Source organism: Balaenoptera ricei, chromosome 2, assembly GCF_028023285.1.
Source record: "Balaenoptera ricei isolate mBalRic1 chromosome 2, mBalRic1.hap2, whole genome shotgun sequence".
In the NCBI taxonomy this organism is placed as follows: domain Eukaryota; kingdom Metazoa; phylum Chordata; class Mammalia; order Artiodactyla; family Balaenopteridae; genus Balaenoptera; species Balaenoptera ricei.
In genome coordinates, this window is record NC_082640.1 from 57,378,344 (window position 1) to 57,450,432 (window position 72,089).

Consider the following 72,089-nt stretch of genomic DNA (forward strand, 5'->3'; position numbering starts at 1 on the left):
ATGAGTGGCCCTTTTTGGCTCACCACTGAATGTTTTGTCATTAAATGAAGTTACTCCGCCCTGCCTGTCTGTACTGGAATATTCTCCAGCTCTGCCTGATGTCTAGGAATTGTTCAGTTTACAGTTCTGTGGTTGTTTGTTGTCTACATATCCATGGAATAGTAACAGACTGAATGGGACCACTATGCAGATTTTGGGAGCTTTTTTCTTCATATTTTTCCATTTTTGGTTACTGTATCCCATAAATCCGATCCACCTCATCCTCTGAGTGCTGACCTCTGCCTCTTCTTACCAGAGTGACTGCACTGTTGATTGGGGTGCCCCTACCTCCATTGCAGTGGGAAAACACTTCCAGGCAGAAAGTGGAGCAACCATCTTTTTTTCTTCTATCTGGGATCATGTTTTATGCTGCCTGTTTCCATTGTTTGAAAATAACTTTCACAGTTTTTCCAGTTTTCTAAGTATTTTTTGGTTTTTTTTTTTTTTTTTTTTTTTTTTTTTATTACAGGAAAGTAAGTCCAGCCCAAGCTCTGGCTTAATGGCTAGAATTGGAGATCTTATCATCCTCCTAATTCCCTTCAATATACCTGAGTAATAATGAGGGCACCTGCTGTACACTATAAACATAACACAGAATCTGGAATCTGGGAAGACCCCTATAAGCTAAGAGAGTGGTACTATTTCTTGCAACCCCTCTATCTCATGGCTTTACCAATTCAAGAACAGCATCTCTTATTGAGCCCTAATTTTAATATTCTGCCTTCTCTCTTGTTGCTCACCCAGCATGTTCTGAGCAATCTTTTTAATTTTAAAGCCTCTTACCAGCCTAGAATGAGAAGTATGGGTAGCAGGGAGTACAGGTCATATTTATGTGCTTTGGGTAGTGATTGTTGAGTCATAGTTCCCTTTGGTATTCTTGTTCTTCAAAGCCCTCAATAAAGTCCATGCAGGCTGAAGAATCCTGTCATTCAAAAATAACATAGTAAGATCAACAAAATGTGGTATAGCCATACAAGATAATATTATTTGGTTATAAAAAATAAATGAAGTGATACATGCTATAACAGGGATGAGCTTCAAAAACATCATGCTAAGAGAAAGAACTCAGTCACAAAACACCCTGTATTACATGATTCCATTCGTATGAATTGTCCAGAATAGGCAAATCTAGAGGTAATGAAAGTAGATTAGTGGTTGCTTAGGGTTGGGGGTGATAGCTAAAGAATACGATGATTTTTATTTTTAAAATTTTTTATTGAAATATAGTTGATTAACAAAGTTGTGTTAGTTTCAGGTGTACAGCAAAGTGATTCAGTTATGTATATATATATATATATATATATATATATATTACATTCTCTTCCCTTATAGGTTATTATAAGATTTTGAGTATAGTTCCCTATGCTCTACAGTAGGTCCTTGTTGGTTATTTTATATATAGGAATTCATTTCTGACTGTTAGTTCTTTTTTTTTTTTTAACATCTTTATTGGAGTATAATTGCTTTACAATGGTGTGTTAGTTTCTGCTTTATAAGAAAGTGAATCAGTTATACATATACATACGTTCCCATATCTCTTCCCTCTTGCATCTCCCTCCCTCCCACCCTCCCTATCCCATCCCTCTAGGTGGTCACAAAGCACAGAGCTGATCTCCTTGTGCTATGTGGTTGCTTCTCACTAGCTATCTATTTTACATTTGGTAGTGTATATATGTCCATGCCACTCTCTCACTTTGTTACAGCTTACCCTTCCCCCTCCCCATATCCTCAAGTCCGTTCTCTAGTAGGTCTGTGTCTTTATTCCCATCTTACCACTAGGTCCTTCATGACCTTTTTTTCCCCCCTTAGATTTCATATATATATGTTAGCATACTGTATTTGTTTTTCTCTTTCTGACTTACTTCACTCTGTATGACAGACTCTAACTCCATCCACCTCACTACAAATAACTCAGTTTCGTTTCTTTTTATGGCTGAGTAATATTCCTTTGTATATATGTGCCACATCTTCTTTATCCATTCATCCAATGATGGACACTTAGGTTGCTTCCATGTCCTGGCTATTGTGAATAGAGCTGCAATGAACATTTTGGTACATGACTCTTTTTGAATTATGGTTTTCTCAGGGTATATGCTCAGTAGTGGGATTGCTGGGTCATATGGCAGTTCTATTTTTTAGTTTTTTAAGGAACCTCCATAATGTTCTCCATAGTGGCTGTATCAATTTACAGTCCCACCAACAGTGCAAGAGTGTTCCCTTTTCTCCAAACCCTCTCCAGCATTTAATGTTTCTAGACTTTTTGATGATGGCCATTCTGACCGGTGTGAGATGATATCTCATTGTAGTTTTGATTTGTATTTCTCTAATGATTAATGATGTTGAGCATTCTTTCATGTGTTTCTTGGCAATCTGTATATCTTCTTTGGAGAAATGTCTATTCAGGTCTTCTGCCCATTTTTGGATTGGGTTGTTTGTTTGTTTTTTGTTATTGAGCTGCTTGTAAATTTTGGAGATTAATCCTTTGTCATTTGCAAATATTTTCTCCCATCCTGAGGGTTGTCTTTTGGTCTTGTTTATGGTTTCCTTTGCTGTGCAAAAGCTTTTAAGATTCATTAGGTCCCATTTGTTTATTTTTGTTTTTATTTCCATTTCTCTAGGAGGTGGGTCAAAAAGATCTTGCTGTGATTTATGTCATAGAGTGTTCTGCCTATGTTTTCCTCTAAGAGTTTGATAGTGTCTGGCCTTACATTTAGGTCTTTAATCCATTTTGAGTTTATTTTTGTGTATGGTGTTAGGGAGTGTTCTAATTTCATACTTTTACATGTACCTGTCCAGTTTTCCCAGCACCACTTATTGAAGAGGCTGTCTTTTCTCCACTGTATATGCTTTCCTCCTTTATCAAAGATAAGGTGACCATATGTGCATGGGTTGATCTCTGTCCTTTCTATCCTGTTCCATTTATGTATATTTCAGTTTTTGTGCCAGTACCATACTGTCTTGATTACTGTATCTTTGTAGTATAGTCTGAAGTCAGGGAGCCTGATTCCTCCAGCTCCATTTTTCGTTCTCAAGATTGCTTTGGCTATTCGGGGTCTTTTGTGTTTCCATACAAATTGTGAAATTTTTTGTTCTAGTTCTGTGAAAAATGCCAGTGGTAGTTTGACAGGGATTGCACTGAATCTGTAGATTGCTTTGGGTAACACTAACCCTAACCCTAACCCTAACCATACAATGATTTTGTGGTGATGAAAATGTTTTAAAATTGACTGCAGTTATGTCTGCCCATATCTGTGACTATACTAAAAACCATGGCATTGTACATTTTAAATGAGTGAATTATATGGCATGTGATCTCAGTGAAGATGTTTAAAAAATATATAACACAATGGGCCATCAAGGGTCAATACCATAGTACAGAACTGAAACTTTAACTCCCCAGATGTGACATGAGCATTGAACATAGGCAGGCTTTGTGAGACAACTTTCACAGATGTGTGTGTGTGTGTGCGTGTAAAATCCGGAAAATTATCCCTTTAGAAACAAGTGCTTTCAGGGTTGTGTACATATGTAACTTGTGGTGTGTAATGAAGCAAATATATATGGGGGAAATATGGCAATTGGCAGTTTAGAGGAGCTCATAGGAAAAGAAATATGAAACTTTAAGCCTTCCCATGCAGTGATTTCAGAGGAGGAGCAAATACCCTGTAGAGAAGCATGAAGAGACACCCTCCTGGAAGGGGCAGGGTCACCTTGTTCCATTCACTTCTGCCTTTTTCCTTCCCTAGCCTATCTGAAACTTTATATAAGAATGGTCTATATTTCTGTTTTTGTGCCAGTACCAAACTGTCTTGATTACTGTAGCTTTGTAATATAGTCTGAAGTCAGGGAGCCTGATTCCTCCAGCGCCATTTTTCGTTCTCAAGATTGCTTTGGCTATTCGGAGTCTTTTGTGTCTCCATACAAATTGTGAAATTTTTTGTTCTAGTTCTGTGAAAAATGCCAGTGGTAGTTTGATAGGGATTGCATTGAATCTGTAGATTGCTTTGGGTAATGAGGTGGATGGAGTTAGAGTCTGTCATACAGAGTGAAGTAAGTCAGAAAGAGAAAAACAAATACAGTATGCTAACACATATATATGGAATCTAAGGAAAAAAGAAAAAAAAAGGCCATGAAGAACCTAGTGGCAAGATGGGAATAAAGACACAGACCTCCTAAAGAATGGACTTGAGGATATGGGGAGGGGGAGGGGTGAGATGTGACAGGATGAGAGAGTGTCATGGACATATATACACTACCAAATGTAAAATAGATAGCTAGTGGGAAGCAGCCGCATAGCACAGGGAGATCAGCATGGTGCTTTGTGACCGCCTGGTGGGGTGGGATGGGGAGGGTGGGAGGGAGGGAGATGCGGGAGGGAGGAAATATCGGAACGTGTGTATATCTGTAGCTGATTCACTTTGTTATAAAGCAGAAACTAACACACCATTGTGAAGCAATTATACTTCAATAAAGATGTTAAAAAAAAAAAAAGAATGGGACTTTCTCAGATATTTCATTGGACTCCGTGGCTCCCCGCCCAGTATTTCTATCACTAGTCTGATTTTTTGTTTTCTAGTTTTACACAAGTACAATTGCAGTATATAATCTTCTATTCTAACCTCTTTTATTGAGCACATATCATAGATGACTTTAATAGTCATCTATGCTGTGGCAGATATCAGGAGCATTTCCTCTTTATTGTGGAGCAGTACTCTGTTGTATGAACATATCGCCATGTGTTTATTATTTTCCTGTTGAAGGATATTGGGGTTCTGCCTGGATTGGGGCTATTATGAATAAAACTGCTATGAATATTTGTGAACAAGTCTTTTTGCAGATATATTTTCATCTCTATTAGATAAATGACTGGGAATGGGATTGCAAATTACTATTGTAAGTATATGTTTAACTTTATAAGAGACCGACAATTTTCCAAAATTATTGTACTAGGTGGTTGTTTTAATTCTAAAAGAGGGATATTCTTAACTATCTTAAAAACTCCATAGACTTCCCATGAATGTGCTTCTTATCAGGTCTTTGTACCAGTATCCATGCCCACAATTACTTTTGAGAACTTGTCAATTAGCCATTTCCTTGTGTTTTCATCCCCATGACTTTCTTTTCCAACATAAAGGTAGAGGAAAGGGTATCTTTAACCTATAAGGAGCACAAAGGAGGAAGATTACAACTTTTTGACGAGGTATATTAGCACATTGATGTATTTTACTGGCCATTTTCTTTAATAAAAAACTTAAAATATCATTCCTATCCCCACGTTTTCTTCCTGCTTTCTAACTGGTCTGTTCTTTTCTTAGCTTATGATATTTCACTCACTGTAGGCAATAACTGCCAACTTCAGAAGTAAGATTTTATTTCCCAAAGACTTACCTGCAAGCTGCTGGTTCAGGAAGCACTTGGTTCACCTCCCAACTTAGTGAAGGCAGCAGAGTAACCCTATATTTTGCCACTGCCAAAGACAGATGATCATCTTACTAAGTTCAGATATCTGTTTCTATACTGCTTGCTACTAACTGCTAAATTAAAATTGCAAGTTTTGGTTTTCATGTTATTTTAGCATGCTGATTCTCTAAAGATTGCTACATTAGATTAGGCTAGGCTATACTGTGGTAACAAACTTAACCCAAAGTATCTGTGGCTGAACACATTAGTTTGTTACATACCACATAGATGGGTAGGTGTATCTCCTCCACAGAGTCTCTCAGGGACCCAGACTGCTAGAACTATCACGTTCACTTAGCCTTTTTGTTGTTCCTTTGGGCTCTTACTTCACATATTGTCAATATAGTGCCTCATATGGGAAAATATATTCCCCCACCCCACTTCATTCTACTTGAAGCTCTGGTCAACAAATAGACTACCTTTTATTTTTTTCAAATCAAATTCAGTCCAAAATTTATTTCAGACCATGTGGACAGGTAAGCAGTAAAGATGAATGGGCATGTGTTTTCTAACCATGATTTGTAGAAATTACAAAACAAAAATTGGAGAATGAGGTCAATGAGTTTGGGATCCTTCATGTCAAGAGATAATAAGCTGTCCCAGTAAAGTGATGACAAGTGGGTGCCCAATCACAAAAGTCACACAGTACACAATGCATGCAGTATAGACTATAGGGCTACCCTGCTGAGCATGGATGACCAACTTTAATCTGCTCACAGAGAGACTGGCCTGAACTACAGTATTCTCAAAAGAAATAACAAACAAATCCTAAAATTTTAAACACCCCTGCAGTTTTTAGACCAAAACATGAAGCAATAATCCTAGCTCTTGTCTCTATCTTCAATAAGAAATGTTTTGTGGCGATTAAATGATCAAATAAAGAAGTGCAGCCGATACTACCAAAATCAGGAAAAATCACCAAAATATTCATTTTAGTTTCCTTGAATCTGCCCCCTTATTCCCAGAACTTATATAAAGAACTTGAAAATCTTTGCACAATCAGAGATAATATTTTAAATTGTGAATCATCAAGGTTTCCCCTTCATTTAGTGTTTCCACTAGAGAAACATGCAGCTTTTCCCAAACTTTTGGTGTTTGCAAAATTTCCCTAATAAATGCTGGAGAGGATGTGGAGAAAAGAGAACCCTCCTACACTGTTGGTGGAAATGTAAATTGGTACAGCCACTATGGAGAACAGTATGGAGGTTCCTTAAAAAACTAAAAATAGAGTTACTGTATGATCCAGCAATCCCACTCCTGGGCATATACCTGGAGAAACTGTAATTCAAAAAGATAAATTCACCCCAATGTTCATAACAACACTATTTACAATGGTCAAGCCATGGAAGCAACCTAAGTAACCATCAACAGATGAATGGATAAAGAAGATGTGGCATGTATATATATATATATATATATATATATATATATATATACACTCACACACACACACACACACACTGGCACAGCCATAGAAAAGAATGAAATAATGCCATTTGCAGCAACATGAATGGGCATAGAGATTATCATATTAAGTGAATTAAGCCAGAGAAAGACAAATGTAACATAATATTGCTTATATGTGGAGTTTAAAAAAATTATGCAAATGAACTTATTTACAAAGCAGAAATAGATCCCCACAGACATAGAAAAGAAACTTATGGTCACCAAAGGGGAAAGAGCAGGGAGGGATAAATTAGGATTTGGGGATTAACATATACACACTACTATATATAAAATAGGTAAACAACAAGGACCTACTGAATACCACAGAGAACTATATCCAATATTTTATAAGGGAAAAGAACCTGAAAAAGAATATATATATATATATATATATATATATATATATATATATATATACACACACATATACATATTTTGCTGTACACATGAAACTAACATTGGAAATCAACTACAGTTCAATAAAAAAAGAAAGATAATCCTAAATATCTTTGGGAAAATAATTTCACTACAAATGCTTGGACATTACTCCCATCAAAAGGCAGAGATTATTCTCTCTCCCCTTGAAACTGGGTGGATTTGGGAGTGCTTCCACTAACACAGGATGGCATGGATGTTCTGTGAATTCTGAGTCAGGATCACAAAAGGAATGCTGTTCTGTCTTGCACACTGGAAATTGACCCTTTAAATCTAAGCTGCTATGTACGATGTCCAACTAGGTTTCCAGGCTGTGAAGAGTCGAAGCCACATGGAGAGCCCCTGTTGATACTCCTAGCTGAGCACAGCATTTGGGTTGTCTCTGCCCCACATCACACATGTGAGTGAAGAAGCCTCTAGATTATTCCAGCCCCCAATAGTTTGAATCACTCACCAGCCATTTATGTTTTGCCATTTGAGGCTCCAGACATTATGAAGCAAAGAAAAGTCTTCATTACTATGCCACAGAATCCATGAACATAACAAAATAGTTGTTATTTAATGCTACTAATTCTGGGATGGTTTGTTATACAGCAGTAGACAATGGTAACACATCTCATACTTCAGTGTTACATGTGGCCAAGGTGTCATGAGGATGAGCAAGATATTTTATTCATGAAAGACCCCTCTGCAAATGGCCTAGGAAGATAAAGAGAAAAACTTTAATGTAGTATGGAATATAGGGAAAATTGCTCATTTTTCTCAAGTCATGGAAGATCTTCCTAAGGTGCAACTTTTTCTCATTGTGGATTTTAGGATGCTTATACCCTCTAGAATTTTAATTCACTTCTTAAAAATTCAGGCTTCCTATTTACCCTACTTCTTTAATAAAAGAATATGAAATTTTTCCTTCCTCATTTAAGTTAAATTAGCCCAACAGAAACCCAAGCCCACCCACTTATTTCTGACACACAGCTGGTGGATGTAGTGATGTTTACATTGGCCACTACATCAATAAGTCAGGTAATGGCTGGTGCAGTTTAGATGGAGGAAGGGGTCGGCAGGAAGAAGGTGGTAAGGGAAAATTTCCCCTTACTCTCTAAACCTGACCACTGTACCCCTCATACCCCAACTGCCTAAGGGAGATCTGGGTCATGGAGAGACAGACCCTGGAAAAAGAACTGCAGTGCTCAGGGAACACTGTACAGACTTTGCAGAGCCATTCCAAACAGAAAGGTTGGTCTGAGGTGTCTCAGAGTCTGCACCTCTGTATTTGCCTACTGTCAGCTTTATTCTGGGGTGGGGCTGACATGCACAAATAGGAGCCTGGAGAGAGATTTTGAACCAAACTCATACCTAAAGATTCTAGCTTTGAGCATTCAACTGTACTGAACAGACTTAGTTCCCATCTTTTCCTCCAAATATCTTTAAAATAAGATAGTGCCTGTCAGATAGCAAAGCTCAAATTTCTGTGGTCACGACTATCACACTTGTTATATTACTCTTGATTGAGATTTCCTCATAACTACCATACTTTTATATGTCTCTTGATTGAAGTTTCCTCACATCTTCTCATCTCCTTAGATCTTTAATCACCCACTTAATATCTCAGCTGCAACAGATCACCCACATTGATTTATACATTTCGAGTACCTTCTCCTTTTCACTGTATCTACACTATGGATTTCTGCCCATTCTATATGAGGTGGCCCATAGTTACAGGTGGAAAGGTTAGGAGTAGAGACACTTCTTTGAATGTTTGTGAAAAATTCTCCGCAATGAGAGTTATGTGAACAATGCTTTAAGAGTCATGAGACCCAAAAAAACAAAAAAAACAAAAAAACAAAACATTGTAAGAGAAGAATTTGAATAGACATTTCTTTAAAGAAAGTATGCAAATGGCCAAAAAACACAACTGAACATCACGAATCACTAGGGAAAGGCAAATCAAAACTATAATGAGATACCACTTCACACCTATTACAGAAAATAACAAGTGTTGGTAAGGATGTGAAGAAATTGGAACACTTGCACACTGCTGGTAAGAATGTGAAATGGTATAGCCACTACGGAAAACAGTGTGGTGATTCCTGAAGGAATTAAAAATAGAATTACTATATGGTGCTTCACTATCACTTCTACATGTATACGCAAAAGAATTGAAAGCAGAATCCTGAGCAGATATTTGTATACCCATGTCCATAGCGGCATTATTCACAATAGCCAAAAGATGGCAGCAATGCAAGTGTCCATTGATGGACGAATGGATAAGCAAAATGTGCTATTTACATACAATGGAATATTATCTAGTCTTAAGAAGGATGGAACATTTGAAACATGCTCCAATATGGATGAACCTTAAGGACATTATGCTAAGTGAAATAAACCAGTCACAAAAAGACAAATACTGTTGATTCCACTAGAGTATTCAAACTCATAGAGGCACCTAGAGTATTCAAACTCATAGAGACAGAAAGCAAAATTGTGGTTTCTAGGGACTGGGGAAAGGGGAAATGGGAAGTTATTGTTTAATGGGTCTAGAGTTTCAATTTTGTGGGAAGAAAAGAATTCTGGAGGTTAATGTTGGTGATGATTACACAAGAATGTGAATGTACTTAATGTTACCGAACTATGCAATTCAAAATGGTTAATGCCATTTATGTTAAGTGTGTTTTACCACAATTTTAAAAATCCATTTTAAAAAATCCAGTGGGAATGGCATGAGCAAAGATATCAAGTTAGGAATAAACACAGCATGTTATGGGAACAATAAAAAGACCAACTTCTAAAAAACTGTAGATGTGCTGAGAAAAGAGGGAGTAGAGTAATTAGGTAAAGAGAAGCCAAGGCAAAAGAGGATAGATCTCATATAGAAAGGTGTGGGATCAGATACTAATAGCTGTTGAGGAAAATGTGAAGCAGACAGAATCCTCATACATTGCTGGTGGGGGTGTAAAATTGTGCAGCCCCTTTGGAAAACAGTTTGAAAGTTCCTCAAAAAGTTAAACATGGAGTTATCATTTGACCCATCAATTCCACTCTTACATATATACCCAAGAGAAATGAAAACATATGCCACAGAAAAACTTATACACAAATGTCCACACCGTTATTATTCATAATAGCCAAAAGGTGGAAACAACCTAAACGTCCACCAATTAGATGAGTGGATAAAATGTGGTATATACATGCAATGGAATGTTATTTAGCCATAAAAAAGGAGTGAAGTACTGATACATGCTACATGAATGAACTTTGAAAACATTTTGGTAAGTGGAAGAAGCTAGTCACAAAAGCTCATATACTTTATGATCCCATTTATATGAAATGTCCATCATCAAATAATCTAGAAACAATAAATGCTGGAGAGGGTGTGGAGAAAAGGGAACACTCTTGCACTGTTGGTGGGAATGTAAATTGATACAGCCATTATGGAGAACAGTATGGAGGTTCCTTAAAAAACTAAAAATAGAACTACCATACGACACAACAATCCCACTACTGGGCATATACCCTGAGAAAACCATAATTCAAAAAGAATCATGTACCAAAATGTTCATTGCAGCTCTATTTACAATAGCCAGGACATGGAAGCAACCTAAGTGTCCATCATCATGTGAATGGATAAAGAAGATGTGGCAATATATACAATGGAATATTACTCAGCCATAAAAAGAAACGAAATTGAGTTATTTGTAGTGAGGTGGATGGAGTTAGAGTCTGTCATACAAAGTGAAGTAAGTCAGAAAGAGAAAAACAAATACAGTATGCTAACACATATATATGGAATCTAAGGGGAAAAAAAGAGATCATTAAGAACCTAGTGGTAAGATGGGAATAAAGACACAGACCTACTAGAGAATAGACTTGAGGATATGGGGAGGGGGAAGGGTAAGCTGTGACAACTAGAGAATTGACTTGAGGATATGGGGAGGGGGAAGGGTAAGCTGTAACAAAGTGAGAGAGTGGCATGGACATATATACACTACCAAACGTAAAATAGATAGCTAGTGGGAAGCAACCGCATAGCACAGGGAGATCAGCTCAGTGCTTTGTGACCACTTAGAGGGGTGAGATAGGGAGGGTGGGAGGGAGGGAGATGCAAGAGGGAAGAGATATGGGAACATATGTATATGTATAACTGATTCACTTTGTTATAAAGCAGAAACTAACACACCATTGTAAAGCAATAATACTCCAATAAAGATGTTAAAAAAAAAAAAAACAGGATAGGAAATCCCTAGAGACAGGAATTAAATTAGTGGTTGCTTAGAGATGAGGAGGATGGGGACTAGGGGGTTAAAGTCAAAGGGTACAGTGTTTTTTGGGTTGTAAATGTTCTATATTTGCTTTGAATTTGATTCCAAATTGATTATTGTGATGATTGCACAATTCTGTGAATATACTAAAACACAGTGAATTGTATGTGTTAAGTGGGTAAATTGCATGGTATGTGAATTATCTTTCAATAAAGCTGTTACAGAAAAAAGAAAGAAAAAAAAAAAAAAAGAGGGCCGAAGGCTAAGATGATGGAAAGGCAGGCAGAAGAAGAAAGCTAGGTCACAGCTCTCCTCCTGCTACACCCTGCTTTCTGTAGGCACAAAGAGGACAGATTGGTTATCCCAAAAATACATGCATCCTCCATGCAGACCTTTACCAGTTCAGACAGCAGTTTTCTTCTCTTGTTCTCCTCACCTCTGACATGCTATTGTCTACAAACTATCCTGTTACCAAGCTTTATTCTCAGCAAGGAAAGTATGTAAAAAAAGCCAGTTTTCACCAGAGGCACTTGTTTCTTTGAATACTACTCCTATCTTGAAATTTCTGCTGTCTAGTATGAGAAATCATATAGCATGTCTTCAGTAGCCTGCCTTCTCCCTTCACATGAAGATGTTTCTAGCAAAGAGTAGCCTATCATGGAATGTGAAGCTCAGACCCCTGGGTCCAGAACAGCTCTTTTTGTGCTCCAGCTTTCCTGTTCATGACATCTTCAGGTCCTGTTGCTCCTCCAGTACTCATATCAGGGCACAGGTGAGGTCATTTATTATCAGAGTGTGTTTGCTCATACCACTGTCACTTCTATAGAGAATATCAGAGCCCTGAAGCCAAAAAGAACATATGGAAACAGGAGTATTGTTAATACTGGAGTGTCACTGCTTGTAGGCTTTTTCAACAAACAGAGAGCTAAGAATATATGTATGTACTCATGTACACCCATACATGAGTGTACATGATTTTGTGCCAGGCTATATTTGGTTCTTTCTCAATGCAGCAAGATGAAAACACTACAAGGAAGCATGAGTTTTGTGGGAGAGCAAGTGGGAAGACTTGGGGGGTCAGTTCTCTGCCATGAGAAAATTGAGGGCATGCATACCATGAGGGCACTCAGGCTCCACAACATCTTTCCAAGGGTTCAGCCTCTTGAATCAGTCGAGGGTTCAGACTGTTTTCAGTTTTGTCCTTAGAAGGGAAATCTACACAGTTAGTGGACTTAAGACCACAGTTCACCAGAAATCAGTTTTAACATCTTATGAAATAGGTGTCCCAATAACGTGTATGTACTGGCATCTACCTCTGAGTCCTACAGCAAAAGTATTTCTGGGAGACAGAGGATCAACCCATGGAGGTCACCACAAGCGTACCTTAGAACGGACCAAATTGCCTGAATTCTGTTGCTTACATATTTGAGGGTTCATGTAATGTATTCATTTCACTAAGCTATTGGCTCACTCTTTGCCAAATTCCAATCTGCTTTTAATTTCACATCTATAAACATAGATGATCAAGTCCAATGTTTCCTATCACTTTTTCCAGAAACCAAGTATCCCAACCCAAGTCACTGTGGCTGAGATCTAGATACCAGCACAAGATAAATAAAGATGGATTTAAATCAGCTTGTGTATGTATAAAGAAAAATATAATAATTAAAAATCTGAGATTCAGGGAAGTTTTGTCCCTGTCAAAGAAAGAAGTTATGATCCAAAAGTTCCACTCCTGGGTATATATCCAAAGAAAATAAAAACACTAATTAGAAAACATACATGCACCCTGATGTTCATAGCAGTGCTATTTACAATAGCCAAAATATGGTAGCAATCTAAGTATTCATTAACAGATGAATAGACAAGGAAGATGTGACATATACATGCATTGGAATATTACTCAGACATAAAACAAGAATGAAATTATGCCATTTGTAAAAACATGGATGGACTTGGAGGGTATTGTGCTTAGTGAAATAAGTCAGACAGAGAAAGACAAGTACTGTATGTTTTCACTTATATGTAGAATCTGAAAACTGAAACAAATAAACGAATATAATAAAACAGAAACAGACTCACAGATACAGAAAACAAACTAATTGTTACCTGTGGGGAGAGGAATGGGGGGGAGGGGCAAGATAGGGGAAGGGGATTAAGAGGTATAAACTACTAGGTATAAAATAAATAAGATACAAGAATGTAATGTACAGCACAGGGAATATAAACTGACATTTTATAATAACTATATATGTAGTATAATCTATAACAATATCAAATCAGTGTGTTGTACATGTGAAACTAATATAATATTGTAAGTCAACAATACTTCAATTAAAAAAAGAAGAAAATAAATAAATAGGTTATGAATAACCAAGAGGGAAGGTTAGAATGAATCCCACAGTTCTGGACTAGAGTTATAGATATCAGCATTAACTCATGTTAATAACTCATTTTAATATATCTATATATTTACAAAGATTTAGAAAAATAAATATAGAAATGTGGGTGTACATGAGTACATACACATATTCTTAGCTCTCTGTTTGCTGAAAAAGCCTACAAGCAGTGACCCTCCAGTATTAACAAGTACAACTAATTTTGAAATACAATTCTCCAACAAGAACAACGAAAACAAAACAGAGCTTCTTAAAGAAGTGTTTGATTTTAGGGTTCAGACAGAAAAAATACAAGATGAGTCTGTAGCAAGTACTTTAAAAAATTACTGTATTATATACTTGAAAGTTGCTAAGAAAGTAGATTCTAAATATTCTTAGCACAAAGGAGCAATATTAAGTAAGTCATGTGAGTCAGGTTGCAGTTAATGCTATTGTGATATCCATTTTGCAATATATAAGTGTATCAGATCAACATATTGTACAATTTAAACTTACACAACATTATATGTCAATTATATTTCAATAAATCTAGAAAAAATCAATACACCCATACTTATATAAATAAATAAATAAAGTATTTATAGAATAATTTGAAATAATAAATACAAAATGAATAAAGAAAGTGAACCATTGTCTTACAACATCACAATAATAATTACTTCAAACAAGATCCACTGATGAGTGCTAAAATTAGTTTGTGTAACATTAAGAAGAAACAAAATATTTGCAAGACTCAAAGTATCTTTCCCAAAACATTTTTTTTTTAGAAATTCACGTTCTTTTATTTATTTATTTATTTATTTATTTATTTATTTATTTATGACTGTGTTGAGTCTTCGTTTCTGTGCGAGGGCTTTCTCTAGTTGCGGCAAGTGGGGACCACTCTTCATCGCGGTGCGCGGGCCTCTCACCATCGTGGCCTCTCTTGTTGCGGAGCACAGGCTCCAGACGCGCAGGCTCAGTAATTGTGGCTCACGGGCCCAGTTGCTCCGTGGCATGTGGGATCTTCCCAGACCAGGGCTCGAACCCGTGTCCCCTGCATTGGCAGGCAGATTCTCAACACTGCGCCACCAGGGAAGCCCTCCCAAAACATTTTAAATTATTGTTGTGGTTTTAACATAAATCTATTAATTTCCTTGATAATTCACTCCTCCTATTGGTTATGGGATAGACTCAGAGAATTGCTTCCAATGCATAAAAGATGGAAAAGAAAAATCAATAACTTTATAGGGAAAAAAATCTGGCAGGCACCATCTTAACCAAGTGATCAAGTTCAACATCATCAGTAAAAATTTTGTGGCCATGACGTATCCCTGATATGATGCAATGAGAAGGGTTTTTCACCTCTGTGTTACTCTTCCTAAACACCCACATCCCATACTCCTGGTTTCATCTCCGGCATGTAAACAACTTGAAGGTTGTCACCCCTATTTTGTAACAAGAAAAAAGTGGACAAACTGAAAATCAATTACTTACCTTGGATGCCCCACAGAGAACTGAAGCCACAGAGCAAGTCTGCACTCTAAACTATGGAGAGACAGACACAATCAGAGGCATATGTCAACCAAGGTCTTCTTACCAGGAGCAGAAGGTGATGGAATCATAAATTAATAGAAAAGTTTAATGATGATTTGATGAATTGATAGAGGCTGAGAGTGGACCAAGGTGAGGGTGGGAGCCTCCTGGGTGCCACAGTCTTAGGAAGGCCTTGTACTTTTATGGACTCTCCCTTCAGGAACCCTGCCGGTTTCTCATGGTTAGCATGGACCCTGGTGGCCCTGGCAGGAGAAAAAAAGAGTAGCGATTGTAAAAATATGTCCAGTGCCTTCTCTCAAAAAAATAAAAATAAAAATATATAAAAATAAATAAATAAAATAATATATATATATATAGAGAGAGAGAGTCCCTTTTGGGAGGTAAATTTTGCCAGAGGACAATTTGGAAACCTTGTCCCAGGTAGTTGGAAGGGATTTTTCCCCAACGGAACCACTAGCTTTCCTGTCTCACCTAAGGTGGGAAAACTCAGAGTAAACTGAAGACAGGGATTTAAGGTAAAGTATTTGGAATGCTGTAGGAACTGAAAGGAATAGGAAACCAGCAGGGGGGAAAAGAGTGGGAGTCTCTCACTCTCACAACTGAAAGAGGGACAAAAATATTTGTAAAGATCACAGCCTTAAGACACAGGCAAATTAAAAGATTGAGATTAACTTGGAATACTGTATAATATCCATATCCTTCAGACCTACCATCACTTCAAAATGGTTTCAGTATAATAGAGTAGATTAGAGCTGAAACTGCAGCAAGACACAAACTATTTCTAAGTTGTAGCTCATAAAGAATCCCCAAAACTAAGAGGGGAGGGGGAAAAAAGCCACTAATAAAATTTGAAGCCTCTGGTACGTACAGCTACCACATATAACAAACACAACCCAACTCTTAGCCAGATTAACAAAAATCCTCACACTAAAGTTCTGTTTACCTCAGTTCCTTTTGGCAGGTGTAATGTGTCTAGCTTTCAAAAAGAACAACACAATTCCATGAAAAACAGCAAGAAAAAACAGACTAGAGAGACAAAACAATCTTTGGAAGACTCAGATATGACACTGATGTTGGAATTATCAGAGAGGGAATATAAAATAATATGTTACCGGATGAATGAAAAAAAGTAGACAACATGCAAGAACAGGTTGGTAAAACAGAGAGATGAAAGCTCAAATAAATAATCAAAGGAAATATGAGAAATTAAAAAAACACAGAGGAACAGAAATGAAGAGTGTATTAAGTTAGTCAATTGACTTGATATGGTTGAGGAAAAAAATCAGAGGACTCAAGTTAGGTCAATAGAAACTTCTGAACTGGAAAGAGGAAAAAGTGAAATAAAAAAGAAGAGAACATTCAAGAACTGTGTGATAATATCAAAAGATATAACATACTCATTGTTGGAAGAGCAGAAGAAAGAAAGAATGGGGCAGAGTAAAGATTTTGAGGGAATAATGACCAAGAATATCCAAAATCACTGAGAAACACCAAACCAAGATAAACAGCAAAACAAAAGGAAGAACATAGAAAACCAAACAAAATAAAGAGAAAAAGAAAAAAGAAAAAAACACCTATACGTTTCACAGTCAAGCTGCAGGAAACCAAAGACAAAGAGATAACTCTAATGGAAACCTGAGAAAACAAAACTTTACTTATAGAAGAATAAAGATAAGAATTATAGTGTACTTGTCTTCAGAAACAATTCAAGCAAGAAATGGAGAAGATCTTTGAAGTGTTAAAAGAAAAAAAACACCAATCTATAATTCCATATGCAGCTAAATCATCCATCAAATGTGAAGGAGAGGAAAAATATTCTGTAATCACAGACTACTACTCTGAAAAATTGGTCCTTCATAATAACAATAAGAGCATGGTAAAAAGTATCAAAATGACCCTTTTCAGAACTCTGGAAATTAAACAAAGACTTGCAAAAATTGAAGGACCATTTATTTTTATAAATGAATTAATTTCAGTAATAACAGTAATTTTGTGTCATTTTAATTTGCCCTATTCCCAATTCCCCCCTCCTGAATTCCACAGTAATTTTGAAACCTATCATCTCTGCAACCACTTTATCTGTGAAAACCAGTGTCGTAGCAGTCATTGGAGGGGGAAGAGTGGGTTTCGAACTTCCCCCAAAACTCCATTCCTAGGCAATTATCACTATTTTAGCGGACAGCTCCCTGAAAATACCCATCCATAAGGCTTGTCTTTACTGGATGTGACTAAGAGCTTGCTCAGTCAGAATATCCTATTCCCAGGGTTTTTGTCAGAAACAGTAAGCAGCATTTGTTTAACATTGCAAGTAGCTGAGGTGGTAATACCAGTTGAGGTAAATAAGAGGGTGACAAAAACTTAAAAAGAAAACTGGGGAGATGAGATGTCCATAAGACACTTTTGAAAGATCCAACATATTCTTAGTGATCTAGAAATACATGTACATGTGATGGCTGTATGCAGGCTCAGAAAAGACTTTTTAAAATCCTTAATCTCTCACCTGTGGCTATAAACTCTCTTACCTGAGGCTCTGCACAGACAGGAAGTGAAAGGCTAAGGTGGAGTTGTAAATAGTTGAAGAATGAAGCTGTGTCCCAACCCTACATAGAGCCCCTTGGAAAAGGCTGGTTCAAGTCATTTAAGAAAATTTCTGTCCAGTCATTAACTGGACACTTAGTTAAATGAAAGAGAACACAGTAGCCACAGATGACAAATAATACATACTTTACAGAGTTAGTTCAGGAAAGTCACTAAATAAAAAAACCCAGCAGCAATGGCAACCTGTATTAACAAAAATAAACACTGAAAAGGGTTTCCAGAGTTGTCACAGGTTATTTAAAATGTCTCATATCAACAACCAAAAATTATGATACACACAAATATAAAGGAAAATATGCCCTATGCATGGAACAAAGAAGCAGCCAATAAAGACTGTCTCTCCCACAGGAAGCTTAGACCTTGGACTTAAAGGATAAAGGTATAAAATCAGCTATTACAGCTATTTCAAAGAATCAAAGGAAACCATGTTGAAATAATTAAAGTGTAAGAAAGATATCTCATCAACTAGAAAATACCAATTAAAAGTATTGTTTTAAAAGTGGAAATCATGGAGTTTCAAAATAATAACTGAAATACAGAATTCACTTGAGAGGTCAACAGCCTATTTAAATAGGCAGAAAAAACAATCAACAAACTTGAATAAAGTACTACTGAGATCATCATATTGTGCAACAGAAAGAAAAAAAAGAATAGAGAAAGTTCAACACAGACTTAGACATCTTTGGGACACTGTCAAGTGTACAAATATATGCATAATAGGATTCCTAGAATGAGATGAGATAAAGTGGCAGAAAGAATATTTAGAGAAATAATAGCTAAAAACTTCCCAAATATAATGAAAATCATTACACATTCAAGAGTCAGATAAAATACAAATTGGATAAACATAGAGACCCACACCAAGATATAGCATAGTCAAATTATCAAAAGCCATAGATAGAGAATGTTTAAAGCTAGGGAAAAGTGACTTGGATATGGATATGGATACAAGGGATCCTTTAATTATTAAGGGTTGATTTATAGTCAGAAATCATGAGTCCAGAGGGCAGTGGATGAAATATTCAAAGTGCTGAAAGAAAAAAAAATGTCAAATGAGAATTTTATATCCACAAAGCTACTCTTCAAAAGTGAGGAAGAAATTGACACTCTCAGATAAACAAAAACAGAGGAAATTTGTCATTAATAGTCATGATGTACAAGAAATACTAAAGTGAGTTATATGGGGAGGAATGATAAGAAACTGAACAGTAACTTGAATTCACACAAAGAAAGAGTACAAGTTAAGATAATTACATAGGTAAATATAAAAGAGAACATATTATATTTTGTGTGTAACTCTTCCCTTCTTCCATATGGTTTAATATACAACTACTTCAATCATTAATTATAAAACTGTGTTGACAGGCTTGTAATTCATTAAGATATAATTCATATAACGATAATAGCACAAAGGAAGGGGAAGGAATGGTAACATTGGAGTAATTTTTGTATTTATAGTAATGAAATTAAGTTAGTATTAATGTGAATTAGACTGCTTCAAGTTAAGATGTTAATTGTGATCATCAGGACAACCAATGAGAAAATAATTCCAAAAATATAGCTAAAGAAACAACAAGGGGATTAAAAGGGTACACTAGAAAATACACAAGAAGGCAGTGGTGGTTAAGTGTGGAACAAAAATGAGTTAAGACATATCAGGGGTCAGAGTCAAAATGACAGAGTAGGAGGATGTGGACTTTGAATCTCCTCACTGGTGCAGCAGGGGGGAATTGGAGCAGTTCTCATGGAGCCCCTACTGGGTGCTACTGGGGGACCTTGGACACCTAAGAGGACAGGAGGGGTTCCCAAGCAACTGGGTGAGGCATGGTAAGGAAGTGGGGGGGGGGAAGAAGGGTGGAAATGGGATGAGATTGGCACCCCTGGTGGGGGCTGGAGGAGAGGAGAGTTTCTCGCACTCAGGGTGGCCCACTCACAGCAGGGGGATCAGTGGAAACAGATGGGGACCTTCGGGGGTTTGGGAGCCAGAGGGGATCAGAGACTGGTTTGTGGGGGTTGGGACAGAGTGGGGCCTGTGTGCGTAGTACCTGCCATGGCCCTGCGCACCCTGGTCTGGGTTGTGTGTCTCCTGGTGCAGAGGAGGGCTAGGCACCAAAGAGTGGGGTTTGGAGGGTGGATCCTGGGAGGGGACGGCTGATGGGGATAAGGAGACAGACTGAGGTGAAAGGAGGAAGGGCTCTGTAGCAGGGAAGGTTGGCAGGGGAGGCCCGGGCCACCAGGGAAGCAGGAAACTATTGTTGAGTGGTGTGCAAAGGGTGGGGCCACCATTGTGGCACCCTTCCCCGCCTGGCCTCCTTGGGCAGTGGTGGGGGCACACACCTGAGCAGGCTTGCCCATCCCTCAAACCATGGAGAGCCTGCTAGGGGGACGGGCCTGAGCCCCACCCCACCAGGGCCTCCTCAGCCCTCGTGGGTCCCCTGCCTGGGCCCTGGCCCCACCAAAGCCTCTGGGGGCCACATGGATCCCAGGCCTGAGACCCGCCCCTGTCAAGGCCTCCTCTGGTCCTGGTGGACCGAAGCACCACCACCCCTAAAGCCTCCACAGGCCAACTGGGTCCTGGTGGGCTGAGCACCAACCCCCTCCAAAGACTCCTCCAGCTGCACTGGCCCCTGCAGACATGCCCATAGAAGCCTGGGTCCCAGCTGGCCTGCATGGGCAAGTGTGCTTTGGGCCAGCTTCAGGAGCAGACACAGGTGAAAGGAACACATGCAGAAGTGAAGCTGACAGAGTGGGCCCAGAGACCTACCTAGAGGTCTTGGAGGCCCTCTTCCAAGAGGCAGGAGTCAGATGTAGCTCACTGTGGGTTAAGGGCACTGATAGCAGAAGCACCAGGGATTTTTTTTTCATTTTTTTTTCCTATTGTGCTTTGTTTTGTGATTGTTGTTTCATTTTCGTTTTTTCTAATATATTTTGTATTTTTCTAATTTTATTCTATTTTTTATTCTTTGTTATGTTCTGCCCTTGTTTGTTTGTTTTTTGGTTTAGTTTTTAGTTTGTTTGGTTTTCTTTTTTGCCACATTGCGTGGCTTGCAGGGTCTTGGTTCCCAGGCAGGGGATAGGGCCTGAGCCCCTGAGGTGGGAACACCGAGTCTAAGTGGCTGGACTAACAGAGAACTTCAAGCCTCAGGGAATATTAATCAGTGCAAGCTCTCCTGGAGGTCCTCATCTTGACACCAAGACTTGGCTCCACCCAATTGCCTGCAAACTCCAGTACTGGACACCTCAGGTCAAACAACAAGCAAGACAGGAACACAGCCCAAACCATCAGCAAAAATGAAATGACAGCGGAATATGTTACAGACAAAATAGCAAGGTAAAAATCTGCAAGACCAAGTAAATGAAGAGGAAACAGGCAATCTACCCAAAAAAGAATTCAGAGTAATGATAGTAAAGGTGATCCAAATCTCGGAAATAGAATGGAGGCATGGACTGAGAAGATATAAGAAGTGTTTAATAAGGACCTAGAAGAACTAAAGAACAAACAAACAGTGATGAACAACACAAAAACTGAAATGAAAAATACACTAGAAGGAATCAATAGCAGAATAACTGAGACAGAAGAATGGATAAGTGAACTGGAAGACAGAATGGTGGAGCAGAATAAAGAAAAAAGAATGAAAAGAAACGAGGACAGTCTCAGAGACTTCTGGGACAACATTAAATGCACCAACAATTGAGTTATAGGGGACGCAAAAGAAGAAGAGAAAGAGAAGGGGTCTAAGAAAATATTTGAAGAGATTATAGTCAAAAACTTCAACAGCATGGGAAAAAAAAATAGCCACCCAAGTACAGGAAGCACAGAGAGTCCCATACAAGATAAACCCAAAGAGAAACATGCCAAGACACATATTAATCAAACTAACAAAAATTAAATTCAAAGAAAAAATATTAAAAGCAGCAAGGGAAATTCAACAAATAATATACAAGGGATTCCCCATAAGGATATCAGCTGATTTTTCAGTAGAAACCCTGCAGGCCAGAGGAGAGTGGCCGGATATATTTAAAGTGATGAAACGGAAAACCTAAAACGAAGATCACTCTACCCAGCAAGAATATCATTCAGATTTGACAGAGATATCAAAAGCTTTACAGACAAACAAAAGCTAAGAGAATTCAGCACCACCAAACCAGCTTTACAACAAATGCTAAAGGAACTTCTTTAGGTGGAAAACACAAGAGAAGAAAAGACCTACAAAAACAAACCCAAAACAATTAAGAAAATGGTAATAGGAACATACATATCAATAATTGCCTTAAATGTGTATGGATTAAATTCTCTAACGAAAAGATACAGACTGGTTGAATGGATACTAAAACCAGACCCATATATATGCTGTCTACAAGAGACCCAGTTCAGACCTAGGGACACATACAGGCTGAACAAGAGGGGATGGAAGAAGATATTCCATGCAAATGGAAATCAAAAGAAAGCCGGAGTAGCAATACTCATATTGACAAAACAGACTTTAAAATGAAGACTTTTACAAGAGACAAGGAAGGACACTACATAATGATCAAGGGATCAATCCAAGAAGAAAATATAACAATTATAAATACTTATGCATCCAATGTAAGAGCACCTCAATACATAAGGCAAATAAAAGGGGAAATCGACAGTAAAACAATAATAATGGGGGAGTTTAACACTCCACTTACACCAATGGACTCATCACCCAGACAGAAAATTAATAAGCAAACACAAGCTTTAAATGGCACATTAGACCAGATAGACTTAGTTGATATTTATAGGACATTCCAACTGAAAGCAGCAGAATACACTTTCTTCTCAACGGCACAAAAAAACATTCTCCAGGATAGATCACATCTTAGGTCACAAATCAAGCCTTGGTAAATTTAAGAAATTTGAAATTGTACCAAGCATCTTTTCTGACCACAACACTATGAGATTAGAAATCATTTAGAGGAAAAAAACTGTAAAAAACACAAGCACACAGAGGCTAAACAACATGCTACTAAATAATGAGATCAATGAAGAAATCAAAGAGGAAATCAAAAAATACCTAGAAACAAATGACAACAAAAACACAGTGATCAAAAACCTATGGGATACAGCAAAAGCAGTTCTAAGAGTGAAGTTTATAGCAACACAATCCTGTTTCAAGAAACAAGAAAAATCTCAAATAAGCAACCTAACCTTACACCTAAAGCAACTAGAGAAAGAAGAACAAACAAAACTCAAAGTTCGTAGAGGGAAAGAAATCATTAAATCAGAACAGAAATAAATGAAATAGAAATGAAGAAAACAATAGCAAAGATCAATGAAACTAAAAGCTGATTCTTTGAGAAAATAAAAAAAGACTGGTAAACACTTAGCCAGACTCATCAAGAAAAAAAGGAGAGGACTCAAATCAATAAAATTAGAAATGGAAAAGGAGAAATTGCAATTGATAATGAGGAAATAGAAAGTATCATAAGAAACTACTACAAGCAACTATATGCCAATAAAATGGACAACTTTGAAGAAAAGGACAAACTCTTAGACAGGCACAACCTTCCAAGACAGAGCCAGGAAGAAATAGAAAATATAAACAGACCAATCACAAGTAATGAAATTGAAACTGTGGTTAAAAATCTTCCAAAAAACAGAAGTCCAGGACCAGATGGCTTCACAGGCAAATTCTATCAAACATTTAGAGAAGAGCTAACACCTATCCTTCTCAAACTCTTTTGAAAAATTGCAGAGTGAGGAACACTCCCAAGCTCATTCTATGAGGCCAACATCACTCTGATACCAAAACCAGACAAAGATATCACAAAAAAAAAAGAAAATTACAGGCCAATATCACTGATGAACATAGATGCAAAAATTCTCAACAAAATACTCGCAAACAGAATCCAACAACACGTTAAAAGGATCATACACCATGATCAAATAGGATTTATCCCAGGGATGCAAAGATTTTTCATATGCAAATCAATCAATGTGATACACCATATTAGCAAATTGAAGAATAAAAACCATATGATCATCTCAATAGATGCAGAAAAAGCTTTTGACAAAATTCAACACCAATTTATGATAAAAACTCTCCAGAGAGTGGGCATAGAGGGAACCTACCTCAACATAATAAACATCATATACGACAAACCCACAGCAAACATCATCCTCAATGGTGAAAAAATGAAAGCATTTCCTCTAAGATCAGGAACAAGATAAGGATGTCCACTCTCACCATTATTATTCAACGGAGTTTTGGAAGCCTTAGCTATGGCAATCAGAGAAAAAAAAAAGAAATGAGGAATCCAAATTAGAAAAGAAGAAGTAAAACTGTCACTGTTTGCAGGTGACATGATACTATACATAGAAAATCCTAAAGATGCCACCAGAAAATGATTAGAGCTAATCAATGACTTTGGTAAAGTTGCAGGATGCAAAATTAATGCACAGTAATTTCTTGCATTCCTATACACTAACAACGAATGATCAGAAAGAGAAATTAAGGAAACGATTCCATTTACCACAGCAATGAAAAGAATAAAATGTCTAGCAATAACCCTACCTAAGGAGGCAAAAACCTATATGCAGAAAACTGTAAGATACTGATGAAAGAAATCAAATATGACACAAACAAATGGAGAGATGTACCATGTTCTTGGATTGTAAGAATCAACATTGTGAAAATGACTATACTACCCAAAGCAATCTACAGATTCAGTGCAATCTCTATCAAACTAACAATGGCATTTTTCACAGAATTAGACCAAAAAAAATTTTACAATTTGTATGGAAACACAAAAGACCCCAAATATCCAAAGCAATCCTGAGAAAGAAAAACAGAGCTGGAAGCATCAGGCTACCTGACTTCAGACTATAGACTATACTACAAAGCTACAGTAATCAAGATAATACAGGACTGGCACAAAAACAGAAATATAGATCAGTGGAGTAGGATAGGAAGCCCAGAGATAAACGCATGCACCTATGGTCAATTAATCTATGACAAAGGAGGCAGGAATATACAACGGAGAAAAGACAATCTCATCAATAAGAGGTGTCAGGAAAACTGAACAGCTACATGTAAAAGAATGAAATTAGAACACTCCCTAACACCATACACAAAAATAAACTCAAAATGGATTAGAGACCTAAATGTAAAGCTGGACACTATAAAACTCTTAGAGGAAAACATCGGAAAAACACTCTTTGACATAAATCACAGCAAGATCTTTTTGACTCACCTCCTAGAATAATGAAAATAAAAACAAAAATAAACAAATGAGGGCTTCCCTGGTGGCACAGTCGTTGAGAATCTACCTGCCAATGCAGGGGACACGGGTTCGAGCCCTGATCTGGGAGGATCCCACATGCCACGGAGCAACTAGGCCCGTGAGCCACAATTACTGAGCCTGCACGTCTGGAGCCTGTGCTCCACAACAAGAGAGACCGCGATAGTGAGAGGCCCGCACACCGGGATGAAGAGTGGCCCCCGCTTGCCACAACTAGAGGAAGCCCTCGCATAGAAACGAAGACCCAACACAGACAAATAAATAAATAATAATTAAAGGTGCTAATAATTAAGAAATAAAAAAATAAACAAATGAGACCTAATTAAACCCAAAAGTTTTGCACAGCAAAGGAAACCATAAACAAGATGAAAAGACAACACTCAAAATGGGAGAAAATGTTTGCAAATGAAGCAACTGACAAGGGGTTAACCTCCTAAATATACAAACAGCTCATGCAGCTCAATATCAGAAAAACAAGCAACTCAATCAGAAAATGGGCAGAAGACCTAAATAGACTTTTCTCCAGAGAAGACATAGAGATGGCCAACTGACATATGAAAAGATGCTCAACATCACTAATTATTAGAGAAATGCAGATCAAAACTACAATGAGATACCACCTCACACCATTCAGAATGGCCTTCATCAAACAATCTACAAACAATAAATGTTTGAGAGGGTGTGGAGAAAAGGGAACCCTTTTATGTTGGTGGTGGAAATGTAAATTGATACAGCCACTATGGAGAACAGTATGGAAGTTCCTTAAAAAACTAAAAATACAACTACCATATAACACAGTAATCCCACTCTCGGGCATGTACCTGGAGAAAGCCATAATTCCAAAAAATACATGCACCCCAATGTTCATTGTAGCACTGTTTACAGTAGCCAGGGCAACCTACATGTCCATCAACAGATAAATGAATAAAGAAGATGTGGTACATATATACAATGGAATATTACTCAGCCATGAAAAGGAATGAAATTGTGCCATTTGCAGAGATGCGGCTGGACCTATAGACTGTCATACAGAGTGAAGTAAGTCAGAAAGAGAAAATAAATATCGTATGTTAATGCATATATGTGGAATTTAGAAAAATGATACAGATGAACCTATTTGCAAATCAGATATACAGACACCGATGTAGAGAACAAACGTATGGGCACCAAGGGAGGGTGTGGAATGGATTGGGAGATTGGTATTGAGGTATATGTACACTACTATGTAGGAAGTTAATGGCTGGTGAGTGCCTACTGTATAGCACAGGGGAATAAAAAGAAGGTACAATCTGTTTGCAGGACATATATTAAGTTAATTTTAAAAATGCATTCCAATATACATTAGGTGCAGACAAATACTGCTTGATTCCAGTTATACGAGGTACCTAGAATAGTCAAATTCATAGAGTCAGAAAGTACATTGGTAGATGCCAGGGTCTGGGGGGGTGGGAAGGGTGGAGAGAGGGAATGGGGAATTAGTGTTTAAAGGGGACAGAGTTTCCGTTTAGGAAGGTGAAAAATTCACGTGATGGTGAGAGTTACACAACAATGTGAATGTACTTAGTGCCACTGAACTGTACAGTTAAATATGGTTAAAATAGTATGTTTTATATCATGTGACTTACCACAATAAAAAAATTTTTTTAAGACATATAAAAAACAAGTAGTAAAATGGAAGACATAAATCCGCCAGTGACAGTAATTACATTAAAAGTAAATGGATTAAAAATTCTATCAAAAGGCATACATTTTCAAAATTGATGAGAAACATCATCTAAATACATGTTTCTAAAAGGGAAACACTTTAGAAACAAAGATATCAATAGACTAAAAGTGAAATGATGAAAAATATATACTAAAAAAACATTATCCAAAGGAGAACTGAGGAGCTATCAGACAAAAATAGATTTTAAGAAAAAAACTGCTACTTAAAAGAAAGACTTTTTATAATGAAATGGCCAATCCATCAAGAAGACATAATTTTAAACTTATATACATCTAACAATAGAACTCAAACCACACAGAGCAAAACTGACATAATTTATGGGACAAATAGACAATAAAACAGTAATAGTTGGAGACTTTAATGCCCCACTTTTAATAATGGATAGAACAACTAGGAAGAAGATCAACAAGGAAATAGAAGACTTGAACAACACAGTAATTCAAATAATCTAACAGACATCTATAGAACATTCCACTTAATAACAGCAGAATGCAGATCCTGCTCAAACACACATGGAACTTTGTTCAGGATAGACCATATTTTAGGCTATAAAACATGTCTCCGTAAATGTATAAGAACTGAAATCAAGCATAGGATATTATCTGACCATAATGGAATAAAATTAGAAATCAGCTACACATAAAAATTTATATATATGCGGCAGTTAAACCACACACTCCTAGATAATCAATGGGTCAAGGAAGAAATAACAAGAAAATCTAAACTTATCGTGGTGATTATTTTGTAATATATGGTATAAAATCATTGTTTGCACAACTTAAGCTTACACAATGTTATATGTCAATTATATCTCAATAAAACTGGAAAAAGTTTAAAATTTTCAGAAATAGACAATAATTTGAGATGAATGAAAACAAAAATCACACCATACCAAGTTTTAAGAGATATAGTTAAAATGGCACTTAGAGGAAAATTAATATATGTAAACATCCATATTAAAATAGAAAATATTTCAAATTAAAAAGCCTAAACTTATACTTAAAGAAACTAGAGAAAAGATAAATTATACCCACATCAATCAAAGGAAGGGAGTATTAAAGATTAGAGTGGAAATAAATGAAATAGAAAATAGAAAAACAGTAGAGAAAATCAACACAGCTAAGAGATGGTTCTTTGAAAGTAGCAACTAAATTGATAAAGTATGAGAGAGAGAGAGAGAAAAGAAAGAGGACAGAAAGAAGATGGAAAAGAGACTCAATTTATGAAAATCAAATCACTGAAAGAGGGCATTATTACCAACCTTCCATGAATAGATCAGGATTATCAATGAGTACTAAGAACACTATGGAGAATATGCTAACAAATTAGATGACCTGGATGAAATGGGTAAATATCTACCGAGGAAAAAACTGATAAGAAAATAAAAAGAAAACCTTAATAGATCTACACAAGTGGCAAAAATGAGTTAGTAATTTTAAAATATATATCATTAAAAATCTAATCTATGAAGACTTCACTGTTAATTTATACCAAATGTTTAAGTAATTAATATAAATCTTTCACAAACTCCTCCAAAAAAACAGAAGATAAGAAAATACTTACCAACTCATTCTGCAAGGCCAGTTTACCCTAATACCACAGCTAAACATTACAAGAAAATAAAATTACTGACCAATATTCTTCATGAATCTAGATACAAAAATCATCAACAAAATATTAGCAAGCCAAATACAGCAATGTATACAAAAGTTAAATGCCATGACCAACTGAGATTTATCTCAGGAATTCAAGTTTGGTTCAAAATACAAAAACAATTAATATAATACACTATAGCAGTAGAATAAAGGACAAAACAACATGATCATCTCAAAAACATGCATGAAAAGCATTTGACAAAACCCAACATTCATTTATGATAAAACACTAAACAAATTAAGAATAGAAGGGAACTTTCTGAATCTAATAAAGGGCATCCATGAAAAAACAAAATAACCTAATATGTAATTGTGAAAGCTCAGTACTTTGCCCAAGATGAGAAACAAGACAAGAATGACCACTCTTGTCACTTCTCTTCAGCAATGGAGGTTGTAACCAGGGCAATTAGCCAGAAAAACAAATGTAAGGCAACCTGATTGGAAAGAAGTCAAACTATCTCTATTTGCAAATGACATGATTTTGTGTATAAAAATCCTAAGCAATCTACTAAAATACTATTAGAACTAAAAAATGAGTTCAGCAAGGTCGCAGTGTACAAGGTTAATATACAAAAATCAATTGCATTTCTATACACTAGCAGTGGACAAAATGACAATGAAACCAAGAAAACTTTTCCATTTAAAATTACATCTAAAAGGATAAAATATTTAGACATGACCTTAACAAAATAAGTGTGAGACATGTACATGGAAAACTACAAAATATTGTTGAAAGAAAATAAAGAAGACATAAATAAATGGAAAAAAAAATCCCAGGTTCATTTATCAGAAGGCCTAATATTGTTAAGATAACTATACTTTCCAAATGGAGCAGCAGATTCAATGCAATCTGTGTTGAAATTCCAGTTGCCTTTTTTTCAGTAATTGACAAGCTGATACTAAAATTAATTGAAAATGCCAGGAATCCAGGATAATCAAAATAACCTTGAAAAGGAACAAAATTTGGAGTACTCAACTTACCCTTCTTGAGTTCAAAACTCACAAACAGCTATGATAGTCAAGACATTGTGGCACTGGCATAAGGCTAAACATATAGATTGATGGAATAGAATTTAGTTACCAAATATGAATCCTTACATTTTGGCCAGTTGATTTTACAGGTTTGCCAAGACAATTCAATGTGGATTGTTCTTCTAACAAATGTTGCTAGGACAAGTGGATATCCACACTCAAGTTGGATTCCAACCTCACACCATATACCAATTGACTCAGAGTGGAACATAGAATTAAATATAAAAGCTAAAACTTTAGAATAAAATATAGGAGTAAATCTTCATGACCATCAGTTAAACAATGGTTTCTAGTTTACGACACCAAAAGGACAAGTGACAGAAGAAATAAGTTGAACTTCATCAGCATTTAAAACTTTTGTGATTCAAAGCATACTATCAAGAAAGTGAATAGACAACCCAAAGAATGGGATAAAATATTTGTAAATTATAAAGCTGATAAGAGTGTCTTATCCAGAATATATAAAGAACTCTTACAACTCAAAAATTAAAAAATAAAATATTCCAATTAAAAATAGTTAAATAATTTGAATAGATATTTTTCTAAAGAAGATATATACGTATAGTAAGCACATAAAAAGATGCTCAAAACCTTTGACCATTAGGGAAATGCGAACTTATGCACAGTGAGGTAAACTTCACAAATCTTAAAGGCATTCAGCTAAAGGAAAGAAGAAGTTTGAAAAGACCATATATTGTATGATTCCATTTATATGACACTTTGGAAAAGGGGAAACTATAGAGATAGTAAGCAGATTAGTGTTTACTAGGGGCTTGAGAAAGAGGATGGTTAAATAGGTGAAGTGAAAATGTGTGTGGGGTGTATGTATATTTCTGAAATATATCTCTATGCTGTCTTCACAACTGTTTTGTAAATCTAAAACTGTTCTAAATTTTAAAAGTTTATTTTTGAAAAGTCATTTCTGAGCTTAATATAAAGAACATTAGCAATATTGTAATATTCCCTGCATGCATATCCCCAACTTAATCCTCTTCCCTGGCCACTGAAGGTGTTATTTATTATTATTTTGAAGTCTCTATTCATCGTTCCTTTATTTCTCCTTATTATTTTTCTCTCTACATTTCTATTTCCAAATAACATACTCTTCAGCTTTGCTCATCTTCAAACTTAGACAAATGTAAGAGTATAAATTAATCCATATCACTAGCATAATCATGAGAAAACATGGGACAAATCCACATTTTGGAACATTCTACAAAATATTTGACGAATACTTTTCAAAAGGGTAAAGTTCATGGAAAATAAGTGAAGACTGAGAAAGTGTTGCAGATTGGGAGAATAGCTGATGTGGCGGGTAGACCCTAATATGGTACCCGATGATCCCCACCTCTTGGTATACCACTTTGTATTCTAATTCCTGCTCGTGTGTACGGGCAGGAACTGTGACTTGCCCACATGGCAAGGAATTGAGTGCAACCTCTGGACAATGGCCAGTAAGGAACGGAGGCCCTTGGTCCAACAGACTGCAGGTAATTGAATTCTAACAATCATGTGAGTTTGGAAGGGGATTCTTCCTTGGCTAAGCCTTCTGTTGAAACTTTATCCTTGGACATTATCTACATCTGGATTCTTCACCTACACAAACTTTGAGACAATATGTGTGTAATTTTAAGATGCTAAATTATGTGGTAATTTATTATTAGCAAAAACAATTATGTGATACGTATGGCAAATAAATGTAATGTTGTGTCCTGGAATACTGGAAAAGAAAAATGACCTTAGTTGGCAAATCTACTGATAAAATATCAAGAAAGTCCAGACTTCCTTTAATAGTTTTATACCACTGCTAATTTCTCAGTTCTTATAAACTATGGTGATATAAGATGTTAATATTACAGCAACTTGAAAGGTATATGAAACTCTCTGTACTATCTATGCTACTTTCTGCAAATCTAAAATTGTTTCAAAACATTTTTTAAAAAGTATTATTCTTGTACAAAAAAACTCTCAAAAACATAAACAAAAAAACTTGGGCTCAGAGGGTAAAAGGACCTATAGGGAGAAAAGGGCAAAGCATTTTCCCTAATCTATCCTCCATTCCAAACACAGATGCACTTGCTTCAGGAAGACCCTCTCAAGCTCCAGGGACTCTCCACCTCTTTCTTTTTTTTTTTCTTCATACTTCCCATTACCCTGTCACCAGTTTTTTTCTCAGCAAACACTTCTTTAAAAATAGGTATCTGTGCCTCACATATCCCATTTTCTTTTTTTCCCACAATTTTTATTTTTACTTTTTTCATGGAAAGCCATTTTATTTTAAATATAGCACTGTCTATGTCAATCCCAGACTCCCAATATCCCTTCCCCTAACAATATCCCCCTGGTAATCATAAGTCTGTTCTCTAAGTCTGTGAGCCTGTTTCTGTTTTGTAAATAAGTTCATTTGTATCGTTTTTTTAGATTCCACATATAAGTGGTATCATATGATATTTGTCTTCCTCTGCCTGACTTACTTCACTTAGTATGATAATCTCCAAGTCCATCCATGTTCCTTCAAATGATATTATTTCATTCTTTTTAATGGCTGAGTAATATTCCATTGCATATATGTACTACATCTTCTTTATCCATTCATCTGTCGATGAACGTTTATGTTTCTTCCATGTCTTAGCTATTGTAAACAGCACTGCAATGAACATTGGGGTGCATGTATCCTTTTGAACCATGTTTTTCTCCAGATATATGCCCAGGAGTGGGATTGCTGTATAATAGGGTAGGTTTACATCTTTTGGCAGTGTATCTGCAGGATACCACTAAATCTCTTTTGAAAGACATGGCTCCTGGATATTAGAAGCCAAGATTGATACACGCAAGTGATAGGGAACATTAATCACATTTCTGCATTTAGGAGATTTTGTTTTGTTTGTTTTGTTTGTTTGTTTGTTTTGGTACAGGGTTTCCTTCTTCAAACTTTCAAAAGATTTTCAAGCCCTTGAGGGAATCTGTGACTACATTCTTCCCATTTGACAGACTCCATCACCAATTCACTGGGTCCATTTATTCTCTTGACACCCACATTGTGGAATTATATAACCCATTGCCAAGCCTGAAAGCCACAGAATAGATATGGTCATAGCAGCAGGTGAGCTGGGTGCAAAACTTTTTTATGTGTTTTAGGCCAGTCCCTGATTATACATACCTGGATGTGAACCTTTATATGCCAAATTTTTGGCAGATGAAGACAAGTGAATTATTCAGGATGTGTTTTACATGGGTGGAGAAAGCCTGGCAGAAAAAAGGAAAGAACAAGCACAATACAATATATCCCAACCCTCCATGCTGTGTCTAAGGGATGGACACAGTTGAATGATGACTGCATCTGTGCTGGTTAAATAAATATCCTCCCAGAGAGAGGACCACATGCTCCTCCCTCGCACAGCTCCCTATTCACAGCCACAGCAGTCCTGCCGGCTAGCACCAGGGCAGTTTCTGGGAGCTCTGTCTACAAAGCCATAGAACTGCATACTATACTTCCATGGATATCTGCAGAAGCAAAGCTCTTGCCTTTATGTTCCATAATCACAGTGTATATTCTCCATATCACATTCATGGCTTCAATGAGAAAACTAACTCCTGGGGCCTGGAGACCTAGAGTAAGAGATACAGCTGACCTGGACCATATTTCTCACTTCTGGGATCAGGATAGCATTTAGTTAGGTGCTAATATTTTGGGCATTTGTTATTCAAGAAACTTTCTCACTCCTCCAAGATCAAAGTTCACACCTTAAGAAAGGACAGTCTCATTTAAATTCCACATCTTAAAACATAGAGGTTTATTCTATTCATTTCATTTTATCTGGAGTTCTTATAACAGCTAAATGACTTGTCAGATCTCCCCTTCCTCTTCATTTCAATGCACACATTATAATATATTATGATGTATACTATGAATGTCATCCCTCACTAAACTCTTTACCAAACAAAACCAAAAACCACAATGAAAACAAAAACAAAAGCCAGAGTGGCAGGCCTTAAACAAGTCACCATTAGATCTGGATAAGGAGTGACCTAAACTCAAAAGTGGCAAATAAAATAACAAACCAAAGGGCCCTGAGTGCTTAGAGTTAAGAGAAGACAGTAGATAGACACAGTATGACATAATGTCACAGGCACAGAGCTCACAGTGCTAAGCTCTGAGTCCTCAAACACTGCTCTCTGATAGCATGGATGATATGATTTCCCACAACCTTCTAAACCACCTGTACCTAGATTTCACAGAAGGTGGCCTGGCCACCAGAATTCTCAGAAAGATGTTCCTGAAAACATCCCTAAGTCTTAGACTACACCATGAGACAAGAACCTATCACCCTGTCTTCGTACTCGAGCTTGAATAGAGGATGGAGTCCAGCGGATGCATGACTCATATATTTGAGATCAAAATTGGCTGTTCACTTAATTCAGTCTTCCTGGAGCTTGAAACTCTAGATAAAATTTCAGCCAACATCCTAATTTATGAATTATATGAGTTTCTTATTCCCTTAATACATTCATCAGGGAACACCAAAGATTGTTCCAATTTTAAAAGTGGAATTGGTCGGAGTAGCAAGTAGGCAGAGAAAAATAATTTATGTAGATCATAACGCATCTGCTATGCACTGACAAATTGTAAAGTGATTGTATTATCACCATCCATCTGATTAGAGGAAAGAAAGGGGAAGAAAAAAAAGATAGATATACAATTGTTATAGACTGAAATATTGAATTTAGAATGACACAGAGGACATTGCTCTTATTTCTACGATTAGGGCAGAAATTCACAAGATACGGCTTCTTTCTAAGTCTTTAGAAAGCTACTGCTCCAATGCAAACTTTCCACTAACTCAGTCATGTCTATCTTGCTTCTCAGTGGATTTCTTGAGGTAATAAAATTACCTCTACATATATAATCTAGGAATTCCAGTAGCTCCCTAGAACCTCTAATATCTCCAATAGTCAAATAGAAGGCAAATGGAGTTGGTAAACTTATGTTAAACTACATTTAAGTATGTTTCCTCAATAATGGAACAGAATACAACAGATGGGCCACTATGATTTTACAGTAAGAAATGGGCAGTCACAGAGAAAAATAGTGAATTCACTGATGCTAGAGTGTACATTTCCACATCTTTCAAATAGAGGTTCATCTTAGAATTGATAGTGTACAAACACTATTATTCAGAAGGCAATCACAGCAGGTTCTTGTGTTTACATGCATGAACTGATCAAAAAATCTTCTATTGACACCTTCTGGTAATATCGGTATCAAAACTTGTATGGGGGGTGTCAGTAAGTTGGAAGATAATCTCACAGAGAGAAGTATAGAGCTCTCTCAAGAAATGTGACATTCCTAAACCTCCTGATTAGCACAGATGATGATAATGTGGGGAAAATTATGGTCAAGATAAGTTGAAAAGCTATTCAGAGGAGTTTGACTCTGAATGGGAAAAATGTTAGGAATAACTTTATCAGTACATGTTGCTTATATTTTCCATCTCGTGATCATAATTGTGATAGAAGACAAATATCCACATTTATACAAATTTTAAAGAGTGTTTTTAATAAACTCTTTCAATAAATAAGATAAAATTCTAAGTGGCAAGAAATATCTGTGTCATAGTTTTCAGTGATTTTATTCCTTCCTTGTGACATACACAATAATGATGAATCCTTCAGTTGATATAATTTTGCAATTACTTAGAAAAAGCTGTCAATATTAGCCCATACTGACTTAGTGGCTACTATAGATTTGATATTAGTCCACACACTTTATATATCATGAGTTTGTTCAACCCTTCCATCTCAGAAGGTAGACACTAATATCATTCCAAAGTTTCAGTTCTAAATCTGAGCTATATTACTACCAGAAATGAATGGAAGAATCTTGAGCACGACTCATTCTGTCTCGAGTTTTTCATCAACTATGTTAGAAGATCTTTTCTCTTTTATGGTAAATATTGATATTTTCTGAGTCTAGTTTCTCAATCTCCCCCAATGTCATGAAGTTATTTTCCTAAAGTAGGTTCTAGATACTGTATTAAATTGTTTTCATTTTTATTTTTTATTTTACTTTTTAAAAATTTTATTGGAGTAGAGTTGATTTACAATGTTTTGTTAGTTTCAGGTGTATAGCAAAGTGAATCTGTTATACATATATCCACTCTTTTTTAGATTCTTTTCCCATATAGGCCATTACAGAGTATTGAGTAGACGTCCCTGTGCTATACAGAATGTCCTTATTAGTTTAAATTGTTTTTATATTTTAGGTCTATATTCTACACGGAATTCATTTTCTGTGAAATATAAGGTTAAAGATCAGATTTTATTTCCCTCTGTGGCTATTCAATCTGTTAGAAAGTTTATTGAAAAATCCATTTTCCCCCATCAATCTTTCTTATAAATGATTTGCTTTTATATGCCTGTGTTTATTTTTGAGCTCTCTTTTCTTTTATTCATTGATTTATTTTTCTATCTTTGTGAAAATACCACATTGAGAAAGTTAGACCATATTCTGATTCTTTTCCACTCCCCTCCGTGGAAGAAGGCCAGCTTAGCTATGGCACCAAGGATTCCTCCTAGAGTGAGAAATCCACAGCCCTTCCTGTTACTTCCCCTGCTGCCTGCTACTGAGCCCTGTTCTCAGCAATGAAATCTGTACAGACAGACTCAAAAAGTTTTCATCAGAGGCACCAATCTAAAAATTCCTGGTGTGAATTTGAAAGTTCTGGTTTGTATCAGACTAACTCATACCGTGTTGCTTTAGCAGTCTGTCCCCTTCTCCATTACTGGAAAAAGTTTCTAGGAAACCACAATCCAGAGCTAAAAATTACATTGGCAGGGAATATGACTCATGTCTCTGAAATCTGAATTATTGTTTATAAGCTGCAACCAGTATGATCGTGGGCCTTCTGGAAGTCCCCTTATACTCCCATACCCTTAATTCACCCCTTATCAAGAATTATTCCTCATTTCCTGGTAAACTGAAGGATTTCACCACCAGATATTTTTATGAGGGTCCCAAATTCCAATGCTATGACCTACACATAGAGGGAGAATCTAGGGTTTGAGTACACAAGCATTTACGTTGGGCCTTGTTTGATCTAATTCCACAGAGGAAGGATAGAAAACAGCCCCCAAGACCCATGAGCTTACTGAAGGGGGAAGGGATCAGCAAGGGCAAGAGAACTAGAGGTTCCGCCTTCTAGACACAGCCATCCAGTCTTCTCCTTACACAGTGGAAATTTGTGCACAAGTGCACAGCTCCCTACAATGTGTTTATGCTACATAAATACTTATGTACCTACAGAAGTACTTATGCTCTATGAAGCCCCCTCTAAGTTCTAAAATCAGAAGTGGGCCCCAAGTGCCACCTCCTAGTTTGCATTCAGCACCTCCATCCCAGGAAGAGAATCTACACAGTTAAGAGCCCAGATACCTCATGCTCTAAGAAAACTCAATTTCACGTGGCTGGGACAAGGTGTGGTCACATCTCATGCTTATCCAAGTGCTTTAATCCTGAGCTTTGCCACAGGATCTCTGGGAACTAGAGATGTGGAGGGAAGGCACCAATTCTGTCTCTAAACAGAATGGACTGCCAAAGTCACTGTCAGTGTCGCCTCATCTTCATAAGGACATGGGTACCACCAAGCTCTTACTTAGAATGTGTCGTTTCCCTCCACATCACAACCAGGGACCCTTATATTACACCCCACACCCCAAATCATCACAAATATGTATTTCATTAAATCTAAGAGGTCATTGACTTCAAAGGCACCATTATTTGATGCAACATTAAGAAAAAACACATAGTCAATTAAATAAAGACTCAATTCCGAGATGCTGTGGATTCAAAGATGTTAAAATGTGAAAATGTACATATTAAAAATAATAAGTATTTCTGAATAAGGCCAGAGTTTGGTGAAGTGGGAAAACAAAATTAGAAAGATATTTATGTGAGTAACACTGGTAAGAGAGTTAGCATTGCTGATCAGAAACCAGATGAGATGAATGAATGAATATACAGGAATAAAATGGCAAATCACCTCCCTGAGACCCTAGTTTTCTCTCTGGCCCTGGAAATCACCAGAAGTGTGTGTAGGCATCAGGAACACCCCTCCCAGCCAGCAGTAAGACAGGGTCAGAAGTGAGCTGTGGGGTGCTTTTCAGTTCTGGACCAGAAACCACAAATCACATAATGGAGGAGGGGCAAGGAGCTGTGTGTCCACAGATCAGTGCACCACTGGACTGCATGCCACTGAAGGGGGGATTCATATGGTCATTTCTCCCAAGTTCCCAAGTTACAAACTTCCTCCTTTCCTTTGAGAAATGTTGTGGGTGTAGGTGTCATGGAGAGTCACAGGAGGCCCCATGAACATCAAGCAGACACCAGAAAGAGCCTTCTCATCAGAAAGGACTGCAGACTTTTCTCCACGCTCTCCTATGCCCCTTCCCCTTGCCTTATATCAGCTCTTTTTTCCCCATGGGAAAATGTATCAACAGGATTATGAGTCTGTAACAGATTTCCCTGGTAGAGGCCATTCCACCGCATAGTCAGCCTAGGGCCCCACAGCAGCCTCCTAGACAGAGAGAGATTATGAACATCAGAGCCTGAACATGAAGAGCTGGGCTGGCAGGAGAAGGTCTGAGCTGTGCCTCAGGTTTCCTCAGGCACAGCTGTTCTCTTCAGAAATCCTCTGGTCTCCCCTCTGTCCTTGGAAGTCTTTAGCACACACCTATGGCTGATGTTTCTCTTTCATTTATAAATTCATGAGTTATTAGAGAATCTTCTTTAACTCATTGAGGCAACTCTGGAGCCCTTTCCTAATAGCTCCAAGTTACAATGTGGAGGGGTCATAGATGGCAGAAAAGGGAAATTTCCAAGAAGTTATCCTGATGATTGTTACCACGATAAAAAGTCAAAACACAGATCTTGAGAAACTGTGGACTCGGAAAAAAGGAGGGGCAGGTATGGGGAGAAAATTAAGCCTACCACATTCAACATCCATTACTCTTTTCTACAGGGAGCCAAGGCCAGGGAACAGGCATCAGGAAGGTGTCACAAAGAGCCAAGAAAACAACTTCCATATGGTCTGCCCCAGCTCAGAGAAGTTCAAGAGTGTTACAGAGACACAGTTTGCACAGAGACACCTGCACACCAGCCATACCAAAGGTCTCAATTAAAAACAATCCTGGCTCTGGTTTTGAATGTTATTCTCCATATGAGGCTCAACATCCACACCATCTTGTCCATACCCCACAGCCAAAATGTGCTTCAAGGAAAAAGCAGCCTGGAATCAAGAATGAAGATAGATGGGAAACCAGCACATATTTGAAGTCAAAAGAGCTCCATAACAGATAAACTATCCACACAACCTTCTGGAAACTTCCTTATACTCACAGACATTTGTTCCCCTACAACCTCTTATTTCAATACACATGTATCTGAATTTAGTTTTTCACTCATTATACACTATCAATGTGGATCCTCCAGGCCTGCCCCTGACAATATCTGACAAAGACATGTGAGCAGGGGACCACTGTTCTGAGGGTAGAGCCCTAGCCAGCCCTACTTGTTTTCTCTCCCTGGTGATGGGAAAGAAACAGAAGGGGTGAGCTTAGGGAGGAGAGGAAGGCAAGGTGGCACATTCTCTATCTTTCTGCTCCTCAAGACAGCCCCAGAGAGTACAAACCAGAAACACAGAAGCAAAGTGGGTTCTCAGTTAAGACTGCAACAAAACCTTGGCTGGCACAGAAGACTACCAGCTGTCTCTTTCACCTCTCAACTGCCTGCCACTGGCTCAGGAAATGAGTCTATAGAATTATAAAGCTACAGAATTAGTCTATAAATGAATCAAATTAGAATACCAGTTTCAAAGGATCTCAATACTCTGGGATCAAATTACAAATATGTCTCAGCACCACCTACCACTTCACAGATGAAGCTTCTAGGGGTCTGAGACCCAGAATTAGAAATGCACAAAGCACGGGCACCAGGTAGTAGCCACAAAGAGAGATGTGCCAGTGAGGTCCTATTCTTTCTCATTCACTGCTTAGGAAATGTGTTGGCTACACCACTCTTAATTAAACCTCTTTACTTTTTAAGCTATGTCTATCATCTATATTGATTGAGAGAGATGAATGGTCAAATAGGGAGAAAATAGCAAAGTGAAAAAAAAATCTAGCTTCTCTCCATTTTCCTAAACTTCCCACATATGCTATGAGCACAAGCACAGTCACCATGGAAACCAGCAGGGGGAAAGATACAGCTTTGCACTGAAAACAGAGAGCAGAAAGACCCCTTGCCCTCACTGAGTAAGAGGACATCATGACTGAGCCTTAGAGAGCTGTATTTTTCATTTGTTTCTCTCTCAAGTTTGGATCCATCCACAGCTCATCTAAGTGTACTGGACAATGCATCCGAACCAGCTGGTGAGCCTGGGGAAACATAGATTTCCGAGCCCCACCTCCAGATTTTCTAATTCAATAGGTCTGGGTTACAGTAACCTGTTTTAACTCCAGGCTTAACTACTGGTCAAATCCTATTCTCCTTTTCTCTCTAGTGTCTAACTAGTTCTTCAGTGCCCACACTGGGGATGTCATCTCTCCAAGGGATCTAGAAAGATTTTCTGAATCATAGTCACAATGGAAGAGGTAGGAGTTGGAGGAAGGGATTTGGAGGAAGGGATGATGGGTGGTAAAGCCACATTGAAATTTGACCAAGGAGGGACTCTGTACAGAAGGGCAAAATAGCACAAAATGAGATCAGGGGACTGTGTTTAAAGGAGGAGGAGGTTCTCTGAACAGTGTGCCAATACAAGGTCACAAACCCCCCAAGTTTCACTGTGCACCAAGCTCCAAACAGGGTGAACAGACACCATGGGTATTCTAGAGGAAGGAGTGCCCAATTACCCATATCTCCCTAATCCACTTGTTGCCAGAGTATGACAATATTGGCCTAGACAACACAATTCTCGGAAGACAGCCATTTAAAGCATGCATACATGCATTAGACCAACATCTGAAGCCAGATTTCAAGGTCACATTCCCACCCTGTGGCAAGAAAAAGATTCTGGGGATTAGAAGCCTGAAAGGAGGAATGTAGCTGACCAGGCACACAGCTCATATTTCTGTATCCAGGACTGTTAGTTCTCCCTATTCAGACTTCACGAAGGCCCCTTCCACCCTGGGCAGTCCCATGTGAAACTCCTCGAACAGGTTCACCCAAAATATTAAATAGGAATAATTCAAATAACTCCACATTTCTTCTTTATTCAGTATTTGCAATGTGTACCCCATAGCTCATTCTAAACTGTAACACCCCAGAATTGGGTATAGCCAGCACTTTTAGCACTGAGAGTATTGCTGAAGTGACAGGTCATGAAATAGCTATGCCCAATCTGGGGAGCCCAAAGGAATATTCTGCAGGGAGATGCAGATAATACAGTTCTGTGGATGGAAATTAGGGGCTAAGAAATGGATCTGACAAATCCCTAGAGTCATAAACCTATGAAGACTGAATCATGAATAGAAAATCTGAACATACCGATAATAAATAAGGTAATTCAATCAGTAACCAAAACCTCCCAACAAAGAAAAGTCCAGACCAGATGACTTCATGGGTGAATTCTACCAAACATTTAGAGAATTAACACCAATCCTTCTCAAACTCTTCCAAAAAACTGAAGTGGAAGAGACACTCCCAAACTCATTTCACGAGGCCAGCATTATCTTGATATCAAAGTCAGATAAGACCACTGCAAGGAAAGAAAATTACAGGCCAATATTTCTGATGAATGTAGCTACAAAAATTCTCAACAAAATACAGTTGACCCTTGAGCAATGCATGGGTCAGGGCACCAACTCCCCACACAATTGAAAATCCACATATAACTTTGCAGTCGGCCTTCCATATCTGTGGTTCTGCATCCATGGATTCAACCAACTGTACATCATGTAGTACTATTGCAGTATTTATTGAAAAAAATGTATAAGTGGACTCACACAGTTCAAAATCATGCTATTCAAGGGTCAACTGTACTAGCAAACTGAATTCAATAGTACATTAAAATTTTACCATGATCAAGTGGGATTTATCCCTGAGACGCAAGGATGGTTCAACATATGCAAATCAATAAATGTGATACACCACATTAATAGAATAAAATATTAAAATTATATGATCAACTCAATAAATTCAGAAAAAAGCATTTGACAAAACTCAAATCCTTTCATGATACAAACTCTCAAAAAATTTAGTATAGAGTAAAACTACCTCAACATAATAAGGCTGTATATGACAAACCCATAGCTAACATCATGTTCAGTGGTGACAGGTTGAAAGCTTTTCCTCTAAGATAAGGAACAACACAAAGATGCCCACTCTCACCATTCCTATTCAACATAGTACTGTAAGCCCTAGCCAGAGTGATTAGGTAAGAAAAAGAAATAAAAGCAATTCAAATCAGAAAGGAAGAAGTAAAATGGTCTCTGTTTGAAGATGACATGTTTTTGTGTATAGAAAACCCTAAAGACTCCATCCAAAAACTGTGAGAACTAAAATTTTTACACTTAGTAAAGTTTCAGGATAAAAAATCAACATGCAAAAATCAGTTGTGTTTGTATACACTAACAATGAACTATCTGGAAAAGAAGTAAGGAAAACAATTCCATTTATAATAGCATCAAAAACAATACAATACTCAGGAATAAATTTAATCAAAGAGGTGAAAGATCTATACATTGACAATTTTAGAACATTGTTAAGAGACACCGACAAAGAAACAAATATATGGAAAGATATTCTGTGCCCCTGGATCAAAAAATGTAATATTGTCAAAATGTCCATACTACCCAAAACCATGGATAGATTCAATCCGATCCCTAACAAAATTCCAATGGCCTTTTTCACAGATATAGGAAAAAATATCCTAAAATCAGTATGGAACCACAAAAGATCTTAAATAACCAAATCAATCTTAAGAAGAAAACAAAGCCAGAGACAGTATAGTTCCTGATTTTAAACTATATTACAAAGCTATAGTAATCAAAACAGTACAGTACTGGCATAAAAACAGCCACATAGACCAATGGAACCCAGAAATAAATTCACACATATCAGGTCAACTAATGTTTGATGCGGGAGCCAATAATACACTATGCTCAAAGAATAGTCTCTTCAATAATGAAAATGGTGCTGGGAAAACTGGATATTCACATGCAAAATAATAAAAATGAACCCCTAGCTTACACCATTCACAAAAATTACCTTGAAATAGATTAAAGACTTAACATGTAAAATCTGAAACTGCAAAATTCCTAGAAGAATACATTGAGAAAAAGCTCCATGACATCAGTCTTGGCAGTATTATGGATATGTCACCTAAAGCACATGCAACAAAAGCAAAAATCAAGTGGGACTATATCAAACTAAAAAGAGTCTGCATAGCAAAAAACAAAAAAAAAATTAACAACAACAACAACAACAAATCGTACAAAATGGGGAAAATACCTGCAACCAATCTACCTGAAAAGGGGTTAATATGCAAAATATGGGCGTTCTCTGAAAGTCCAGTGGTTAGGACTCAGCGTTTTGGTGCTTTCACTGCCATGGCCCATGTTCAATCCCTGGTTGGGGAACTAAGATCCTCCAAGCTGTGCAGTGCAGCCAAAAAAAAGGGAGGGGTTGATATGCAAAATATATGAGACTCATACAAATCAATAGCAAAAAAACCCACGAACAAACAAATAATCCAATTTAAAAATGGACAGATGATCTAAATTAACATTTTTCTAAAGAAGACATACATATGACCACCAGGTATATGAAAAGGTGCTCAGCATCACTAATCATTAGGTAAATGCAGATTAAAACCACAATGAGATACCACCATACACCTATTAGAAAGGCTAGTATAAAAATTTAGAAAAGACAAGAGATAAGTGATTATGAGAATGTGGAGAAAAGGGAAGTTCTAGTACACTGTTGGTGAGACTGTAAATTGGTAGAGCCATCCTAGAAATCAGTATGGAGGTTCCTCTAAAAATTAAAAATAGAACTAGGATATGATCTAACAATCCCAGCCCTGGGTATATAGCTAAAGGAAATGAAATCAGTATCTTGAACATATATCTTCACTCCCATGTTCATTGCAGCATTAGTCATGATAGCAATGACATGGGAAAAAAACTTGTGTCCACCAACAAATGAATGAACAAAAAAAATAAGGAGATCCTGCCATTTACAACAACATGGATGACACTTGAGAGGATTATGTTAAGTGAAATGACTCAGAGAGAAAAATATAAATACAGTATTATCTCACTTATACATGGAATCTAAAAAAGCAAAACTCATAGAAACAGAGAGTAGGTTGGTGGTTGCTATGGGTTGAGTAGTTTGGGGAAATGGGGAGATGTTGGTTAAAGGGTACAAACATCCATTTTTAAGATGAACAAGTTCTGGGAGTGTACTGTAGGGAATGGTGACTACAGTTAACATTACTGCACCATATACTTGAAAGTTGCTAAGAGAGTCAAACTTAAGTGTTCTCACCACACACAAAAATATTGTAATTATGTGTGGTGATGGAAGTGTTAACTAAACATATTGTTGTAATCATTTCACAGTCTATATGTGTATCAAATAATCACATGGTACATCTTAAACTTACACAACGTTTTATGTCAATTATATCTCAATAAAGCTGGAAAAAATGCATCTCAGTGAGAACATTGCTCATATTTCTCAGATCTGGGAAGAAGTTCCTAAGATTCAGCTTCCTTTATTTGCAAAACTAGAAAACCAGCACCTCCCTCAATGCTCAGTTCATTCAAGTTCTTTAGCTACTGACTCTTAGGGTAGCACCCACGTCAAAAAACAGTGACCCCCCTCTAGAAATCTCAGAAATCTATCTTATGTCTCAGCAAAGAGTTTGTGGAGGCCCCCAAATGATGGACAAGCCAGCATGGAGTTATTTACAGGAATAGGCAGACAGAAGAATGGCAAAGAAGCTTCTATTTCCTGCTGTCTCACACCTGCAAATCCCCCATGTTTTCCTTGCACCAGGAAGGGGGCACAGACCCCAGGAAGACCCTGTAAGCTCTTCATATGCCACAAGACTCTTAGAAAATTCCTGCCTAAATGTGGTTTGCTTCCCAGGACACCCTATGTACCTTTCTCCACCCTCTTGCCCAAACCCCCTGAGGATGCTTTATTGTCAGCACTTAAAAACATGTGTATTCTCAGGGGCCCTTCCCATGTTAAAGAAAACGTCGATGTTCTTGGTGAAGCCCCCCACCCCCCAGCACAGACTTGTCTGCTCTACCCTTTCCAAAGGGTTTGTTGTTATGACCTGTTCTTAGGGACCAAATCTGCATCTATGAATCTCAAAATGTTTCTGCCCAGGGGTCTCAATGATAAATACCTGAACGTGCTCGGTTGGACAAGGCTGCATCACCGCACAGCATGTCCTCGGTAGCATAGCATGATGCTCCCAACCCCCTGCCTGGAAAACATTTCTAAGAGTTAGAAGCCTGCCCTGGGTAATGAGGCTGACAGTAACTCTGTTCTCATAAATTCCCTAACGACGCTTCACCGCCCCCACCATGGGCTCACGACAGCCACCTAGTTAATCACCCGCCTTCGCACAGCCGCATTCAGTAGGCAGAGACGCAGCAGGTATATGGGGACAAGGCATCAGCTAGCAAAGTGCGTAAATCTGAGCAGAGTCACGTTTTAGTCCCGACTCCATGGCAACAGAAAGTAGAAAACAGGCAATCAAGGATAATAAGCCCCCGTGGGCGGGCGAACCTGTGAGAACGAGTTAAGCCCCCATCCTTCCTTTCCTCCTTTCTACGCCCACATCCCTCTCTGGAATATAAACAAGCCTTAAGCCCCAGTAGAGAGGGCTCCATGACGACTGCCCTCCCTACATCCTGCCTTCCCCTACCAGGGCTGGGTACACTACCTTTCTGCAAAATGCCTCCGTTTCAAACAATCTGGTGACAATATGGCCACTTCACAACACCCAATCCTGACCAGAAGGGGCTTCTGAGGGTCAGCGACCTGGACAATGAGAATGCACCAAGACAATGAGAATGCACAAGAGCAGAAGCTGGGCAGCTGAAAACAGAACAATGCTGTTCTTTCTTTATGCTATTTCCCCACTTTTCCCCCAATTATATATTTTGAAAAAATATTAAACCTACAGAAACTGAAAGGATAGTAAAGTAAACCTCTGTAATAACCTCACCTAACTTCATTAATTGTTAACAGTTTGGCACATTAATAGTCTACCTATCTGTCTATCCATCTATCTACCTATCTATCTATCCGTCTATTTATCTATGTGTTTATCTATCTATAGGTTTGTGTATCTATCTACCTATCTAACATATAGATACATAATTATGATGATATCACATCTGAGAAAATTAAGATCAATTCAATAATATTTAATATGTAGTCCATGTTTAAGTTTTCTCAGTGTCCCTAAAATATCTTTTACAGCTTTTTATAAAAAAAAAAATTTGGCTTCAGAATGCAAGCAAAGTCCATGCACTGTATTTGGTTGTTCTGTCTCTTTTAAATTAGCATGATCTCCTCCCTTCCACTAAAGCACACACATTCATGCCTTTTAATTTATTTTTAAATGATATTGTTTTTCAAGAGTCCAGGGCAGTTGTCTTGTAGAATGATCTACATTATGAATTTGTTTGATTTTGTTCCCTCAAGATTAAATTTGTGTTGGGTTGCCACACCATCCGGGACACTGGATTTGATTACTGCACATTGTACGGGAACATTTTTCCCCTTTGGGCTGGATAAGTTATCTGTGGGGTAATGCTTTGAGACCACATGACTACCCTGACACTTAAGAGCCTTTCACATGATGATTGTAGCCTTGATAAATTATCCTGCCTGAATCAGTTATTACATTGGGGATTAGAAAATGCTAATTTTCTACTTCTACCACTCATTCAGTAGTTATTAGCAAAAGAAAGAAGAGCTCCTCCCTAATAACTCTTTTTATCTATCTGTCCATCTATCTATCCATCTATCATTTACCTATCTCTTTCTCCATTACTCTGTATATTTATTGAGGTAAAATCTGAAAGCTGCATATATTTAAAATGTATAGTTTGATGAGTATTCACATGTGTATACACTCATGAAACCATCAACTTAATCAAGATAACATTTTACCGCCCTCCAAAATGTCTGTGACCCTTTGTAATCTCACCTTCCTCCCTCTAACCTCTTCAGTAGGCAACCACTGATATGCTTTCTTTCATTGTAGATTAGATTTCACTTTTTGGAATTTTGTATACATAAAATAATTCTCTTTAAAATGTGCTCTTTTATGTCTGTCTTTTTAACTTAGCATAATGACTTTGAGATTCTTCTATAATGTTGTATATATCAACAAATTATTCATTTTGGTCCTTTTAATTGCTGTATAGTATTCCATTGTCTCCTAAATTTTTTAAATTCAATATGATCTTAGATTCATGGAACAATTGCAAAGATAGTACAAACAAATTCTGTATATACTTTCTCCAGCTTCCCCTAATGTTAACATCATATATATCATAAACCATTTATCAAAACTGAGGTATTAGATCCTTTGCCCATTATTTAATCTTTTTTTTTTTTTTTTTTGCTATTGTGTTGAGTTCTTTATATGTTTTCAGTATTACCCCTTATCAGACATACGGTTTGCAAATATTTTCTCCCATTCCATAGGTTGTTTATTTACTTTGTTAATTGTTTTCTCAAAGAAACATACAGGGGCCAACAGGTATATGCTCAACATTACTAATCATCAGATAAATTCAGATCAAAACCAAAATGACATATCACCCCATACCTGTTAGAATGAGTATTACCAAAAAGACAAGAAACAACAAGTGTTTGTGAGAACATGGAGAACTGCACTGCTGGTGGGGATATAAATTTGTATAGTCATTATGGAATTCAGTATGGACATACCTCTAAAAATTAAAAAATGGAACTACTGTATGATCCAATAATCCCACTTCTGGGTGTATATGCAAACAAAATGAAATCAGTATCTGGGAGAGGTATCTGCACTCCCAACTTCATTGCAGTGTTAGTCACAATAGCCAGGATATGGTAATCATTTAGACACTTAGACACTTAGATTGATTATCTTAGACACCCAGTTTGATTGACAGATACACTGACTGACACAGACACTTAGATTTGTTCATCCATGTTGTCACAAATGTCAGGATTTTCTTCTTTTTTAAGGCTGAATAGTATTCCATAGTGTGTGTATGTGGTTGTGTATACAATGGAATACTACTATTCAGCCTTAAAAAAGAAGGACATCTGCTGTATGTGACAACACGGAGAAACCTAGAAGACATTAAGCTAAGTGGAATAAGCCAGAGACAAAAAGACACATGCTGTTTGATCTCACTTACATGTAGAATCTAAAAAAGTCAAACTCATAAACGCAAGGAGTAGAATGGTTATTGCCAGGGACTGGGGCATGGGGGAAATGGGAAATATTGATCAAAGAGTATAAAGTTTCAGTTAAGCAGGATAAGTTCTTCAGATGTAATGAACAGCATGGCAACTATGGTTAATAATACTGTATTGTACACTTGAAATTTACTGAGAGCAGATCTTAAGTGTCATCAACACACACAGAACATTAGTAACTGTGTGAGGGGATGGATATGCTAATTAGCTTGATTGTGGTCATCATCTCACAATGGATATTATATTAAAACATCACATTGTACACCTTAAAATATATCCTTTTTACTTGTCAATTATAGCTCAACAAAGCTGGGAAAGAACCAAGACATTTGCATTGGTACAAAATATTAACTAAACTAGTCTTAATCCAGACGAGACAAGTTTTTGCTTTAATGACATTTTTCCTGTTCCAGTATTCTGTTCCTGTATACCATGTTGTGTTTGGCCATCATGTCTCCTTGGTCTCCTCCAACCTGTGTGTTTCTCAGTTTTTCTTTGTTTTTCATGACCTTGGCACTTTTGAAGAGTACAGTATGGGTCAGGTGTTTTGTAGACTGTCCTTCAGTTTGAGTCTATCTGATGTTTTCTTATTATTAAGCTATGGTTTCAGATTTTGGAGGTAAATACCACAGAAGTGAACCTCCTTACACATGAAATCACATCTGGGGATACATGATTTCAACATGACCTATTTCTGGTGACATTAACCTTGATAACTTGGTAAAGGTGGTATCCGTTATTTTTCTCCACTGTAAAGTTACTATTTTTCACTTTCCATAATCCTCAGAAGCAAGTTACTAAGCCCACACTCAAGGGAGGGGAATTAAGCTATACCTCCTGGAGGAGTGCATATCTACATCTATACTTTGGAATTCTTTTGTAAAGAACTTCTCTACTGTTTGTTTGTGCAATCATTTATTTTAAAGTATAGGTAAGGACTCATAGGTATTTATTTTATTATTTTCCAAAACTATTCTTATTTTGTTGTTCAAATTTTTCCAGGTTTGTTTAGCTATTGGGAGATTTTTCGGTCTATTTCTGTGTCCCTGTGGCATGCCCCATGTTGGGCTTTGTTTTTCATTTGCTTATTGTCTGGCATTGTGAGATGTTTTAGATTCACACTATATTTTTGCTGTCCCGGCCTTAGAGTCACTGAAAGACCTGGTTCCTTTCCTGGGGAGTAGTATCTAGAAACTAACATCAGGCCATTCTATGCACTCATTGCTACTAGGGTGTTGCTGCTTCTAGATCCTATTAGTAGTCAGAAAGAAAATACAATGTATGCCTATGCTTCACTCAGTTTTATACTAGCAAATGCTAGTCCCACCAAGCTCTTAGCTTTCCTTCACGAAACTCCATTCATTTGGTTATTCCATATCTTAAACTATAGACTAACAGAGATTTCCCTTCACATCATAACCAGAGATAGCAATATTATACCTTAAAATGAATTCCTCTTGGTTACATACAGGCAGACTAAGAAGGGGAATTGTGTAACTTACATGGAGCCAAATGTGAGAGCCTGTGCTGTGAAAAAAATACAACATGGCTGACGCAAGAGGGATGAATGGTCAGGCAGGTCCTCCAGCTTCTCCAGCCCACCCCCCCAAAAACTTCCCCACATATGCTGTGAGCTATGAAAACAGCATGGCTGCAATGAAGACCCATCACACAGGGCATGGAGCACAGTGTGGGTGCTCCAGGAAAATCCTGGCTTGTCATGTTTTTCTCTCACCTCATAATCCCAGAGGAGATCGTGATTACCCCCTGTGATTCTCTGGAACAAAATGTGAAAAACTGGGGATATGAATCCCAAATGTCTCTAAACAGAAAATATTTGGAATATTTGGGCCTTCCCACATACATGGCACACAGTGTGTCCTCACCATTTCATTCATGCTTTTTAGTTCCCAAGTTTCATGGGACGTGAAGGCCAAGAGGGAGGGATGCTGATAGCATAGGAGACAGGGCACTTTCTGGGATTTATCAGGCAATGATATTTTCTTTGCTCAGTCATCCTGATGTACAAATCTAACACCTTCAATGTGCACCTCTGAAACTACAGTTGCTATCCATTCCAGAGCTCACATTCTAAAATATCATGGAGTCTGTACACTTTGGACTTACATCTGGGATATGCAGAGCCCCACCTGAAGTCCTAGACCAAGAAGCTGTATGTCACTAGGAAAGCAGGTACAAGACAGTTATTATGGATAGGTGGACCAACCTCAGCAAGCATATGCACAATGGAAAATAAAATCCAGAAACCATGAGCTTTGGGTATGCATGGGGGGTGCTAACTGATGTGGGGAAGAAAATAGAAAGACAAACAACCTTACTCACCACCCCTCCCATACTCTGATCTGTGAGAAAGGCACAGGTTTAATGAAGAAGCTGGAGGGACAGAAAAGAACCTGCTGATGGAAGAAGTGTCATCTAGCAGAAAGGACTGCTTCTCCCACCACGTGCCCTCACCTTGTTGGACATCTCCACCTCTATTCTCTGAGGGGCCCAACCTGCTTAACTTTACTCTGGGCAGCACCACATCTCCCCAGACACCAGCTCAAACACAACCACTTCGGTCAGCATGGCTTCTCCCCACTTCAGTCCAAACCGGTGGGGCTGGACCTGGGGTGAGGGGAGCAGCTGGCAAGGGCACAGCTCATGTTTCTGAGATCAGGAAGGCCATTCCTTAGGTGCTGCTGTTTGGGTCATTTGGCCACCAGGAACCCTTCTGGCTCTCTTAGCTCTTACCTCACCCCTGGTCAACTTTCACAGGATTTTCCATTCCTTGTCTTAAATAGATCATGGGCAGCTGTTCTTGTCATTTTATCCCCCATGTTGCTTAACCCCTTGCCAAGCCTCATTCTCATTGTTGCTTTAGACACTCTGAGGAACGGCAGAGCAAGCTGGGTGAGAACAGAGCCAGCCTCAAGCCCTGATTCTGACTCTCATTACCTGTGTGACTCTGTGTAAATCATTTAACCTTTCTGTGCTGTTATCTCAGTGTAAAGTGGGAAAGTAATAATAGCACTGATGCCATAGTGTTCTAATGATGTTTAAATGAATTAATTGTACGAAGTCCTGAGAACAGTACCATGTACCTCAGAACAGTTATGGAAGTGTTGGGCACCTACTAAAACCTGTCATTGCTCACCAGTCTCTCTGAAATCCCAGTGCTACCCAGTACAGGACAGGGAGGAGGTCTGATACTGCAGATTAATGTGTTCAGGCCGAGGAGGGGCTAATCACAAAACCAGAAGATACCATCCAAAAGAGACAGAATATTTCCCCAGGGTTGTGCAAATACATATTTTGAAGACCCTGCCTCTCCTGTAAGTTCTCACAAATAATCATGTGAAACTGCAGGTCAACACCTAAGTGATAAATTGTTAGGGCTTGGTTAATAATTTCTTCAAGCAACAACCCCAAAGTTGGTTCCAAATCTTAGCTCCCAAGAACACCTTTAGTTGCAAAGAGCATGCTCAGAAAGAGGAAGAGATGGAGATAAAGATTTTGGGGAATGAAGCTGACAGGGGACACTTTCAGCCCCCTATTCATGGTTCCATAATGCCTTCACCTACAAAACTCCTATATGGCAATGAGTACAACTGAGGTCACAAATATAGTAAAGACTGCTGTGCTGACCCATAAACATTGTTCCATTTCCAGTAAGACCGCTCATGTCACAGAGCATTACCTACCCCAACCTCTACACTGCTGCTTGTTATTGTCTGACACTCACCTTTGTCCTTAACTAACTAACTAACTAACTAACTAACTAACTAACTAACAACTAAACAAAAAGAACAAAACTGTAAGTATATTTTCAATTACATTTCTTGTGTTGAAATGTTAAATATTTTGGTCTCACTATGTTAATATTTTGGTCCCTTTGGTCAAAGGTACTATCTTTTGTGCCTTACAGTAACTTTCACACACACACACGCACACATGCACACACACACACATTACTTTTAAGGGAAAAATCTTAAAAATAAGTTGTCTTTATTCATGATTGTTTTGACTGTATAACCAAACATAGGTGTGGTAAAATCATGAGATTTCTCAATTTTATTCCATGGCAGTAGAGAGTATAAACTTATTCAGCAAAGCCGGATAAACAAAAAAAAAGTATTTCCACATGTTGTAATGGTCCAAACAACAAGTTAAGGATTTAAGAATTAAATTGTAAACACCATTTGAGGCCTGAATATTTAGTTTTTTAGTCCTCCCTTGCTTTTTTCCCATTTAATTATGGAAAATTTCAAACCAAAATGTTGAAAGAATTATGTACCCACCACCTAGATTCTATAATTAATATTTAGTATATTTGTTCTAGAAAATATCTATCCATATATCCATTCCTACATTCAACCCATCTTATTTTTAGGCACTTCAAGGTAAATTGCAGAAGTCAGTACATATCACCCTTATACATATTAATAAGATGACAATATTTACTTTCTAAGATACAACCTAAATATAGTGAAATGCACAACTCCTAAGTGATGAGTTTTGACAAATGGGTGAACAAAAGGATCTCAAAACCCTATCAAGGCTTCCCTGGAGGCAGAGTGTTTAAGAATCCACCTGCCAATGTAGGGGACACGGGTTCGATCCCTGGGCCGGGAAGATCCCACGTGCTGTGGAGCAACTAAGCCCATGAGCCACAACTATTGACCCTGTGCTCTAGAGCCCTCCACAACTATGGAGTCTGTGTGCCACAACTACTGAAGCCTGTATGCGTAGAGCCCATGCTCTGCAAAAAGAAAAGCCACCGCAGTGAGAAGCCCGACACTGCAACAAAGAGTAGCCCCCGCTCACAGCAACTGGAGAAAGCCTGTGAGCACTAATGAAGACACACTGCAGCCAAAAAATAAAAAATAAAATAAAATAAAAACCCTATCAAAATATAGAAAGCTACCTCATGCTTCTTCCCAGTCAATTCAAAGCAACAAATCATCTGATTTTTCAGAACAACAGATGATTTTGCCTGTTCTTGAAAATCATATAAATGTAATCAAACTGTATGCACTATGTTGTGATAGATTACTGTTCATCACCATAATGTTTTTGAGGTTTTCCCATGTTGTTGCATATATCAGTGATTCATTCCTTTTTGTTGCTGAGTAGTATTTCATTGTATACCAAAGTCTGGGCATTGTGGCTGTTTCCAGGTGTCTGCTGTCATGCATAAGAGGCATGAATATTCACAGACCTAAAGTCAGAAAGGGGTGTGAGGTTTTGTCACCAAAGTTCCTAATTCTGACATCTCTAATTTGTTGATTTTGACAAGATGGGTGGTGAGAAAACCCTGTGTAATTTGGACACAGAGAGATAGGTTATCTGAAAAGTGGATTATATGTGGAAGCTAAGTGTTAAGGATATTTTTCTCAGATTTTGCTCCTGATAACAAAGCTGGTGACACCTTCCAAGGAAATGGAATATATGTCAGGTTCCTGTTTAAGAAATATTTGCTGACTGCAAAATCATGACGTTATTCTCATATTTTATTTTGTAAAGGTTTTTATACTTTACCACTTATGTGTAGATCTGAAAGCCTTCAATAGTTGATCATTTTGTATGGTATAAGGTAGGGACCAAGATGCAACTCTCTCTCTCTCTCTTTCTCTGCATATCTATCTATCTATCTACCTATTTTTTCCATACTGATCTAGGAAAATTTTTGAAAAGACTATTTCCTACTGCTTTACAGTATAATTGTGTCATAGCTCAGGTGGCCATATATAGGTGGACCTGTGTCTGTATTCTCTATTTTGTGCCATTGATCTGTTAATTTTGTACCATTAATGCACTGTACATTGTGTTGTATCCAGCTTTGTATCTGGTAGTGTAATTCCTCCAACTTTGTGTTTTTTCTTCAAATTCCTTTGGCTTTTCTTTGGTCTTCATATTTCTATATAAATTTTGGAAGAAGCTTGTCACTTTCTGAAACAAATGTTAGAATTTTCATTAGGATTGCACTGAAAGTGTACACAGTTCAAGGTGAACTGGCATATTTACAATATTGATTCTTCCAATATATGACTATGGCATCGTCTTCCATTATTTATGTTTATAATTGGTATATAAGAATCCTATGTATTTGATTTTTATGTTATTGTAAATTTTAAGCTATTCTAAGTGAATTATTATTTCTAGTTTCTGGTTACATTTACCCTAGTTGAGCATGTGTTTGTGTCTTGTTTATCCTGGTAGGGACTGTTTCTTCTTAGATTTTTGGCTAGTTTGTTTTCCAACCTCACACTCCAGTGAATTCCCCCCAAAAATCATGAGGCTGATTTAATCAGGCTCTTTTGTACTTTAAGTGTGGGAGTTATATAAGCTCAATGCAATCTTTGTATTTTCATTTGAGTAATTAGTCCATTTATACTTTATAAACTACTGTTATAATTGGGTTTCACTTGGTTTATATTTCTTGTCCCCTCTCTTGAATCTTTAATTTAAAATCAATAAAATAGTTTAGTCATTCATTTTTAATCTCTAAATTATTATTTATCTATTTTTAATTATCATTATTGACCATCTAATGGGTTACAGTATGATCTTTTAGCTTAATAAATAGTAATATGAATTGCTAATTTTGTCACCTTTCCGGTGATGATAGAAACATGGAATACTTTACTTTTCTCTCCTTTGCATTATCAGTGACTTGCATTTTATTTCTACTTATATTTTGAATCCTATAAGATCTTAGTATCATTGTTTTCACACCAATATCTAATTATATTTAACGACCTATTTAGCCTGTCTTTTGTCCTTCTTATCTTCTTCTATTTCTAATGTTTCTCTTAGGGATTATTCTGCCAGAAGAAGTTCTTTTGATTGTTCTTTTAGGGCAAGTATGTTGGCAAAATTTATCTGAAAACATATTAATTTTCCCTGAATTTTAAAAGATATTTTCACCGAATATAGAATTCTTGGTCAGCAGTTATTTTCTTTTTACTTATGAGAAGACATTCCATTGTTTTCTGGCTTCAGTTATTTCTGTTTGGAAATCTGTTTTATTGTTACTCCTTTAGACATAATGTGTCTGTTTTTCTCTGGCTTCTTTCAAAATTTTCCTCATTAAATTGGTATTCACTGCTTTTACTAAGTGTGCCATAAGCATGGTTTGCTTTGTATTTATCCTGCTTGATTTTCACTGGAATTTTTAAATTTGTTGATTGATATTTTCATTAATTTTGGAAAATTCTCAGGCATTATCTCTTCAAATATTACTTCGGCCCCCATTTCCCTCTTTTCTACTTTGTAGATTCTGATTACAAATGAGTTAGATATTTTTACTGTGTTCTTGATGTCTTAAATATAATTTTTCAATTTTTTATTCTCTGTAACTATCTGTGTATATTTGCTATTGGTCCATCTTCCTATTTCTTATTCAATCACTCAAGCTGTTCTACTATATATGGAGTTCTTAATTTTACCTACTGTACCTTTTTTTTCTCTAATTTTATTTGAGTATTTTATGTATCCTTTACTTTTGAGAACTTCTCATATTTTCAACTTATTTTACATTTTCTCTATTTTCATAAACATATTAATGAAAATTAGAATTGAAAATATCAACTTACCATGTTCTGCAACAACTGCAGAAAAATTTTTCACCAGTTTAAAATATATGTCCATTTAAGGTGCCAATTATTTTAAAAATACAGCTATAAATACATTTCAGAAAGTACAGCCATAGTAAGATAGGCTCAAGGATGTATTATACAACACAGGGAATATAGCAACTATTTTGTAAAAACTGTACATGGAAAATAACCTTTAAAAATTGTACATAAATAAATAAATAAATAAAGTATAGCTATAATAATGTTTGAGGTAATATTATGGAATAATGACATAAGTAACATTTTCTATATATACACTATATATATATATATATATATATATATATATATATATATATATATTTCCAAAATACCAGAGAATGGTGTTTGAGACAGATATGGCTAAGAAATAGACTATATTGTTTGAATGTATATCAAGAGTAATATGCTAATGTAATTTTTTCAGTGTTCAGAAAGATCATTTAAAAAGGATATCAGAATGGGTTAATTCAAGATATTGTTTCTCCAAATTGGCAAGTTAAAATAACCTTTATGAGACTGTGGTCTCAGCTAACACCTTCCTGGAGACAATCCCACTTGTTTTTCTGGAGACAGGCAAGGCTGTCTGTGGGCAGAAAGAATGTTCACAGTGCAAACAAAAAGCTGTGTGGACTCCAGACAGACTCAGGATCTCTCCTTTGCCCCTTACCCCTACATGCCCTCCATGTATCTGTTTCCAAACTTTGTTCTCTGTAACCAAATATGAACAAATAGACCTGAACATTGCTTTGCATGAAAGGACCACTTTTTTAAAAAAAATCCCTGACCCCAGTTTTACATGTTTTGGCTTGTAAAAGTGTGAATCACATAACATGTCCTCAGCAGCTGCCCCATCCTGAAGCCAGAAAAATGCTTCTAGGAATGAGCACATGGGATGAAGACACAGCTTATATTGTGAGGCCTGTGCTCTTCATAAGGCATAAGCCTTTTCTTCATGAGAATTTGCTAATGTTTCTTTATTTTTCCCAACTGTTAGCTTACTCTATATACAATTCCATATTTCATGAATTATTTAAATCACTGATTTTCAGAGTATTTTTGTGAGCACTGTAGGCACCTTCGTCAGAGATCAGCTTAATCCGTTTCAAAGCCCGGTGACTACAGTGCATGTCGACAGGGAAACAGGTGGTAAATGTTGAGCCATATTTTGCTCTATCTCCATAGCAACAGTATAGAAAAAGGTCCATTAGGGTACATCAATTCCAGAAAGGAGGGAAAGGCAATGAGATGCTCCTTCTTTTTTTCCATGCATCCCCAGTCTCATTCCTCCCCTTTTCCTTTAGAAAAAAAAATAAAATAAAGAAGTGGAGAATACAGGTGCAAAGAAATCTATTTATTACACAAATAATATCATGTAGACTCTGTGGAGATATCTCATGAACAGGCACTTCCTCCTTGTCTCCCTTTCCCATGGCAGCAGATTGTATTATTGGTACCACTTACTGACTCCCACATTCCTATCAGAATATTTTATTGCCCCATCCAGTGTGCAGACATGTGACTTGCTCTTGCAATGTGAGCAGAAGTGAGGGATGTCACACCCAAGCATCAGCCTGGGAACCATGATGGGCTCCTGTGATTGTTTTTGTTCCTCTTGCCACCAGAAAGGCAAGTCCTTCATCCTGGGTCCCAGAATAAAGAAGACATGCAGGGAACTGCGCTATTCATGTGAACAAGAAAACAATGTTTTTCAGGGGGGGAAAGCGGGGTGGGGAGGAGGGATAAACTAGGAGATTGGGATTGACACATACACACACCATATATAAAATAGATAACTAATAAGGACCTACTATATAGCACAGGGGACTCTTCTCAATAGTCTGTAATGACCTATATTGGAAAAAGAATCTAAAACAGAGTGGATATATGTATATGTATAACTGATTCACTTTGCTGTACAGCAGAAACTAACACAACATTGTAAATCAACTATATTACAATAAAAATTTAAAAAAATTAAAATAAAATATTTGTAATTATGAGAACCAGAGATATTTAGCTCATCTCTTACCATAACAATAACTTAGTGAAAACTAAATGAACAAATGAATCCACCGGTTATGAGGTGCCACCAGAACAAAAAACGAAAATATTTATAACAGTCCCAGACAAAAGTTAGTACAAAGTGGTTATTGATGCCTAGAAAATAGAGTGACCCATGTTTTTATTGAAAAAACATTTGTTAAAATTGGTGTGTGTGATAACTTGGGATAAGCATATGGGATTAGGCAATCAGATTGAGGACGTGAAGGTAACTGGCATGACTTGGCTGTTATCAGTTACTAGAAAAGGTATTATAAGAAAAAGATAATTTCAGAAAATAACCTGTTGATTTGATAGCAAGGTTGAAAGATGGGATTGTTTATCTCTCCAAACAATGAAAGGTGAAGTTCGAAAAAAAGATCAAAACTCAACATTGTAGTAAAGACCAAATCAAGGGCTTGGCTTCACACTCTTTTTTACAACCTCTGAATTGATTAAAGGGGCATTCAGTCAACAATTTTAGTTGTTCAGAATGTCCCAGGGAACAAAAAATACTAAAAGTGTGACTCTTTCTCAGAAGCCCAGTTGCCTCAACTTACATCAATTTACCTCAGATTACTCTAAGATACAAGTGGAGCATGTCTTGGAAAGAATTGTGGGTGTGGCTATAGGCACACTGGAATCATACAAAATAAAAGCTAACTATGTTTTGAGAGAGTTGTACTGTCAAAGAGCCACCAGCCTATATTAAAATAGCCTGTGGATGTTTGAGACTTAAAATGACCTTTGGGTCCCCAATATTCTGTTCACCACCATAGAGGGAATATTCTTTAACACCCTATTCCAATGTGGCCAAGGAGGTTGATGGAGAATTATGGACTCTCAGAGGGTAGGGCCAAGAACCACAGAGAATGGATACCTGCTCCAGGAGAGCAGACACTGGGACTAGTGAAAAAAGATTGTCTACGGATTAGCTGGAGGTGAGGGGACACCTAATGTCCATCAAGAAGGATTTCAGAATTCCTGCAATTTAAGCTGAGTGCATCCCAATTTACCCCTTTCTGAAGAAGAATATTTACTGAGATGACCCTGCACCAATATAGTTGATTGTGTGAGGAACAGACAGATTATCTTTTTCTATCTCTGGATGATGAAGAATTAACACAGTGTAAAGTGCTATCATGAGATTTGGGACTTTTTAAGTCTGAGAGTACGAGGAGATGTCACTTTGGAGATTTCACTTAGAAGAAGGAGTGAATTCTGCATACTTGAGGGAAGGAAGTAAGTTTTGTAACAAGGGTTGGATTGTGGCAGATTCCATTGGAGTTCCCAATTGTTCCTTTCCCACCTCCCTGCAAAACAAGATATATTCTATGTGCCATAGACATTGGGTTTGGCCATTGTACTGCCTTTGGAATGTGAGCTAAAGTGGTGAATGCCATATCCAACCAGACACTTGAAGACCCATCCAAGGATGTAGGGTTTCTCTTCTTTCTGCTATAAGAATGTGATGTGTTAAATCAACTATACTTCAATAAAATTAAAAAAAAAAAAAAAAAAGAATGCAATGTATTTTCTGCCTGGGTCTCAGAAGATACATAAAGCAAAGCTTGACCTCTGCTGGTGTATACATTAGCAAAAAATAAATGTTTTGATTGTAAGTCAGTGAAATTTCAGGACTCTTTGATACTGAGGTATAACGTAATGAAAGCTAATATAAACGTCATATACTTCATTTGTTCAGCTTTGTTTTCAGGAACAAAGTCTGAGAAAAGAGGTCCTTGATACCTCATTTTGTCAAACAGCTCAAGGGTCAGACATCCTGGCCTCTCTCTGTATTTTTTAATCTCAGGGGAAAAAATGGGTGGTGAGAAATCCTGAGTGATTTTTCCATATGAGAGGGACAGCTCTGCATGGGGTATCTGAGCTGGAGAGGATTAGAAAGGCGTGTATATGTTGTAGTCTGGCAGAGTATGGGGTCTGAGACAGGGGAGGAGGCACACAGAGAGGACAGCAAGCACCGTGGGAGACTAGTTACATCCTATAGACGCATTAAGTACATGTGCATTTTAAGGATAATGGAAACCAAGATTTCGCTCTGGGAGAACAGACTTTCACACAACACAACCCTGTGCTGGACACTGTCCTTGGATATTTTCCTTACTTCATTAGGGTCTCAGCCCCCTCACCATCACAACTCCCTTCAAAGCCTTCTTACCCCCAGACCCAAATACCTGTCGACCTTCCCCTTCACAACCTTCCTCACTCTCTTCCACGCTTTGAGGAGAAGATTAGGGCACTCAAGATAACCCAACTGTGCCCACAGTTAGTGAGAGGGTTCTGTAAAATCTCTGCCCCACTTCAGCTCTCCAAACACTCTTCCAGATACCTGCTACCAACCTCTCCCGCAGGAATTAAAGCATATCAATTTTAACTAACATAAGACTGGATACCAGGTTATACAAGAGACTTACAATTAAACATCATGATTTTTATTAGCTAACACTTGATACCTTGTATCTCTCAGGGGTTCTTGGGATCAGAGATTTAAAATGAGAGCTGTGTGCAAAAGAATTCCGGATAATTTATATAGTTGTTCCACCCTCAAGGAGAGGAAGCATAACTCCCTATCCCTTATGTGGGCTGCCCAAAGTGACTTCTTTCCAAAGATTATAGTATCCAAGGAGGTTGAAAGAGTAACAGAGTGGGGAAGCTTGACAGACACTACGTAGGCCAGGTGATCAAGGTCAACGTCAACAATGATAAATCACATGTGCCCTTAATATGATGTAGTGGAGATGGCAGATTCCCTCTGTGGTCTTCTTCCCCAAACCCATAGACTCCACCTAATCATGAGGAAAAGAGCAGTTAAATTCCAATAGAGGGACTTTCTGCAAAATACCTGATCAGTACTACTCAAAACTGTCAAGGTCACCAAAAGTTGAAAAAATATCACAGTCAAGAGGAGCCTAAGATACATGATGACTAACTGTTGTGTAGTGTCCTGGATGGTATCCTGGAACAAGAAAAGGACATCAGGTAAAAACTAAGGTAATATCTTCAAGATGATGTCTTACATGTACTGGCTTCTCTGTAAAATGAATTTACCTTTTCATTATTATTTACCGAGTGAGTCAATATTTCATTTCTATGGATTTTATCCAGCAACTAGGGGAGAAAAACACAGAAAATCTAATAAAAGGATACAGCTGATGTATAATAAAAAATAACTAAGGTAACATCAATAAACTTTAGTCATCAGTAATGTACCAGTATTGGTGCATTAGCTGTGACAAAGGTTCCAAACTAATTCAATATGTTAGCAATAGGTGAAAGTGGGGGTGCAGTATATGGGAAATCTCAGTACTATCTTTGCAACTTTTCTTTTCTAAAACAAATTAATAGTCACTTTACCTCTTTTCCCCTTCAATGAATCAAAGTAGGCACAGTACAGCAAAGAGGCGTGCTCCTGGGAAACCCTATGACATGAAAAGGCACCTCTTTTTTACCTCACCCCACTGTAAGGAAGCAAAGGCAGGAAAAAGACTCTAGAGTGCACCAGAAAAGTGGCCAAGCATAAGGGAGAACCCTCCCAGCCCAGGGCAAAACCCACTTGTCTTGTATCCTCAAAACTCAATTGTTTTCACATACAAATTGTCAATCAAAGGTTTTCAGAAACATAACTCCACATAGTTTTACCTGAAAATAATGTTTTTATAAAAAGGACACCAATTTAAAAGTGTCTCAGAGGAGCTTCAAAATGGCGGAAGAGCAAGACACAGAGATCACCTTCCTCTCCACAAATACATCAGAAATACATCTACATGTGGAACAACTCCTACAGAACACCTACTGAATGCTGGCAGAAGACCTCAGACCTCCCGAAAAGCAAGAAACTTCCCACGTACCAGGGTAGGGAAAAAAAAAAAAAAAACAGAGACAAAAGAATAAGGACGGGACCTGCACCTGTGTGAGGGAGCTGTGAAGGAGGAAAGGTTTCCACACACTAGGAAGCCCCTTCGTGGCTGGAGATTGCGGGTGGCGGAGGTGGGGAGCTTCAGAGCCACGGAGGAGAGCGCAGCAACAGGGGTGCGGAGGGCAAAGCGGAGAGATTCCCGCACAGAGGATCAGTGCCAACCAGCACTCACCAGCCTGAGAGGTTTGTCTGCTCACCCGCCGGGGCAGGTGGGGGCTGAGAGCTGAGGCTCTGGCTTCGGAGGTCAGATCCCAGGGAAAGGACTGGGGTTTGCTGTGTGAACACAGCCTGAAGGGGGCTAGTGTGCCATGGCTAGCCGGGAGGGAGTCCAGGAAAAAGTCTGGAGCTGTCGAAGAGGCAAGAGACTTTTTCTTGCTTCTTTGTTTCCTGGTGCGTGAGGAGAGGAGATTAACAACACCGCTTAAAGAAGCTCCAGAGACGGGCGTGAGCCACCACTATCAACGCGGACCCCAAAGACGGGCATGGGACGCTAAGGCTGCTGCCGCAGCCACCAAGAAACCTGTGTGAAAACACAGGTCACTATCCACACCTCCCCTCCCGGGAGCCTGTGCAGCCTGCCACTGCCAGTGTCCCGTGATCCAGGGACAACTTCCCCGGGAGAACGCATGGTGCGCCTCAGGCTTCTAAACGTCACACTGGTCTCTGCTGCCACAGGCTCGCCCCGCATCCATACCCTTCCCTCCCCCCAGCCTGAGCGAGCCAGAACCCCCTCATCAGCTGCTCCTTTAACCCTGACCTGTGTGAGCGAAGAATAGACGCCCTCAGGCGACCTACATGCAGAGACGGGGTCAAATCCAAAGCTGAACACCGGGAGCTGTGTGAACAAAGAAGAGAAAGGGAAATTTCTCCCAGTGGCCTCAGGAGCAGAGGATTAAATCTCCACAATCAACTTGATGTACCCTGCATCTGTGGAATACCTGAATAGACAACAAATCATCCCATATTGAGGAGGTGGACTTTGGGAGCAAAGATATATATATATATTTTCACTTTTTCTCTTTTTGTGAGTGTGTATGTCTATTCTTGTGTGTGTGATTTTGTCTGTATAGCTTTGCTTTTACCATTTGTCGTAGGGTTCTGTCTGTCTGGTGTTTTTTGTTTTTCTTTTTAACTTAAAAAATTTTTTTTCTTAATAATTATTTTTTATTTTACTAACTTTATTTTATTTTATTTTATCTTCTTTCTTTCTTTCTATTTTTTCTCCCTTTTATTCTGAGCCATGTGGATGAAAGGCTCTTGGTGCTCCAGCCAGGTGTCAGGGCTGTGCCTCTGACATGGGACAGCCAAGTTCAGGACACAGGACCACAAGAGACCTCCCAGCTCCACGTAATATCAAATGGCAAAAATCTCCCAGATATCTCCATCGCAACTCAAAGACCCAGCTCCACTCAACGTCCAGCAAGCTACAGTGCTGGACACACTATGATAAACAATTAGCAAGACAGGAACACAACCCCATCCATGAGCAGAGAGGCTGCCTAAAATCAAAATAAGGTCACAGACACGCCAAAACACACCACGAGACTTGGACCTGACCAACACAAAGGCAAGGTGCAGCCTCATCCACAAGAACACGGGCACTAGTCCCCTCCACCAGGAAGACTAAAAAACGCACTGAACCAAACTTAGCCACTGGGGACAGACACCAAAAACAATGGGAATTACGAACCTGCAGCCTGTGAAAAGGAGACCCCAAACACAGGAAGTTAAGCAAAATGAGAAGACAGAGAAACACACAGCAGATGAAGGAGCAAGGCAAAAAACCCCCAGACCTAACAAATGAAGAGGAACTAGGCAGTCTACCTGAAAAAAAATTCAGAATAATGGTAGTAAAGGTGATACAAAATCTTGGAAATAAAATGGAGAAAATATAAGAAACGTTTAACAATGAACTAGAAGAACTAAAGAGCAAACAAACAGTGATGAACAACAAAATAAATGAAATTTAAAATTCTCTAGAAGGAATCAATAGCAGAATAACTGAGGCAGAAAAACGGATAAGTGACCTGGAAGTTAAAATAGTGGATATAACTACTGCAGAGCAGAATAAAGAAAAAACAATGAAAAGAATTGAGGACAGTTTCAGAGACCTCTGAGACGACATTAAACACACCAACAGTCGAATTATAAGGGTACCAGAAGAAAAAGAGAAAAAGAAATGGACTGAGAAAATATTTGAAGAGATTATAGTTGAAAACTTCCTTAATATGGGAAAGGAAATAGTTAATCAAGTCCAGGAAGCACAGAGAGTCCCATACAGGATAAATCCAAGGAGAAACACGCCAAGACACATATTAATCAAGCTCTCAAAAATTAAATATAAAGAAAAAATATTAAAAGCAGCAAGGGAAAACCAACAAATAACACACAAGGGAATCCCCCAAAGGTTAACAGCTGATCTTTCAGCAGCAACTCTGCAAGCCAGAAGGGAGTGGCAGGACATATTTAAAGTGATGAAAGGGAAAAACCTACAAACAAGATTACTCTACCCAGAAGGGAACTCATTCAGATTTCATGGAGAAACTAAAACTTTTACAGACAAGCAAAAGCTAAGAGAATTCAGCACCACAAAACCAGCTTTACAACAAGTGCTAAAGGAACTTCTCTAGGCAGGAAACACAAGAGAAGGAAAAGACGTACAATAACAAACACAAAACAATTAAGAAAATGGTAATAGGAACATACATATGGACAATTACCTTAAATGTAAATGGATTAAATGCTCCAACCAAAAGACATAGAATGACTGAATGGATACAGAAACAAGACATGTATATATGCTGTCTACAAGAGACCCACTTAAGACCTAGGGACACATATAGACTGAAAGTGAGGGGATGGAAAAAGATATTCCATGCAAATGGAAATCAAAGGAAAGCTGGATTAGCAATTCTTATATCAGACAAAATAACTTTAAAATAAAGATAATTGCAAGTGACAAAGAAGGGCACTACATAATGATGAAGGGATCGATCCAAGAACAAGATGTAGCTATTGTAAATATTTATTCACTGAACATAGGAGCACCTCAATACATAAGGCAAATACTAACAGCCATAAAAGGGGAAATGACAGTAACACAATCATAGTAGGGAACTTTAACACCCCACTTTCACCAATGGACAGATCATCCAAAATAAAAAAAAAAATGTGGAAACACAAGCTTTAAATGATAAAGAAAGCAAGATGGACTTAATTGATATTTATAGGACATTCCATCCAAAAACAACAGAATACACATTCTTCTCCAGTGCTCATGGAGCATTCTCCAGGATAGATTATATCTTGGGTCACAAATCAAGCCTTGGTAAATTTGAGAAAATTAAAATCGTATCAAGTATCTTTTCTGACCACAACACTATGAGACTAGATATCAATTAAAGGAAAAAAACCTGTAAAAAATGTAAACACACGGAGGCTAAACAATACACTACTTAATAACCAAGAGATCACTGAAGTAATCAAAGAGGAAATCAAAAAATACCTAGAAACAAATGACAATGAAAACACAACGACCCAAAACCTATGGGATGCAGCAAAAGCAGTTCCAAGAGGGAAGTTTATAGCAATACAATCCTACCTTAAGAAACAAGAAACATCTCAAATAAACAACCTAATCTTACACTTAAAGCAATTAGAGAAAGAAGAACAAAAAAAACCCCAAAGTTAGTAGAAGGAAAGAAATCATAAAGATCAGATCAGAAATAAATGAGGGCAAAAAAAAAGCTCATGAAGAACCTAGTGGCAAGATGGGAATAAAGACACAGACCTACTAGAGAATGGACTTCAGGATATGGGGAGGGGGAAGGGTAAGATGTGACAAAGTGAGAGAATGGCATGGACATATATACACTACCAAAAGTAAAATAGATAGCTAGTGGGAAGCAACTGCATAGCACAGGGATATCAGCTTTGTGCTTTGTGACCACCTAGAGGGGTGGGATAGGGAGGGTGGGAGGGACGGAGATGCAAGAGGGAAGAGATATGGGAACATATGTATATGTATAACTGATTCACTTTGTTATAAAGCAGAAACTAACACACCATTGTAAAGCAATTATACTCCAAAAAAATGTTTAAAAAAATAAATGAAAAAGAAATGAAGGAAATGATAGCAAAGATCAATAAAATTAAAACCTGGTACTTTGAAAAGATAAACAAAATTGATAAACCATTAGCCAGACTCATCAAGAAAAAAAGGGAGAAGACTCAAATCAATGGAATTAGAAATGAAAAAGGAGAAGTAACAACTGACACTACAGAAATACAAAGGATCATGAGAGATTACTACAAGCAAGTCTATGCCAATAAAATGGACAACCTGCAAAAAATGGACAAATTCTTAGAAATGCACAACCTTCTGAGACTGAACCAGGAAGAATTAGAAAATATGAACAGACCAATCACAAGCACTGAAATTGAAACTGTGATTTAAAATATTCCAACAAACAAAAGGCCAGGACCAGATGGCTTCATAGGCGAATTCTATCAAACATTTAGAGACGAGCTAACACCTATCCTTCTCAAATTCTTCCAAAATATAGCAGAGGGAGGAACACTCCCAAACTCATTCTACGCGGCCACCATCACCCTGATATCAAAATCAGACAAAGATGTAACAAACAAAGAAAACTACAGGTCAATATCACTGATGAACACACATGCAAAAATCCTCAACGAAATACTAGAAAACAGAATCCAACAGCACATCTAAAGGATCATACACCATGATCAAGTGGGGTTTATCCCAGGAATGCAAGGATTCTTCAATATACACAAATCAGTCAATATGATACACCATATTAACAAATTGAAGGGGAATAACAATGTGATCATCTCAAAAGATGCAAAGAAAGCTTTCAACAAAATTCAACACCCATTTATGATAAAAACCCTCCAGAAAGTAGACACAGAGGGAACTTTTCTCAACATAATAAAGGCCATATATGACAAACCCACAGCCAACATCGTCCTCAATGGTGAAAAACTGAAACCATTTCCACTAAGATCAGGAACAAGACAAGGTTGCCCACTCTCACCACTCTTATTCAACATAGTTTTGGAAATTTTAACCACAGCAATCAGAGAAGTAAAAGAAATAAAAGGAATCCAAATTGGAAAAGAAGAAGTAAAGGTGTCACTGTTTGCAGATGACATGATACTATACATAGAGAATCCTAAAGATGCTACCAGAAAACTACTAGAGCTAATCAATGAATTTGGTAAAGTTGCAGGATACAAGGTTAATGCACAAAAATCTCTAACATTCCTATACACTATTGATGAAAAATCTGAAAGTAAAATTAAGAAAACACTTCCATTTACCATTGCAACAAAAAGAATAAAATATCTGGGAATAAACCTACCTAAGGAGACTAAAGACCTATATGCAGAAAATTATAAGACACTGATGAAAGAAATTAAAAATTATACAAACAGATGGAGATATATAACATGTTCTTGGATTGGAAGAATCAATATTGTGAAAATGACTCTACTACCCAAAGCAATCTACAGATTCAATGCAATCCCTATCAAACTACCACTGGTATTTTTCACAGAACTAGAACAAAATATTTCACAATTTATATGGAAACACAAAAGACCCCGAATAGCCAAAGCAATCCTGAGAAAGAAAAATGGAGCTGGAGGAATCAGGCTCCCAGACTTCAGACTATACTACAAAGCTACAGTAATCAAGACAGTATGGTACTGGCACAAAAACAGAAACATAGATTAATGGAACAGGATAGAAAACCCAGAGATAAACTCGTGCATATATGGTCACCTTGTCTTTGATAAAGGAGACAAGAATATAAAGTGGAGAAAAGACAGCCTCTTCAATAAGTGATGCTGGGAAAACTGGACAGGTACATGTAAAAGTATGAAATTAGAACACTCCCTAACACCATACACAAAAATAAACTCCAAATGGATTAAAGACCTAAATGTAAGGCCAGACACTATCATAATCTTAGAGGAAAACATAGACAGAACACTCTATGACATAAATCACAGCAAGATTCTTTTTGACCCACCTCCTAGACAAATGGAAATAAAAACAAAAATAAACAAATGGGACCTAGTGAAACTTAAAAGCTTTACATAGAAAAGGATACGATAAACAAGATGAAAAGATAACCCTCAGAATGGGATAAAATATTTGCAGATGGAGCAACTGATAAATGATTAATCTCTAAAATTTACAAGCAGCTCATGCAGCTCAATATCAAAAAACAAACAACCCAATCCCAAAATGGGCAGAAGACCTAAATAGACATTTCTCCAAAGAAGATATACAGATTGCCAACAAACACATGAAAGAATGCTCAACATCATTAATCATTAGAGAAATGCAAATCAAAACTACAATGAGGTATCACCTCACACCGGTCAGAATGGTCATCATCAAAAATCTACAAACAATAAATGCTGGAGAGGATGTGGAGAAAAGGGAATTCTCTTGCACTGTTGGTGGGAATGTAAATTGATACAGTCACTATGGAGAACAGTGTGGAGGTTCCTGAAAAAACTAAAAATAGAACTACCATACGACCCAGCAATCCCACTACTGGGCATATACCCTGAGAAAACCATAATTCAAAAAGAATCATGTACCAAAATGTTCATTGCAGCTCTATTTACAATTACAGGACATGGAAGCAACCTAAGTGTCCATCAACAGATGAATGGATAAAGAAGATGTGGCCCATATATAGAATGGAATATTACTCAGCCATAAAAAGAAACGAAATTGAGTTATTTGTAGTGAGGTGGATGGACCTAGAGTCTGTCATACAGAGTGAAGTAAGTCAGAAAGAGAACAACAAATACTGTATGCTAACACATATATATATATATGGAAACTAAGGGGGAAAATGGTCATGAAGAACCTAGGGGCAAGACGGGAATAAAGACACAGACCTACTAAAGAATGAACTTGAGTATATGGGGAGGGGGAAGGGTGAGAGAGTGGCATGGACATATATACACTACCAAGCGTAGAATAGATAGCTGGTGGGAAGCAGCCGCATAGCACAGGGCGATCAGCTTGGTGCTTTGTGACCACCTGGAAGGGTGGGATAGGGAGGGTGAGAGGGAGGGAGACGCAAGAGGGAAGAGATATGGGGATGTATGTATATGTATAGCTGATTCACTTTGTTATAAGGCAGAAACTAACACACCATTGTAAAGCAATTATAGTCCAATAAAAATGTTAAAAAATAAAAATAAATAAAAATAAAAAATATAAAATAAAAAATAAACGGAGAGATGGTTAAAGAAAAAAAAAAAGTGTCTCTGTTGCGGCCTGACTTACATTGTTGGTTTTCAGCACTGTATCACCTCCCCTCTGCCAGGTAGTGATTTTGGAACCGGCAGTAGGAACAGAGAGTTGGATCAAGACCCTGCCTCGTGGGTTGATAGTTGTACTTCCTTAGTCCAGGCTGCAGAATGGCTTCCTGGTGCCACCAAAAACACACATTTACCCTGTGAGGGATGGCTGTGGAGACCAGGTCTTGTCAATAACAATTTACAACATTGTGAATTCAATTTCAGACACATTGCCTTGGGCTAGGATGAGTCACACACACCGTCTCCTCAACCCCTCTTCTCTGCCTCTGCTTAGAGAAAATATCTGGACAGCAGCAGGCCAGGATACAGAGCAGGACCATGGGGGAGCAGAGCACACATCTTTTAGGTGGGCTTTATATCTCCATTCAGCCCTCCTGAAATTTTATTCATATGGACTTTAAACCAATCTTTATGAAAGTGTAGCTGTCTCACCACTGAACATCTTTTTTCATAGATTGTCAAGGTGAATAATGTTATCCTTTGTCTATGCAGTAGCCCAAGACAAACTCGGACACCTGCAGTCATGTTTCACATGGAAATGGAAATGTGAGGGACAACTGAGGGAATTAGTCTGAAGTCACATTTGTAACACTTAGGACTCTGTCTATAAGGACTAGATTTTTTAAAAAGTCCCACAGGTTCACTGGTAAATATGAGCTCAAAACAGGAAGGGTGGGCTTCCCTGGTGGTGCAGTGGTTAAGAATATGCCTGCCAATGCAGGGGACACGGGTTCAAGCCCTGGTCTGGGAAGATCCCACATGCCGTGGAGCAGCTAAGCCCGTGAGCCACAACTACTGAGCCTGCGCGTCTGGACCCTGTGCTCCACAATGGGAGAGGCTGCGACAGTGAGAGGCCTGTGCACTGTGATGAAGAGCGGCCCCTGCTTGCTGCAACTGGAGAAAGCCCTCGCACAGAAACGAAGACCCAACACAGCCAAAAATAAATAAATAAATTTATAAAAAAAAAAAAGGAGGGGTCAGCCCTATGTTCATAGCAGCATTATTTATAATAGCCAAGATATGGAAGCAACCTAAATGTCCATCAATAGATGAATGGATAAAGAAGATGTGGTACATATATACAATGGAATATTACTCAGCCATAAAAAAGAATGAAATAATTCAATTTACAGCAACATGGATGGACCTAGAGATTATCATTCTAAGTGAAGTAAGTCAGAAAGAGAAAGACAAATACCATATGATATCATTTATATATGGAATCTAAAATATGACACAAATAAACTTATCTATGAAACAAACAGACTCACAGATATAGAGAACAGACTTGTGGTTGTGAGGGGGAGAGTGGGTGGGGAGGGATGGATTGGGAGTTTGGGATTAGCACGTGCAAACTATTATATAGAGAATGGATAAACAACAAGGTCTACTGTATAGCACAGGGAAATATATTCGATATCCTGTGATAAACCATAATGGAAAAGAATATGAAAAATAATGTGTACATATATATGTATAACTGAATCACTTTGCTGTACAGCAGAAATTAACACAACACTAAATAGCTATACTTCAATATTTTTTTTAAAAGGAGGGGTTAGGCAGAGAAAGGAGACGAGTGAACAGCCATTATCTCTCTCCTCTTTGCCCCCAGGAGTCAAAGGGAGAGACCTCATGTACCCACACCAAACCCTCCTCTCTCCTTACATGACTCCCAAACCCTCAAGCAACCCTCTGGGCTTTTATCTCAGAAACACAGTTGGGCCCCTGACAGTTCTAGTGCCAACCTTTGTTCATAATCTGCTTAATCCAGTTAAAATATTGTAGCGCATTAGATAACTTATATCTACTCTCTCCATCTTAAGTCTCTGCCGTGTACACATAGAAACCATCTGGGACCCAGCCATGTTCAATGAAAAATGTGCTGGGCATGCATACCCTTCCCATTTTGGGGATCAAAGTTGCTCTTCTTCAGTTATGCTCCTCAAATGTATTACTTGTCAACTTAACGAACACCCATCACCTTTCACTCCATGTCATTATCACATATTATCTGGGTTTGCTCAGTCACTTGATTGCTCCTTGTGTGAGGCGTTCCCATGTTTCATCCACAGGACAGGGCAGAAGGTGGACAGACTGGGGATATATACAGGGAGCCTTGCTTGGTCTACATCTACAGTGACAGTTTACCAGGAGCAAGAACCAAGCAAAAGGAGAAGGCAGTGCTAGAAACCCTCTGTCTGCTCTTTAACAACAGCCATCATTTTTCTACTTCTCCTCCAACCCTACTCTCCACACCTTCCATTAGGCCTGTGTGCAGAGTTAAGAGGAGGATACACTACCAAGAAAGCCCTCCAGCACATGAAGAGTCATCATGCTTCAGAAGGTCACCTCCCAGTCCAGAGCTGCCACATCCCACAGCAGGGCATGACTCTCATTCCTAAGACAAGCTCAAAGCAAACATTTTGGTATATATTCAATGAGTTCATAAATGATATCCTGAATGCCACATTTAGAAAGGTGTATCAGAGGATGAAAATGAAGAATGGGGCCAACAGTGAGTGAGCAGAGCTTAGATTTCTGACCATGTTTTTTTTCTTTCTGTTTTTCTCTTTAATCAATTTTCCCTCCTACCCCAACAGATCTTAAGTTGCCATTTATTAAATTTCAGTAACTGCCATTCATTCTTAGTTAGGTTAACAAAACAGCAGGACTTAAAAATGTTTATTCTATCCCCAAATTAGAGCACACACAGCTCATACCAAACTATACTATCCCAGAGTTACACATTTTTTTTTT